We start from the raw sequence: 72,089 nt of genomic DNA, 5'->3' as shown, positions 1-72,089 counted from the left end.
TATCACTAGCTCATCCATCATTGGACGAAAGTTATTTTGTATCTAGCTTCATCAGCGAGCTGGATTGAGGGGATTCCTAGGATTCACCGGCTACTACTGGAGGTTCATACAAGGGTATGGCATGATTGGTAAACCCCTCACTAGCTTGCTGAAAAAGAACAACTTTCATTGGGAGTCGAGGCTGACAATGCCTTTGCGTCTCTTAAGGAGGCCATGACCAAGGCACCCATATTAGCACTGCTGGACTTCTCCAAATAATTTATATTGGAGACGGATGCCTACGACTTAGGGGTAGGGGCAGTACTAATCCAAGAAGGCAGGTTGATAGCTTATTTGAGTCAAGCTCTAGCTCCAAGACATGTAGGCCTAAGTATCTACGACAAAGAGCTGCTAGCTGTCCTCATGGCAGTTGAGAAGTGGATATATTACTTAGAAGGCCGGCCTTTCACAATCTGGACTTACCACGAGAGCCTTGAATTCTTGTCCCAACAAAGGGCTCGCAATCAACTACGAAGGAAAGGGATTTCAAAACTCATGGGATTTGACTATGTAATCCAATATAGGAAGGGGCGAGAAAATTTGGTGGCAGACGCCTTGTTCAGAAGGGACATGGAGGGCAGTGCACATGCCATTTCAACCTTGATACCATACTGGGTGTAGGGCATATCTGTCAGCTACGAGAAGACTAATTGGATCCAAGAATTACTGGTTCGACTATCAGTACAACCTCAAGATGACTCGGGGTATACATTGAAGGGAGGATTGCTCAGATACAATGGTAAGGTGGTCATTGGGGAGGATGAGCAATTGAAGAAGAAAATTCTATAGTCTCTACATGACTCTCCTATAGGGGGTCACATAGGGCTAAATGTAACATACCACTGGGTGAAGCAACTCTTCTACTGGTCAGGGACTCAAGAAGGATGTGACTCAGCATGTCCTAAGATGTACCACTTGCCAACGATGCAAACATGAGCAGGTGCCTTACCCCAGGCTCCTTCAACCCTTAGAGATACCCTCCCAAGTGTGGGAGTAGATAACCGTGGACTTTATCGAAGGGCTGCCCAAGTCTAAAGGCTTTGACACTATATTGGTGGTGGTCGATCAGGTAACTAAATTTGGCCGTTTCATTGCATTGGCACATCCCTTTACGGCTACAAAGGTAGCCCGAAAACTAATGGACCATGTATTCAAGCTACATGGGGTGCCACGAGCCATCATCTCAGATAGGGACAAGATCTTTAGCAGTCAATTTTGGAAAACTCTACTTCACGGCCTAGGAATTAGGTTACGGTTGTCATCAGCTTACCACCCAGAAACTGACGGCCAAACAGAAAGGGTTAATCAATGCCTCGAAACATACCTATACCTAAGATGCCTATGTTTTACCCAACCACAGAGCTGGAACAGATGGATCACATTAGCCCAATGGTAGTACAACACCAATTACCACACTGCTCATAAGAGAATTCCCTTTGAAGCTCTATTCAGATATTCCCCTCCCATAATTTCGGCTATCATGCACTACATTCCTGCAAAAACTATAGCAAACCAGTACTTACAAGCCAGACAAGAGGCCTTGCAGGTTATTAAATAGGAGCTTACTTAAGTTCAACACCGTATGAAATAGTTGGCGGATAGGCACCACAATTTTGAGGTTGGCGAGGAAATTCTTTTGAAGGTAAAGCGATTTCAACATCTTTTTGCTAAGGGTCCTATATCTAAAATCAATCCTAAGTACTATGGACCCTTCAAGATTATCGGGAAGGTAGGGCCAGTGGCATACCGGCTACTGCTTCCTGATGGAGTGGGGTTACACCCAGTGTTTCATGTCTCTCTCTTTAAGAAGGCTATTGGCATAGCAGCAGGAGTCAACCAAGAGTTGCTAGAACTCCAAGAAGATTCCGTCGTTGAAGCTGAGCCTAAAGCCATCCTGGAGAGGAGGGTGACCTACCAAGATTCTATGCCACTCACACAAGTTCTAGTGCAGTGGACGCACCTACATCCCGACCACACAACTTGGGAGTATCTCCCCGATCTTCTCCAACGGTTTACCGGGCCACTAGTCTCCTTTAATTTCTTGGGGACAAGAAATAATTCAAGGAGGGGGGAGTTGTCACAGCCAAGGGGGTAATATTATAATTAGTCATTTAGTTAGTTGAGGTAGTTACTCGGGTGTATGGATTAGCAGATGTAGAGAATTACAGCTAAGTGCACATGGCCACTTGGCTGGCCATTTGGGCTGTTCTAGAAGATGTACTAACCGCCTCCCTTATAAATAAGAAGACTACAATGAGGATGGGGATCATGTGAGAATACTACACTGATCTTTTCCCTCCTTTTTCTCTCTCAAATTCTATCTCTCTTTATTCCTCTCTTCCTCTCCAATTCTCTCTTTTCCCTCCCTTATCTCCTCGTTTCATCCTTTCCCGCCTATTCGGTCTTCTCCTAATTACAGAAAGACCTCTGGTCAGATCGAGGGTCTGACATGGGAGAGGCTGGATGTGGGGTTTTATTGTATTTGAAGTTAGAGCCATCTTCAGGTCTAAAATAACAATATGGCACAAGCATACAACCATCAATTATCCATAATTTTTTTTTCTTGGCACGTCAATCATTAGTGCACATATGACAATTTTAAGCAGATTTTTTCATCAAATGATGTGATGCTCTGGATCATGCACACTCATATAAGGGAGAACCCTTGTGGTAGGGTTCAAGGAATTAAGATGTATTTTAGGGGGAAAAAAAAAGAAGAGTTAGGAAGTAATAATCCTAAATAAATCAGATTAGGCTTATTTCCTATTTTAGTAGTTCAGTTGCTTGAGAATTCTAGTTTCTTTGATTTCTAGTAGGGTTGATACCCTTTTATTTTTGTCTAACTTAGAGCATTTAAGAGAATTACTCATGACATTTGGTATCTTCTACCATGATATCCTCATGATCATCCAAGATATTTCTTAGATGATTTTAAAGATATCACCGGAAAAGGTTAAAGCAGATGCTTGTACCTATGATGGTAGGCTGGACCCTAATGTTTTTTTAGATTGAATGGCTGGCATTGAGGAGTGAGGACTACTTGGAGTGGTACCATATGAGAGACTGAAGGATTTCATTTCACCAAATGGAACTCATTGGATAGGTCAAATAGATTGGCAGAGGGTCTAATTGTATTTAGAATGTCTAGGGAGGAACTTGTAACCTTGTTAGTCTAGATGGAACGAAGAGTTCAAAGAGAAATATCTCGTCGCTTACTAAATGACACAGATACTTGATCAATAGCTAAATAACTATTACCTAATTATGGGGTGATTGTTAATGTGGTGATAGATGGCATGGAAATAAAATATTTTGGGATACATTATTCTAGACACAAAAATAGAAATTAAAATATTTTGTCCATCTCTTTCCTAGTTAACCTTTTATTATTTTTGTTCCCATTAATTAGTCCAATAAAGTAACACCTGCCGATGTACCTGTCTTCAGAAGTTATACGTTTGTGTAAATCATTAATAGATGACTCCATTTCTGATTGATTTTGTTTTTGGACTAACACTCTATTAGATTTCCTCATTTTAATTGTCGATTAATCATAATTTGAGAATGGAATGTGCACCATTAGAAACAAAGCACTAGCACATTTGTAAAAGAGTGACGCATTACAGAGCAAAAAAAAAAGAAAAAGTGACGTGCATTATGGTCATTGATAACCTGTGAAATAGATACTACAATATATGACTGGTCTTGAAATTCCAGTTATTTTTACTCGTTCATTTTTAGCTTTTGCTTGTATGTTATGTTGGCCTTCATTTAAGGTTCCTAGTTCCTTTTCTCTACTCATGGTCATATCCTCGAATGAAAAGTACAGCGTTGGAGATACTTATTTATGTTTATATTTCTGGGAAAAGACATGTTGTTTGATTCAATGTGATTATGTGTTATTTGTTTGGATTAAGTTTCTTCCTTCTGAAGAAGGGTTGTAGGTTTTTTATCCTTTGTTTTTTCTCCTCATTTTTGTCAACAAAATTCTGTCGCTGACAATGTGCTTGTGATATGGGTATCGTTGTGTTTGCTGCCAAATTATTGGGGCTATACCTATATGTTCTGGTGTGCTGTCTTTGGGACTGAAATTGCATGTTGCCCGTATGTGGAGTGTGGGTGGCTGCTCTATATTCTGTCGGCCCATTTGCATGTGTATGGTGTCAAAGATAAAGCAGAGATGGCTAATTTCACTTGCATGCTTGACACCATATCGAATCATCATCATCCCCCCCCCCCCCCCCCCCCCCACACACACACACACACACACAAACCACCAAAAACTAAAAAAGAAAGGAGGGGGGAGCAAGAGGCGTTATGTTTACTTGTACATGCTGCAGATACTGGTAACTCTTTGTGCATTCATTGGATTAAAGCCCGGGAGGCATCTGATGAGCAGCAAGCAACAATGTTTAAGGTAGAAAATAGATTTTATGTATTTTGTTGTGGTGATGGTAGAGGCAGCATACATGGCATGATCTTACAGAAGTGTCTAGGCTGATTGCAGTCCACTTATTCCCAGGTTTTGTTTATTGAAGTAGGGATTAGGGAGGGTTTTCATCTCAAACCATGGTAACTTGCTACAATTTGTGATTGAAGATGTTCATATCAATCCTAGCAGTTTTGAGGGGAATCCGTGTTTAATCTTTGATCATAGCTTGCTCTTAGGAATCCCGATTGGTGTCTGTTTGGATCTCTGTTCCACTGCACGTGAAAGTTGGCTCACAGCCTCTTTTGAAAGCTGGCGTGGACTGCTGAGCCATATCCCGCCATCAACAACCAGTGTTGTTCCATTGATGAATTTCCCTACAAATGCAACACCTTAATCAGATATCCTCATTACATATGTACAAGGCAACATAGGAGCATTGGGTACTACTGGTGAAGGAGAACACATCCTGTAAGAGTGAATAATGAAGTGAGTAAATGTTTTATGGTTAAAGCTAATATGTTTCACTCAATAAATCAGAATTTTGTATAATTTGTATAATCAATCCATCATAAGTAACTATAAATTAATTAGGCTTCTCGCTTCCTAATCATATTAACTTCTCCTCAATTAGGCCCACATTTCTTCGTCCCTGTCACACAAGGAGCTGTAGAAGAAGTGCTGCTTCGTCATCTTGAATGCTAATGATTATTGTCCAATTAGGACAGAAGACTTGTGGATAAAATATGTCATATAAGCTATAACATCTAATAAGGATAACAGTTATTGCTATTCTGTACAGACCTGCATCAGATGCTAGATAGAGAGCAGCCATAGCAATATCCCATTTCTCACCCAGTTTGAAAAGAGGAACATTCTCCCTTGATTTAGTCATTATCTCCCCAGCCCCAAGTTTACTAGCTCCAGCAGTATCGTCGATGGGTCCTGGCGCAATCCCATTTACTCTAATGTTGTAATCGGCCCCCCATTCCAACGCTAAGCTCCTGGTAATGCTATCAACAGCTGCCTGCAACGGAAACAAGGGAGAGCTCTTAAGAACCCGACAATTGTTCACACACATAATTCTTGCATATTAGCAGCCAGAGACTTGGGCAAACCTTTGCAGCAGAAGCATGGATTTGATACCAAGTTGCTGTGTAATGCAAAGTAGCACTTATGTTTATGATTAGCCCACCGGTAGACGGATTGTCCCGCCCCTGTCCTCCTTTCTTAAGATACTTAAGCGCTTCGCGGCACATGATAAAAGTTCCAACTGAATCAATGTCTATCACTGCAAAGACCAACCAAAAGGGAAACGTCGATTTGAAGCCCTTGGAGAGCATTATTTGAGATGAAAGGCATTTGCAGCAAGGTTAATGAGGCATAGAGGAATTTCCGAATTTGTATACGTCTTGTTAATCGAATGCATACAAATACCTCTGTTCGTAATGCATGATGCAATTCTGAAGAAGCATGTACAAGTGTTTGTAATTCTTTTATTCGGTGCGTGCTCCATGTAACTCATCATTCAGGTGTTAGGTTTTTAGCTTCTTGTCATCAGAGCAAAATAAAACGCCCTCGTCTCGAAGCAAATTGAGACTAGATTTCGGTCAAACAAGATCTGCAACTAATAGTTATTCTCCACTGGTAGACTGGAGTCATATCTAGGAAAAGTTGGGACCTACCCTTGGCCAACAAATGAAGTTATGAAGATGTATAATAAGGTTCCTTAATTTGTTTACTTTCTAGGCTGTTTTCAGTTTCATTTATTGCTGGGATGATTCAGTGAGATTCAATCCACTAAAAGCAACCCATTAACATCTAGAACATACAAAGGTCTTTCAATCTCAATAGGGTAACACCAAGAATCTAGAAAGCAAGCACTAAACTTCTAAAAAGGAGACTCAAGTTTTAATCATCCGTTCTAGAATCGCACTGCCCTATGATTTTGGTCCATGACTATAAAACCCAGCCCAATCCAACCTGTTCGAAAGCCATTAGGGGACAAATTCTCAGCTGGAACAAGAAAATTTCCAGCTGCAGCGTTCACGAGAATGTCAATCCTGCCAAATTTCTTAAAGGCACATTCCAGGATTCTAACTGCATCGTCTTGTTTGCGGACATCTCCTTGGAGCCCAATAGCCTGCAAATGTAAGCGAGAATTCAAGTAGAAGTCAAGAAGACAGACATTTATTTGATCATCCAACTCAGCCCCGGATCATGATTAATAATGCCAGTGGTACAACCAAAACCCGTGAAGACTGTAGCAATACGGTAATAATCATTCAAAACCAATTATTTCTACCCGTGAACTAGAGAACAGAGCATAAAAAGTTGAGATGATATGACTTGTCTTGTTTCTATTCAGTTCCAGTTGTCCACTGTTCACTTAGAAAGTACATTGTTTCAGAACATCTGCCGCTACTGATTAGCCTCTTAGTTTAGTTCAATCCAAAGATTATGTTATTGGTACTTTTTGGACTATATAATGTATGTAAAATGTCAAAAATATCATTCGTGTCTCACCGTCTTATCACTTTAAAGAAAGGATATTTTTGTTATTTTACATATATTATGTAGGTCAAGTATAATCCAAAGAGTACCAAAAGTATTTTCCCAACCCAAATAGGGTTGAAAAAAGTTGTTTCCTTGAAGAATACAAAAACTTCACGGTCTATAGGATAGTTATTTAGCTGGCTTCCACGTTCCTGTCCTGGCTATATCAACACCAACAGACAACATAAGGAAACCGCAAGAGGCACAAGTCTGTTGATATGAAGATTTTGTCAATTGTGAGAATGTCCAATGATTTGGGAATGCTCAGCTCAAGTGTATTAACCATAATCAAGTTTGTTTCTGATTTTCCATTGCTTATCAACTGCTCAATCAATACTAATTTAAGGCACTCAGCCAAAAAACATAAAAAATGAAATTGGACTCCACTCCCAACAAACATCAAGCAAGCATTCCAATAAGTTTAAGACTTGTTTAGTTATAGAAAATATTTTTTAGTTTTTAATTTTAATATTTTTTTGAATAGTTAAGAACTCGATTTTTTTTTTAATTTTTTAACTTTATTCTACGAGTTAAAAGACATCATTTTTTATGGGTTTTTTTAAAAATAAATGTTATAATTTTTGAAACATAAAACGTTAAGATTTGGAGCGTTACTATTTGTTTGTGTCAAATTTCAAAATTTCATCTCTACACTCTTTGGTAAATGCATGGATTACAAGTTTTAAAATCACTAAATTGATATTCAAACATTATGAGGATTGGTAATTGGTACAAGTACAAACTTCGAACTTGTGCAACCAAAGTTTTTAACTAACTTAAACTGCCAACTTACCCTAACAGACTAATATAAGGTAATTACTGGATGCAACGAGTTAGCATCTCTCTCTCTATATATATATATATACTTCTTTCATTATTTTTTAGGTAAATTATATGAAACCCATGCACTTAGGATCATGTGTAACTTACTCTTTGTACTTTTGATTGCATAAAAAAAACTCATTACACTTTCAAAATGTTACAATCAGCCACAATTTGTTGTTATTTTACATAATTTTATGCAATTAGTTGATTAATGCAAAATTTTATATTTTTTTGATATATTAAAATTATATATGTAGAATTATGTATTATAGATTATTGTATAAAATTATATAAAATAACAATAAATTATGACTGATGGCAACATTTTGAAAGTATAAGAGATTTTTTGATACAATCAAAATCACAAGGGGGTAAAATACACATGACGCTAAGTGCAGGGGATTTTATATAATTTATTCTTATTTTTTTAAGGTTGGTTCATCGAAATATAAGAGCGAGGGTAAATCACATCAAAGATCATTAAATTTTAGTGTGTTTTTTATTTTGGTCACTAAACTTTAATTCTTTTTAATGTGATCATAAAATTTTAAAAAATTTTACAATGTAGTCACATATAAGATTTTTCAGCCACTTTATAGCCAGAGTGGGTGACGTAGTGCTAATATAACAAATAATAAAAATATTGTGCAATGATATTTTAATATAATATTATTATATATTAACACGTGACACATTCAAATTAGTTATCATGGTACAATAATTTTTATTATTTGTCACATTAGTCATAAAATCTTATATATGACCATATTACAAAATTTTTTAAATTTCTATGATTATATTAAAAAAAATTAAATTTAGTGACCAAAATAAAAAAAAGGCTAAAATTTAATTATCTTAAATGTGATTTCCCATATCACGGAAGTTGCAACAACTCTTGTTATTTTCTTCCAAGAGTGTCCTGATGTACGACACTGTTTATTTAACATTGATGTAAGGTGGGGTACTGCTTTTGCAGTCTGCATCTCCTGCCCGCGTCGGAAGAAATGCCCGACGCCGACGTGTCGAGCATGCATATAATGTACAGACTCTCCAACCCCCTGAACACCCCCGCCCCCCAACACTCCCTCAACACACATTTTTAAATATATATTCTAAACTTTATAGAAACTAAATATATATTATATTTTAAAAATATAGACAACCACGTATTTTTAGGACACAAAAAAGTAAAACTTACACATTGTTTCACACACGTGAAAGAGATTAATCATAATATACAACAGTACATCAGGTAGAAGACACAATGCATAACGCCCACAAAGAGTCATCCTCACAAACTCTCACATTACGACTGTTATGACTCAAACTTACATCATTGAGTGTAATCTATTATCTGATAACCAACTGTACTATACTAGTGGAGGTGACAATTACATATTTCTAATCATAAAGATATATAATATTTTAAAAAATATACAAAAAAAATATTTTCTGACTAGAAAAATATATTTTCTTAACTTTATACATAAATTAAATACATATATATATATATAGTTTTTTTCAAAAATTATTTTAATTTATAACTATACAAATTAACAAAGAGCTGAATGAATTTTTTTTTTTCTCTTTTCTAGTTTTGGTAAAGAAATACTAAATATGAAGACTCCAAAAATAAGATGCAGATAAATATTATGAGATGTAAAAGTTTAGTTGGTTTGACGGATAATGCTATTTGCACAATTGTTTTGACAATCAATTGAATAATTCAATTTATCGCGATATTTTAGCACTAAAATATTATAATAAATTAATTCATCAATAATTTGAATACCTGTTCATTCATTCTCTCTCTCACACACACACACACAGAGTCTCCTCCCCTATTGTCTTTGACATCTCCACTCATTGTTGTCGCTGACTTCACCTCCACTCGTCCATCGCCTACTCTTTATCTCTCACTCTCTCTCACACACAATCTCTTCCCCCCCCCCCCCCCACCCAACGCCTGCACACACAATTATCCCTACATACATAGATAAGATAATTTAATAATTTTGTTAACTATTACTATAATATTTTTTTAATATCATATTTTTATTTATTAAGCAATGTTGTAAGTAAATTAAACTTAAAACTATTTTATAAAAAATAAATTTGATCTAGTGCTCATATCAAGACTGTGAGAGAGAGTGGGAGACAGAGAGTAGGCAAGGGACAGGTGGAGGTGAAGTTGGCGAAAACAATGAGTGGAGATACCGATGACAGCGGTGAGAGAAGAGACTGTGTGTGTGTAAGAGAGAGAGAAGGAGAATGAATGAGTGAGGAAGAATGAGTAAGTATTCAAATTATTGATTCTTTCTGTCAATTTATCACGATATTTTGACATTAAAATATCGCGATAAATTAACTTATCCAATCAATTGTCAAAACGATTCTACAAATAGCATTATCTGTCAAACCAACCAAACTTTTATATCTCGCAAAACTTATCTGCATCCTACTTTCGGAGCCTCGATATTTAGCACTCCTTTACCAAAACTAAAAAAAAAAAAAATTTAATTCGACTCTTTGTTAATTTGTATAGTAATAAATTAAAATAACTTTTGAAAAAAACTATATATACATGTATTTAGTTTATGTATAAAGTTAAGAAAATATATTTTTCTAATCAGAAAATATATATATTTTTTTAAATAAAAAATATCCGAGGCCACATCGAGCAAGATAAAAAATATTCGACACAGGCAGAAGATCAAGACTGGCTGCTTTTGTTATCTTATTAATTCTAAATTGTTGGTTTAATTTACGTTGAATTGTAATTCTGCACCATCATCCACTTAAACGAATATCTAATTTTGTCACTCTCACCAAGGGTTCATCAAATTCTTGAGAAGCAAAGCAAATTAAGATTTCCTGTAACTGTAAAAAGTGTTAGGAGCAGTGAGAAATCATACGGAGGAGAAGAAACTGAAGCAAGCAATATTATTAATACAGTAAGAGAGTGAAAAAAAAAGAACAAAGTCAACGTAGACAAGATTAGAAACAAAACAGAGAACAGAGATATTTTCCTTGAATCCCTCTGTCTGTGCAGTGCACATATGTTTGGGCAATAAAAGGGAAACCCAGATGGGGAAAGGGGGAAACCTGGATGCCCTGAGATCGGAGAGCCGAGACGGCGGCGTCCAGAACGTGTCGCCGTCGGCCCATGACGGCGACGGAGGCTCCATGCTTCCCCAGCTGTGCAGATATCTCATAGCCAATGCCCGACCCGCCACCGCTCACCACTGCCACTTTCCCTCTCAGTATATCGCCCTTGAATGGCGACTCCATTTCCAACCAACGCATACGATGGTAGGAGTCCCAGGCTCGCTTCATTTGTTTCTCCGTCTCCACACTTCTTTGTTCTCGGGATCACCGCCGCCCTTCACTTACCTTTAGCGGCGTTTGTCAAAGGTTGAAAAAGTGGGATATAACTTACCTTTACTTTTTCTCTTACCCTTACCTTTATCTTAAATTTATTTGATAAATTTAAAACAAAACAAAAAACGTAATTTATTATTTAAAATGATTTAAATAAATTTATTATTTTCTTCTAAATAAATTTATCTTAAATTTTATAAAAAAAAATAACTCATATATCATCAAATATATTCTAAGAAATTTAATAAATAATTTGGTAACACACCAAAGTATAACTTACCTTTATTATTATTATTTTTTTTGTTAACATACCATCACGAACGCCCTTATTATTTGGTCCCGCAATATTAACAGGAGATGTAAATTAGAGACGGCCAGTTTGATTCCTAGCTCCACCGCAAACATGAGGCCTATAAGTGATTTTCAACTTTCAGAATTGCTCTAACTATTAAGTTTCTTCATAATCAAGACTCGAACACTGAACTTGAGTACCCAAAAAACACTCCAGAATGTACTTCTTTTGCTAGTGGAATTATGCTCTGGGAGCAATTTTTTATTACTTTTACTCTTACCCTTACCTTTACCTTAAATTTATTTGATAACTTAAAAAAAAATTATGTAATTTATTATTTAAAATTATTTAAATAAATCTATTTTTTTCTTCTAAATAAATTTATCTTGAATTTTATAAATAAGAAAAAATAACTCATATATCATCTAATTAATGTATTCTAAATAATTTAATAAAAATATTAGAATCATTTTCAAGCTTATCTTGAATATTTTATATATTAGTTCGAAAAATATTTCAATCTTATCATGATATATCTTTATTTTACTCATTTTAACAAACATTAACTTAAAAAATATCGATTTCTTACAACGAAGTAATAAGTGAAAGATAAGAGAGTTGTTCCATCTTTCATGTTATTACATATCACTCATTCATTAATTTGAATTATTCATCTAGTAATCTAATCTTACTCGACATGAATTATAATTATAGCAAGTGGGTCGGGTCAAGTTAATGGTATGCTGTAACAAGTGGGTTGAGTCAGGTTAATGATATGCAACCTAGACACGACTCTTTAACTTGACACATACGATCATAGGTTAACACATGACACAATGATTATGTGGCAATATGTGACACAATCCATTCAATTTGGTTGGAGATTTGTTTTTTAATAAAATTTTGTAATAAATCAACTATTCCTTATATTTGCAAATAGGTTATATATTATTTTATAAACTTAAACTTATACTAATTTAAGTATTGAAATACCTCTTTGAGGAACTTAAGAGCAGTTTTTTTGCAAAAACTTTTAGCATAAAAGATGTTAGAGAGGTTGGACCATGCATAATAATAAATTTGACAATCAATTGGAAATAAAATTATTATAAATAAAATAAACATAAATATTTTGATTTACAATTTCAATTTCAAAATTGAAAAAATACGAACATTCAAAATGGTTAGAAGTTTATTTAAATTTTTGTAAACAAACAATATATGTTTGAAATCTTTTTGTTTTATAACAAAATTTGTACTTTAAAAAAATTACAAAATACTTTCTAAAATATATATTTTAAAATTTACATCTGCTGACCTAAGAATATGATCCAATAAGACAAAACTACGCCATGACATGATTCTCCCAACTCCTGACCCAACCATTTTATTAAGGATTAGGAATCATATTAACATGATTCACTTTGAAAAATGTTATATTTAGTTACACCCACCAAAAGAAAAAGGTCAAGAGGGTTGGCCTACTGCCCCTAAAGTATAGGTAAAGTGATTAACAAATGATACGTTAGGATTAATATTAGTAGGTCACGAGTTTGATACTCGACATACACAAAAGTTAAAAGTCCGCCTGCGATTTATTTTATCTATCGAAATTGAGAGCACAAACGACGAAAAGTCGCCAAGAACGATAATCTTAAGAGAGTTAATCCATGCACACTTTTTAGTGTGCATGGATTAGAGTAAGTAGTTTTATAAAGTCTATAACTAATGTGATGCAATGATATTAGAAAAAAGTAATGCAATGATGTACTAATTTAATTGAAGGTTGGTTTGGTGTAATTTAAAACTAAGGTTAAGTTTAATTTTGTGGATATTTTTAAGAAGTAAGCTTATGAAAAATTTGTAGAATGAAGAAAATTTGTTTATTAACGAGTTTTTATTTTATTAATAAATCAAAATCTCATCTTCTGAGTGCTATCCAAAACCCTAAAAAATAGTTTAAGCCTTGTACTTAAAGAGTTGCTTATACGTTTGCAACCAAACATTTGAGTTCTTTTAACAAACTTACGACACTACAAACGAAGTGAAAAATTAATATCAAATGACGCGAAAAAAGATAATGTCAATATATATAATAATTAAATCGTAATAATTGCGGGCATTATTTTTAATTTCAAAATCATTTTTGTTTATTAATAAAATATTACAAAATTTGATGCATTTGTCATCAACTAATAAAAATATTTTTAAATTAAGAATAATATTCATTTAATATAGTTGGACGGATTACCCTTTGAATAAAAATAATTATAAATAATAACCATTTATATTAATTAATGTAGCTTGTCACGTGTTTTTATGGTATAATAATAAATAAATTGATGGGACCCACGATAATGCATTATTGAAAGTGGGACACGTTTGGATGAGTCGAACTTGCTTATTAAAATAAATAAATAAATAAAATAAAGAAGTTAGTCTAAATTTAAAAGCATATTTTGATCTTGTGGAGTAGAACTTGCTCTTTACTCGCTCCATGGTCATTGGTCAGCAAACGTCACCTCTCAATGGAAAATTCCCAATTCGCTTTCACTCGTCCCTCAATTGACTAAACAACATCCCTAGATGGACAAAGTGGTCCTCCAAAGGCTTATTTACAATTTCGTGTAAGTATATTGTAATAAGCAAAAATGACCCATGCTCTCGTCAAGTCTTTCTATTTGTATAATGTATAGAAATTACATTATTCAAATAAAAAAGTTTCTTTTTATTTTATTTTATTTGTATCTTATAAGGTTAATTATAATATAATTGACAACTATATTACAAGATTTATATGGTTAGATAATATCTAAGTGTCATTTATAAGTTTAATGATATGTCATTAGATTTTTGTAGCAATATCATTAGTTTTTTTACCCTTTAAAAGCCCAACAAAACGTGTTTGGGAATCGTGCAAGATCTAAGAGAAGCATGCGAGATAGGGGTGTCAACGGTTTCAGATTTGTTCGGTCTATAAGAATCCAATAATTGAACTATTTTTAATGATTCTGAAAAAATAAAAATCGTAACGAATCATTACATATATAAAAACAAACCATGACCGATCCGTCACACCGGATCGGTTCCAGTTCTATCCAATTAACATTTAGCTTATAAACATTTTCGTAAAATATGAAATTACAAATAAATTTATTAATTAAAATAAACTCATAACTTCATTAATACTTAAAATCTTGAAGTAAAAATAGAACAAAATAATTCATAAGACTACCTCATCAAATGAGATTACATCGACCATTTAGTATAGCAATAATGCATACAAGTCTAGAAATAAAAAAGTTAATGAATAACAATAATCAACAATAAAAAAGAAATAAACAAAAACTAACAGATTAAAATTATAATATATATAAGTATAATATCGATTCCAATTCGATTCCAACTACGATTTGAGAAAAAAAAATTAGTAATCAAATCAAATATATCGGTTCTTAATTTTTTAAAACCAGAATCTAACATTTGAACCATAGAACCAATTCAAAAGGCACGATTCGATCTGATTCACCGATTTTTGGATATTTTTTAACACTGCTAATGCGAGATTTATGAAACTAAAACTAAAGTGTCAATTTTTATTAAATTATTTTCGAAACACGTGTCAATTTATATAAATAATATTTTTCTATCATCCTATGAGAATGTATCTCACCAACTACTTATTATACATTTAAATTAGTGAAGTGTGTGATCTCAAACTAATATATCAAACGAAACAAATATATAATGAATCAAATAAATACCTTATCTCTTTTTCTATGAAAAATCTTAATTAAGAACTTAGAATCTACAATATAACAAAAGAAGAGGGATCATACTTATTTAAAACACCCACCCCACCCGATGTTATACTTAGGTATGAGTTGTTTTCCTTGGCTTTTTGTCAGTTACCATTGCCACCATTCTATTGTCTCTTTTTGGCCTTCCTGCCAGCCAACCTTCTGCTTACCCTTGTTGTTATTGACTTTGCTCATCTTTTTTTCCTCTTGAAAATGGCATCAAACAATCGGCTCATTAGTGGGATGAGGCCTCCGCCTCCTAAATGTGAAAAGATGACATAAGAAACCAAATAAATGCATAACCAATGGAGGCAATGAGACCATTATCATATGGTAGGCGATAGCTAGAGGCTCTGCCAATTATAAAAGAAAGAAAGAAAGAAAGAAATTACAATCAATGTTATGTCCCACAGAGCAATCATCATATTATTATATTATAATAATAATTTAATTAAAAGAAACCATTTACTTTTTAATTTTCGGAAATCATTGGTATTTAATCAGAGTAAGACCATTCATTCATTCATTCATTCATGTTCATATTATTTCTACGTTGTTGTGCTGAGATCTGTGAATGAAACAAACGCGCCGCTGAAAAATTGATCACGGAACGGAAGACAAGACAAGAAGCCTACGAGATGTTGCCTTTTCTCTGTCTGATCTCTCATTCCTCTCTCGCTCTCTTAAATGGCAGACATAAATAGAGAGCGAGAAGAGTCTCCATATCTTTCCTTCAGAAAGTGACAAAGCCGCCAGCGAGAGGGTCTGGATGGTAAAGATATTCTGGCTGTTGATACTTCGGAGAAAGCTCTGCTCCTGAAACCTCTTCTTCTGTAACGGAAAAGGAGGAAAACTGCATAATGTAGGTCACATTTTATGCCAAACATTTTTGTTTTGTTTTCTCTTTTCTCTTTGAAGTACCGAATTTTGTTTCTTGCATATATGGTTGGTTGTTTCCATCCAATTGCCTGCGACTCGTCAAATGCTGTAATTTCGCATCGTGCATTGGTGAAATTTTCAGCCGGTTCTGTGTGTTTGTGGCCATTGATTGCGTAATTCAGCGGGCCCCACTTCTGAATTTTGTCTACAGCATGGGGTCTTGCCCTTCTCCGAGTACAAATAATGACGATGGGTTGTTGAGTTGTTCAAATTCGCAATGCCTCTCGGTGCTTTCCTGGTGGGGTTTCTGTTGTCTCATAAACTTGTCTGGGCTCTTAATTACAGATTTACAATCCCTTTGTACTATTTCCCTCTTCCTATTGTAGCCGTTAGGTCGGTTCAATTCTTGGTTTGATTAGAGTTGGGTTTGAAAATTTTGATTTGGAGCATTGGGTTCAGATCGTTTCTTGAAGACCATTGGTTTGGGTTTGTAGGTTGCAATAAAACAGAGAGAAAGAAGAGTGGGAGTTCAGTGCTGAAAGGGTTGGGACCAGTTGCTAGGTAGTTCGTGCATGGATACTGAAGTGGAATTTGGAGATGGCACTGAAGACAAAGGTAGCATGTGGGCTTTGGAACAGCAGCTCGACCAGCCCATGGATGAAGAGGCTGAAAGAGTTAGAAATATGTACAGGGAAAAGGTAAGAACCTCCTCCCCTGCAAGTTCCCCCGTGGAATCAGCATTTCCCTTTCTTGTTTCTTGTTTTGGTGGACTCTGTGTGCGTGTGTATGTTTTTTTAATGAAAAAAAACTAATAAGCTATACTTCTTTGAGGTTCATGTTTTTTATTTATTGATGTTGATGGAAGTAGCATGGTAAAGTGGTTTTAAGGCTAATTGTTTTAAGTTAATTATTTGTGTTGATGAAGTCATTTAAAGGCTTAAATTTTTTTGTACCTAGTTAGCTTAACTGAGAAGACGCAATTCCTTCTGTTGTTTTTGCACACCCTGGTTTGGTTGCTTAAGATCATTTGACCTCGAAATGAAAACAATGAAACCATGGGAATTCAGGAGAAGTGTGTGAAATTGTTGAATTTATGTTAAAGTTCATGATTTGGACAAATTGTTGTGCTAGATGAAAGTGTTTGCATGACCTGATGTGTCAAAAATTGTATTTTCTTTTAGAGGTTTCCCTTCATTTTGGTGACATTTTTTAGAAATTATTTTCCTAAGACATGCAACCCTGAAAATCTGTCACTTCTACATGCATTTGATTAGAAAAAAGATTAAGACAACACAACCCTCAGAAGGGCAACTGATTATTTGACAAATTGGTTTGCTATATGGAAGTTATGTTGCTTGGAAGAATTGGAACGTCATAAATAGTTATTGCATGAAATGATTTAAATAGCTAAACCCTTTTTCCTTTGACAAATTTGGCAGTTTGGGAAATTTTAAATATCAATCTCGGCAGGTTAATGCTCTTGTTTCCCAACTTGATAATTTGAGGGTTTTTTTTTTTTAGCATTTCCAGATCTAGTTATGCTGGTTTAGAATAAGAATAGTTAGCAGAGGAAAGGATATCACAGTTGATAGAGCTATATTTTAATTTTTTATTTGGTTCCTGATTTTCTTGAGGATCCTGCAGAAGGTCTCCGCATTATTGCTTTTGCGACTTGCATTTCAGAGTCTTGGAGTTGTCTTTGGAGATTTAGGAACATCTCCCTTATATGTGTTCCACAATACATTTCCACGTGGAATTGGAGATCCAGAGGATGTCATTGGTGCTCTTTCATTGATCATATACTCCCTGACTCTCATACCGCTACTGAAGTATGTTTTTATAGTTTGCAGGGCAAACGACAATGGCCAAGGTAAGCTGATTGAATTTGTTCACTTGCTATACTGAATTCTGGATCTGTGGAACCATTTAACAGGGGGAAAAAAAAGAGAAAAAGAAGACATGTGCCCTATATAATGCATTTGATATGCAATCATTAATTGATATATATGACTGCTTTGTGGCCTTTCCTCAAAATTAGTGCCACTGTCCCACCAATCTAAGGATGCCAAGGTTCCTTGGTTATTTTCAGTCTCATGATTTATGTGGAGGAGTAATATCTGACTTAAAATCCTTCTCTGTTAGCTTCAAGGAAGTTAGTGGGTTTTGTTTCACCAGCCCATGGACATTTTATGCCACATCACATGTTCCAAGCATATCTGTTTTTATTTGCAGGTCTCCCTATGGGCATGCCTCTTTTGTTTATATGCGTATGTGTGCATGAAATTGTTGCGTGGACACACGTGCATTGAATTTTAGAGCTAGAGAGGGAGAGGGGATTACAAGGAGAAAGGCAATGCCTATAGTGTCCTACATTCTCCTGATCCAATAATACTGTTAACAACCAAAAACCTTATAACTAAGACCTAAAGCAAACCTAAAGAAAAAGTAATTCATTAATGCTTCAACCAGATGTGTTTCTTGCTGCACATCAACCAGAATCACAATAGAAATGAAAAGATTCAACCCTGAAAACTAGAATATCATGAGCAATCTCATTCATGTCCTTGTTAGCAAGCTGATTACAATATCTGCTTCAGCATTTATGTGGCATGCTGTTTCCGTGATGAGGCATGCCTCGTATTAGACTTATCTTTGAGTGTATTAGTGTGGTCGTGACCTACCATGTCCTGTAGATCAACCTAGGTCACAAGACCAAGGTACATCCTCGACTTGTGCTGACATGAATAGTCTGACTTCATTGACTAGGACCTACTCAATCTCCTCCTCGGAGTTATCCCGTTTTATTCTATTGGTTCCTAATTTTGGTTTCCAACCAAACTTACTCATGAGTGAGAGTAATTTAATTTTTTTTTTTTAAGTAGAGAGTAATTTAATTTTAAGCACGATTCCAAAACATAGCAGTTTATATCACATATTCATCTAAGTACGACAGCATTCAAGTTGTGCAAAACATTCTACCAAAAGTGCATACATAATGTCTTGCATATTTCCTCTCATCCTCTAACCCCTGGTCGGTCGATCTCCCCATCCCTTGCATGGTCTGGAATGTTGAAATGCAATGCATGAGAATAGAATTCTCAATAAGGCATGTCATGGTAATGCAACCACACTTTCATAATATTATCCACATATTTCATGAGGGCAGCCCCTACTAATAACATTCTCCCATTCACTAGCTGCTCCCTCTCCTAGGTTCAAGTCCTTCCATCATGCTTTGCCATCATTCACGCGACCTAAGGACTCACCCTTGGCCAAACATTGACAAAAAGCATTACAACACATTTATGGGTTGAACCTTCATTTCGTTAACAACACATGCTTGACTCATACTTTTGTGCAACATGCCCATTATGCACATGTATCATGAACACAACATGCCATTTTATGCATTAGGCTGCCATAAAATCATTTTGTGCATAATACCAACATAGAGTAACCATAAGCATGCACTCACCTCAAGTCAAGCCTTAGTTTCTTCAAGCTTGCTTTAGCTTTCTAGCAGGCCTTTCTTATTTCTCAGCTCCTTACTCACTTTCCAGCAGAACTTCCTTACTTCAACTTTCTCACTCTAGCACTTCTTCTTATGGAGATCTTCTCACTCTCATTTTAGTTGTTCCTTGAAATGAAGGTGGTCCCTACTTCTCTGCTGAAGCGGCTGACTACATGGCAGCCCCAATGGCTGTCACTTGGCTCTGTTTGGTGGCATTTTCCTGCAGAGACAGCCGGCTACCTGCTTCAACTGAAGCAGCTGCCACGCTTTTGTCCTCCTTTGGCACCTAGCCCTAGATGGAAGCCTTTTCTTCTAGGAAGACACATCACCTGTGTGCCTCAGCAATTCAGTCACCTCACCATGTTTCTAAAACCTTTTGCAGACTCCCTATAGCTGGAATTTCACTACTTCTTGCTTAGTTAACCATACTCCCTTAATTAAATCCTTAATCCAGAGTCCTCAATTCGTAACCAAAATTAATAATTTCCATATAATTGGAATTCTCTTTTTATGCCTAATAACATATTTAAAATGCAGATATTTATCCCTTGATTTACTCCTCATGAACTTATTTTAAATTCAGCTGCTTCCCTGCGGTTTCACCTGCTTGGCTGCCACCTTGCATATTTTGTTTTAGCAACTGTCTAAGAATAGCTCCTTACCTTTTTGAAGTGTCATTTTGGGACCCTCTTCCAGTGTTTATTAATAAATTTATGGGGTGGCACAATTTAGGCATTGTAATTATGCAGTTGCTACTTCAGGCAATCCCACCTGCATCAAATAGTCATATTATGAAAGATAATTAGCGCAAAGTGTAAGGCTGTAAATGGTAATACTTTGCCAATGGCATAATATAATTAGGGATTCCAATTAAATGACAGGTGTTGAGTCAAATATTTCTAAGAAAAGGAATTTTTTGCTAGTTAGTAGCTGGACTTGGTGGATTTGTATAATTTGAACAAGATAAACCAATAAATTTTGAAACCAAGTCTGGTCCAATATGAGTGAAAATTTTTGTGTTTAATTACCTTTTGCTAAGGCAATGTTCTAGAATAAGAATATAAAGACACTTAACTTTAGGTAAAACCAAAAGTACCCCTTCTCTCATCAGAGCTATGTTCCTTTTGGTGGTCAAGAAATTTTATGACCAAAATGAAATTTAACAATGATCCAGAGAAATACATACTTGGAGGTATATACCTGGACAACCCCAAACAAGGGAACACCATCAATGCCATGCAGCTAAAAAAAGGAAAAGGATTCTTCCACAACTCAAAGCTATTTAAGCACGTTAAAAGCATAGTAGAAGAAGGTTTCATTTCATATCCTGCCCTCTCAAAGGTTGGGGTGGGGTGGGGGGGGGGGGGGGGGGGGCAAGAAAAAATATTTTTATCTTTGCTTATTAAAAGAACAAAAGAAAAATATATGATTAGTAATTAACATTGAGATTTGCTTGTAATTAGCTAATAGACTGGAATGCAAGCTGCGGTAGGAGCTAGAAATATATGAGCATATTTGCATGATGGAATATATCTACAGCACATTGCATGATATATACTTTCTTTAGTTTTTTTCTTTTTTGGCAAGGGCAAGCCTTGATAGCAATGTTAAGATTGCTATCATGGGGTCAAGTTGTGGAAAAAACTGTCTTTGCAAAGAGTAAGGTTGCATACACAAATGATCTTTGAAAAATGGAGAGCCTTATGCATTGAGGATGACCTTTTAGTTTCTATTTTTTGGTAAGTATTTTATCAAGTAATTGGTGACAATTAGCACAATTGCTGTGCTGTTGCTTCTTTTAATGTTGGTTCACTCATTGGTCTAAGTTGTGGCCACAAAAGTCAAATGATTTTATTATTTAACTGCATTGAGATGTGGTGTTAAGTTCTAACCATTTTCTCATTAAGGAATCCTACTAAAAAAGGTCAACCTCCATTATGCTAATTGAATGAATTTAGTGTGAAGAGGTCTAAAATAAGATATTGAAATGCAAGATTAATATTAAAAGGACATCTTTCATGGCATCAATCACTGCTTAAAATGCACAGTAACAAGCAGAAGGCATGAAAACTGCAAAACTATTTTCAAAGAATCAAGACTCAAAAAGAAAGGAGGTGCAACAAAAAATATAATATACTTTATAAAGTACATCACATTATAACATCTTGTTCAATTTTATATTACAGATGTACTCATATTTTATAGTATCATAATATTAAGAAATTATCTCATTATCATCATCAACTGCGCCTTATCCTACTAAGTTAGGGTTGGTGGCATGACATTCAAATGCCAACTGACATCTAAAAGTCACATTGAGAACACAAATCCATGCAAAGAACAATGTTGCAAAATTTTATGCTGGATGCCCTTGTTAACGCAACCTTCTAACACCACCATCTTCATATGGAGAAGTTTCATGAGTCTTGAATGTAGATAATTGACATGGTTGTGTTACATCGCATAGTTGATATTGTGAAACCAACCTATACAATATGGAAACATGATTGGAATACTAAGATATTATCTATCAAATGCTATATGTTGGAAAAGAAGTGGAACAAACTCCTAATATTATTTTTAAGGACTGTAATTTCTACCACATTGGAATTCTAGAGTAAAAGGTCTAGCGGAGAAGTTATTAGTAGGTATGAATACACTTCTCTTTACATGTAAAGAAAAATGATATCGTGCTTAATATTTACCAATGGAACTCAATTTATGTTGGTCAAACTTGAGCTAGAGCCCATGTGTTTACTGTGTGTCAAAGCAATAGGCATGTGGTCCTTAAGTTCTGAACTTTTTCTGTCTTGAAGGATTTAAAAAGTAGTAGTACATGTTTGTACTGAAATTTTAGAAAATTACATCACTTAAATCTATTCTAGGCTAGAGGAATATTCTTGATTTGGAGACCTTATGGTGTTAGTTCCCAGATGTGACCTGAAATTTTGGTAATGTGTAACTAGATATTATCATTTGTGATGTTCTGATCACAAAAACAGTGTAGGTAACAATAAAGTCATGTTCACCTTTATCCTACCCAGGGCCCTTATCTATTGTAGAATATATCCAATTCCCTATCTTGTATATCTATCTCCTCTGCATGGTTGGTTTTCAGTGGGGTCCTCCTTTATCAATTTTTAGATTTTATGAAGTTTCTTAATGATATGATGTAAAGGGGATATAGGGCTTTTTTTTGTTCATCTTATTTTGCACTGTGATAGTATGCACTCATTATCTACTAAAACATAATGATATCCCACCTATCAAATATATATATATACATATATATTTATACAAGACCTAATTCTTTAAATTACTAAACTAAGATTATGTAAAAGCCCTTTAACGCTAATAGAGAAGCTGTATCAGGTAACTAGAGGACCATTTTGTTGTAGGGCTGAGTATGTTGGGGCAATTGAGCATCAACATGTGAAAAAATATGAGTGTAAATGAGATAAGAATGTTCTAGTAGATTTGCTGCCATACAAAAAAAAGGACAAAAATAAATAACAAGATCTTACATAATAATGGTGGAGTGGAGCCTAATGGAAATAAGATGCGGGAGTCACATTTAAGATGATTTGGATATGTGAGAAGACAATTGATACACACCTGTGAGGTAAGTGGATGAAATAGAGAAATTTTGTAGCAAAAGAGGTAGATAAAACAGAAGAGAATCTGATAGGAAACGCTTAAACATGACATAGGATATAGTGCTGGCTTTACAAATGGTATGGTCATGAATAGAGATGGTTGGAGGTCTAGAATTCATGTAGCCAACTCCACCTAGTAGGATTAAAGTTTGTGATTGTTATTGTTGTTGTACTGAAATAAGATTATGTCTAGATTTAAATATGTCACACATTTTCATTGTGAATACAGTAGCAGGGTGATCCAATGGACTACATAATTCCTTCTAGCCAACGTTGACCAGGAAGGATACAAATCAAGCTTCAAATGGATACAATTGAAATTAATAGTTCTGTATTTTGCTTGAAAATGAAAGATTTCAATCACACTTTCTTGCATTTTGAGTTGGGAGTTTCTAGTCTAACTGCAGGGTAGAGGTAAAATCCTAACTATGAATATCAGTCAGATAATACAAAATTTGGACTCAAGCCTAATCCTTCTATAATTGTAATTAATATATCCTCATCTACAATGGTTTCACGAGTCTTACCCCTCTTTTGTTTTTTCTTCTTCTTTTCTTTTTCTTTTTCTTTTTCTTTTTGGATGTCACAGGAAAAGCTTTGATTTAGCTTGTAGTTAATTAAAACACTATTTGCTGATTTAGTCATTATATTGAAAAAGTAGCTAGAGATGAAAATGTTTCTCATGTTTCATAATCCAGACTTTTACCTCATACATATGTGTTTCATATTATAAAAGTAATCTGCTATATAAGGTGCTTCAATCATTTGATAGGATTTTATTTTTTATGTTTTATGTTTTATTTATTTATTTATTTTTTTTTTTTTGGGGGGGGGGGTTGTTGGGGTGATTGTAAAAAGTACTCTGTTTCATATCTTGATTTAATTGAGGAAGGGATTGCTTCGAAATATTGAATTGAAAATAGATCGATTCTTGGGCAAATGGGTGGTATCCCTTTTCTGAATGCAGATATTTCATATAATTTGCTTATCATGAGGAAAGAAAAAAAAAGAAATAATCGATCTTTAGGGAAACAAACAATTAGCTGAATCATATATTTAAGTGCTGCTATATGCAACCAAACTTTTCCTTGAAAAAGAAGTTATTTTTGTGCTCCATTGTAGTCTCTAGAAACATGAATTGATCATCATATAACTGAGACTCAGCTGAGTTGTTTGTTAAGCATAGGTTTTTATCTACATGGACAGTTGAACCTATATAAAACATGACTTAGTTTTCATTTTACTTGCATTCAAAATTGTACTTTCTTGAACATTCTACCTTTGGGGCTCCTTCTGATTCTATAACATACCATATGACTGAGCACCCTGTTTCATATTGATGGTCTTCATTCACATTAAAAAATTGTACTTTCTCAAATATTCTGTTCTTGCAGCTGCAAGGTCCAATTATTTGATGTACCATAACACTGAGGACCTTCTTTGACTTGTTTTTTTGACCGTCAGGTGGAACTTTTTGTTCTTTGGTAACTATCATTTAATTTCAAAACTCAAGTGATACACAGCACCCTCTTTGATGTTTATGTTCATCTTTTACATCAGAAAATTGTACTTTCTCAAATATTCTGCTCTTGCAGTTGCGTTGTCCAATTTCTTTTATAAACCATAACACTGAGAACCCTCTTTGGTATTGATGAGATGCCAGTAGACTTATCTTTTGACTGTCAGGTGGTACTTTTGCTCTTTATTCACTGCTCTGTCGACATGCAAAAATCAAGACAATTCCTAATCAACATCGTACTGATGAGGAGCTGACAACATATAGTCGTAACAGTTTCCATGAGCATTCATATGCTGCAAAAACGAAGGCATGGTTGGAGAAATATACCTTCAGAAAGAATGCTCTTCTTTTGCTTGTCCTTGTTGGCACGTGCATGGCAATTGGCGATGGAATTCTCACTCCAGCTATATCAGGTATAACCATGTTCATTGTTCTAAGCGTTATGAGAAGACTTCTATCATACTTGCATTGATTGAAGCATTTTGATTTATTCTTCTATTAATAATGCACTTTTTGTTTTTGTTTGCATGATTGAAATTTACACTAGTTGACCCATTATTGTGTAACAACCGCTTAGGATTGTAACAAAAATGTGAAGAAGGGAGAGAACATTTACTTTTGGTTCTAAGATCATTCACCTATATGATCTGTGAATTTAATTAATTCTTCTACGAGTCCATAAGCATGTTTGTCTGATCCAATGTAATTTTCTTTGAAACCTATTTATAATGTGTGAATAAATTTTTTGCTTCCTATCTTTTGGCTTTTTCTTAGTTAATGCTAATTTAATTAAATACCATATGATTGCAATCAAAAGATACAATATATTGTCATAGTTCACTTGTGTATCAATAGTTAAACATGGTTCATGTTTCTCACAATGAGGTTGTAGTGAAAATAATAATATAAAAAATAAAGTTAATCCCCTATCTAATAGCTTAAGTTTTTAGATGAGATTTAACATTGTATCAAAATAGGCAAAGCTCCTCAATTCGAACCTCACCATGGGCCCGATATTTAAATTGTTACACGTGTTTGGATCAATTATACAATGAAATCTGGCCACATGCAAGGTCTTTCTCACTCTTAACACTCTTTCTATGGAGGGCTCCTCAGTTAACTTCATTTATGTTGTGAAATGGCAGGAAAATGGCCTATCTATAGCCAGAAATAAGCAGCTCTCTGGCAGGTGGACACTCAACTCTGCAGCTAAACACTCATATTCTTCTAAACCGGCCACCTAGCTCTAAAAATCTGCAACTGGGCACTCATCTCTTTTCTAAACCTGCCACCCATCCCTAAAAATTTGCAGCTGGACATCTTTCTTCTAAACCTGCCACCTAACCCTAAAACTCTGCAGTTGGACACTCTTCTTCCTTCTTAACCTGCCACCTAGCCTAAAATGCCACCTCTCATCTGAAACCAACACCTCACCTATCTGCTTCCGCTGTGGCTGCCACTTCCTACTTGTTTCTAGAAGCTCTTACAAGCTTCTACAGATTTCTTAGAGCTGCGACTGTTCTAATTTTTTTATAATTTACCACAATCTCATTATTTAAGTCCTTCATCCAACTCTCTTAATTCTTACACAAGATTAATAATTTTTATATCATTAGAACCCTCTTTTTAGTCTAATAACATAATAGAGATGCAAATATTTCTCTTTATTTAGTCTCCAAAAACTGATTTAAATTCAGCTGCTTGCCTAAGGTTTTTCATCTACTTCAGCAATCCTGGCTACCATTTTGTGCTTTATTTCTTCATCAAATTTTGGTGTAACTCTCTTCTCTTTAGAAGTCTCTCTTAGAGACCCTCTTCCCATGCTTATTAATTAATTTATGGGATGTCATAGTAATTCATTCTTGACATTCTGGTCTTCTAATCTTTTGAGTTAGTTTTGATTATTTTTATCCAATTTGAACTCTGTACTGGTCTTATTTTAATTTTCTATTTGACTTATCAAAAACTATATGGCTTGATTCTGTTTGATGCAAGAGACTAGTTGCAATAGTATTGAAGTTGGGTAGACAGAGCACAAATTGCTGCCTAAGTTTTTTCAATGGAGTTGGTGCTTCAGAAATGAGGTCACCCATTCACTGGACTACTGGACTATCTAAACAATGACACAACCTTGCCAACAATTTGTTAGTTTAGGCATATAGATCTACCACTTTGTGAGACTGGTGAACCCTTGTGACTCCTATACCCAACTGTTGTGGGATCGTTTGTTAGAACATGTTAAACTTTGGTTCTAAAATTGATTTTGTTTTTAGTTGGCCAAATGTTGGTAAAGATGTGGACTTTTAGGGTTTGTACTAATGGAGGAAAACCAAAGAGTAAACTCTATGTGTAGACATTGGCTAAAATTTGAGACCATCTACGAGAGAGGACACAATGATGAGAGGGACCATCACTGGTTAATATCCTTTTTTCTTAAACCTGCAATACAACAACTATGTGAAAGATTTTCTCTTGTATGTGGGAGGAGTATTTTTCGAAGTTACTCAATGAATGTGGAGAATCAAGTGCTATGTTGGGGAATCTTAGTCACTTTGAAGAAGATAAAAATTACATGTTTCATAGACATATATATCCAAATGAAATAAAGCAATCATTGGAAAAGATGAGAATAGTAAAGCAACTGGGCTAAATAACATATCGATGGAAGTATGGAAATGCATGAGAGAAGAGGGCATTTTTAGGTTAATGGAATCATTTAATGTGATCCATAAATCAAAAAGGATGTCAAACAAATGGAGGAAGAGCACTTTAGTACCTATGTGCAAAAATAAATGTGTTGTTCAAAGTTGTGGAAATTATAGGTGAATCAAGTTAATAAGCCATACTATGAAACTTTGGGAGAGAGTGATTGAACTAAGATTAAGAAGAGAAACCAAGGTGTTGGAAAACCAATTTGGTTTCATGCCTCTTAGGTCAATAAAAGAAGCTATATATTTGTTGAGTAATCTAATGAAAAATGTATAGAGATAAACAAAAGGATTTACATATGTTGTTTATAGATCTAGAAAAAGCTTATGACAAAGTTCCTAGGGAAGTCTTATGGAAGGTTTTAGAGAAGAATTGAGTCTGAATTGCTTATGTATAAGTTATGAAAGACATTTTCCATGGAGCAGAATCATATCAGAACATGTGGAAGGGATATTGAGGCTTTTTCCAATTACAATGGGATTACATCAAGGATCTACATTAAGCCCTTCCTATTTGCCCTAATAATGGATGAGTTCACTACACGTATCCAAGTAGAGGTGCCCTGGCGTATGCTATTTGCGGATGGCATTGTGTTGGTGGATGAGATAAAAGAAAGCATGAATACTAAACTTGAGACATGGAGGAACATTTTAGAATCTATAGGTTTTAAGTTGAGTGAAAATTGAATATATGGGATGTAAATATAGAAAAAATAAGTGTGGATGACAATATGATAACACTGGAAGATGAAGTTGTACGAAGAAAAGATCAGTTTAGATATATTGGATCAATAAATTTTGGGAGATTAATAAGGATGTTACCTTTAGAATTAAGGCATGATACTTAAATTTAGCAACTAGAGAAAAGGCATGATGTTTAAAATGGAAAAGTGCATCTAATAAGATTCGATTACAGCTAAAAGGAAAATTCATAGGATAGCTATAAGACTACCTTTGTTGTATCAATAGAATGTTGCATAATAAAGCACTAACATTTACAAAATATGAGCATAATAAAGATAAGGATGTTAAGATGGATGTGTAGACATACAACAAAAGATAGAATTATAAATGAGGTAATTCATAATTAGCTCAGACAGGTTCTTATTGATGTAAGCCAGTTGAGACACGATTAAGATGGTTTGATTATGTAAGAAGAAAACCAATGCAGGCCCCAATGAAGAGAGTGGACAAAACTGAACAAATGTTTAACATAAGAGATAGAGGAAGACCAAGAAAAACTTGATGAGAGACACTTGGGCTTGATATTAGTTATAGGGGCTTTATAGAAGATAAGGCCATAGATAGAAATGATTGGAGAGTGAGAATTTATGTAGCCAACCCCACATAATGGGATATAAGCTTGGTATGTTGTTGTTCATTATTACTGCAGTGGATCGTTCTCTTTGCCTTTATGTATGAGATGTTTTCCGAATTGTTTTTTACAGTTCTTTCAGCTGCTGGCGGAATCAAGGTAGCCCACCCCAAAATGAGCAGTGGTATTTCCTTGCTTACAACTTCTAGTTCTCTAGAACTGGTACCTTTTTTAATAAAACATCTCATTTAATTTTTTCAATTATTTGGATTAATATATTATAATTTACATTTGGTACAACAGACACAGTTGTGCTGGTTGCTGTTGTCATTTTGGTAGGACTATTTAGCATGCAGCACTATGGTACTGATAAAGTTGGGTGGCTATTTGCACCAATTGTGTTACTTTGGTTTCTCTTAATTGGAAGTATTGGAATATTCAACATATGGAAATATGATAGCAGTGTTCTGAGAGCTTTTTCACCAATTCATATATATCGGTATTTTAGAAGGGGAGGCAGAGATGGCTGGACCTCCCTCGGAGGAATCATGCTTAGTATTACAGGTAAACTTTTATTTGTCTTGTGATCCATTTTCTGTAAGAACTGATTCATGATTTGGGCAATAACTCAGAACTGGTTACTTGTGTTCTGATTGCTAAATTATTAACTATTGCAGGGACAGAGGCCCTTTTTGCTGATCTTGCCTATTTTCCACTTTCAGCTGTACAGCTTGCTTCCACTGTTGTTGTGTTCCCTTGCCTCCTTTTAGCTTATTCTGGACAAGCTGCATACCTTATGAAAAACAAGGATCATGTGGTTGATGCATTCTATCTTTCAATTCCAGGTTGTTCTGATATTGTTATATTTTCCACCTTCTCTTTTCATGTTCTCTTGCCTGTTGTTTTGACCATAACAACCAGTAAGGAAGTAGAATTTTGCAAATATGAAGCACTACCAATAAAATGGATTACAGGGTGTACTTGGAAATATGTAACGTTATACTCGGTGATGAGAAACACAATACCAAACAAGGTGGATGGGAATCTAAAAGGTTGTGTCAAAACCTATATGGACTCGTTTAAGTTGTTGAAGCACCCATATTGGACACTGGCACTTTGGTAGGATATGGGATATGTGGTCCAACATGGTTATTTGGATCTTGGCTTGTTAGAAATCCTTGAAATAACTCTTCTCTGCCTATAGAATCTTCCTTATTCAAGAAATCTTTATGTTGGTGCACGAAGAAAGATGTGTGTGATAGTTAAAGTATGCAGTTTTAGAAGCTTCCTAATCTGGAATAGGATCTTTCCTAATTCAAACTTAGGAAACTTTCCTAAGAATGTAAATATGTATCATTTCCTTATGTTGTATTTCTTGTAGACATTGTGTATATTTTGGATTATTGGAGAATTATTCTAATTGATCCATTTAGTTTTCTACATGGTATCAAAGCCAACAATACTAGCCCGATCTGCATAGAAGCCTAGTGTGCCTTCATTGCTTCTTCTTTGTTCAACTAATTATTCCGGTGAACATGTCAAAACTCTCTGAACCTGCACCCACCCTGACAACTGGAGAATCAACTCCAATTGAACAACCAACTGGAGCTGGAGACTTGCTTGGTATGCATTATTCCTACCGCCTAGACAATAGGAACTACTTGCAGTGGGCTCAACTCGTAAGGACCTTCCTCAAGGGCCGGGGGAAGATCGGCCACTTGACTGCACCTCCTCCAAAAGACTCAGATCCTACTTTCACGGCATGGGATGTTGAGGACTCCCTTATTATGTCTCGGTTATGGAGTGCAATGTTGTAATACCCCAAGAGCCTAGGGAATGGTAGTATACATCAAGGATAAGTAAGGAAGGAAACAACACTAGCTGGATACCTTTTGAGCTGAATGTGGGCAAGAAATTCCCGGGTTAAGCGTGCTTGAGCTGGGGAAGCTCAAGGATGGGTGACCCCCCTAGGAAGTTCGCGTAGGCCCATCAGGGTAAGTTGTTTCGGTCCTTCCTATCACTTGATGCGAGATGTTACAGGTGGTATCGGAGTCGACCCTCAAGCCTTTGATCGCGGTGGTGGGGCAAACCTCAGTGAGGACGCTGAGTCCTTAAGGGGGGGTGCGTGTACTCACCATAGGCGAATCCCACATCGGTCATGCAAAAGGGGGAGAGATCTGGGATCAGTTGTAAGGTCGCATGACGAGAATGTCATGTGCTCAAGGGGGGGGGGAGAATGTAATACCCCAAGAGCTCAGAGAAGGGTAATATATATCGAGAATAAGTAAGGAAGGAAACAACACTAGCTGGATATCTTTTGGGTTGAATGTGGGCAAGGAACTCTAGGGTTAAGCGTGCTTGAGCTAGGGAAACTCAAGGATGGGTGAGCCCCTGAGAAGTTCGCGTAGGCCCATCAGGATAAGTTGTTCTGGTCCTTCCTATCGGTCGATGCGGGATATGAACAACTTACCCTGATGGGCCTACGCAAACTTCCCACGGGGTCACCCATCCTTGAGCTTCCCCAGCTCAAGCACGCTTAACCCTAGAGTTCCTTGCCCACATTTAACCCAAAAGGTATCCAGCTGGTGTTGTTTCCTTCCTTACTTATTCTCGATATATACTACCATTCCCTAGACTCTTGGGGTATTACATTCTCCCCCCTTTGAGCACATGACGTCCTCGTCATGCAACCTTACACTTGGTCCTAGATCTTCTCCCTTTAGGGGCTGCCATCCTAGAAGCCTGCCAAACCTTACAACTGGCCCTCGAGCCCCGTCGCCACTCCCCACCCTCATCGAACCGCCTTCACCAAGGGTCAGATCTGATATCACCTGTAACATCCCACATCGAGTAATAGGAAGGACCGGAACAACTTACCCTGATGGGCTTACGCAAACTTCCCAGAGGATCACCCATTCTTGAGCTTCCCCAACTCAAGCACGCTTAACCCTAGAGTTCCTTGCCTACATTCAGCTTAAAAGGTATCCAGCTGGTGTTGTTTTCTTCCTTACTTATCCTCGATATATACTACTCTTCTCTAGGCTCTTAGGGTATTACAAATGTAGTTTGAGATTAGTAAGAATTTTATGTTTTTAAGTTCAACAAAGGAGATTTGGGAAACAGTGAGGCAAACCTACTCCAAGGTCTAAGATGCCTCAGTGATCTTTGAGATTAAGACCAAGATTAGTGGCACTAGACAAGGGCCATTAATTGTAATAGAATACTATAATAGGATGAATGGCTTATGGCTAGAACTTGATCACTATCAAAACATCAACATGGTGTGCAGTGAGGATGCTACCACCCTCAATCGGATTTTCAAACAAGATAGGATTGTTGAATTTTTGGTAGGCCTTAATCCAGAATTTGATTAGGTGAGGATTCAAGTTCTTGGTAGAGATAAACTCCTTACTCTTAATGAAGTGTTTGCCATTGTTAGAAGTGAATAAAATCGAAGGGGTGCCATGCTCAATAAGCATAGTTCTGAAGGTTCTGCCATGATAAATAGTAACAAAGGAACAAGGTTTAAAGTAGGGAAATTAGAGGCTCAAACTAACTCAGGTTGTGTGAAGGGTTGTGGTGTAGCTATTGCAAGAAACCTAGACACACTAGAGAGACGTGCTTCAAACTCCATGGGAAGGAGGCTGTTTTGAGCAAGATGGGAGGATTCAGGAATCTGAAGCACCAGTTTTGTCTCTCAAGCAAGGAACAAGAGGAAGTAGGGTCCTCTGATAAGACAAAATCTTTTAGATCTGATCTTAATCAGTTGAATGCTAAGGAGATTAACAAGCTGAAAAACTTCCTAAGGACAATCCAGGATGGAGCTTGCACTGTTGCACAACAAGGTAACTACCTAAATTCTGGTTCTTTTTTAGCCTCTAAACTGATAGGAGTAACATATGGATCCTAGATTCAGGAGCCACCAATCACATGACCCCTAACCTCCATGTTTTTGAGTCATATGAGCCTCTTGAAACCACCAAATAGATAACCATTTCCAATGGAACCTCAGTTCCCATCCAAGGACAGGGCAAGGTCAATCTTAGCCCTAAGTTATCTATGAAGTAGGTGCTTCATATACCTAATTTGGCTACCAACCTTATTTCTATTCATTAGCTTACTAAAGAGCTGAATTGCCATGCTATTTTCTCTCCTCATATGTGTAAATTTCAGGCCATGGACACAAGGAAGATGATTGGTGTGGTTGAGGAACAAAATGGACTGTATGTCTTACAAGGGGAGAGTGATTTCCCTAAAGGGAGACAACTAAGGGTTGCTTGTTCATCCCAATCAACCTCTGATCTTTTCGACATTTGGCTTTATCATTTTAGACTAAGTCATCCTCCTTTTTTGTTCTGTTAAAAAGTATGTTTCCCATCTTGTTTAAGACTCTAGTGTGATGTGTGTGTAATTGCTAAACACCATCGGGTGTCTTATCCAATCAGCAATAAACTATCATCTAAATCATTTTATTTAATCCATTATGATGTTTGGGGGCCATCCAAGTTATCCAATTTTTCTAGGGCAAGATGGTTTATTTCCTTTATAGATGACTGCACTCGTATGTGTTGGATTTTTCTGTTAAAAGATAAAGCTACCATTGGGTAATGCAAGGGATTATTTCAGCAATCACTTATATTAGTTTTTTCAACAAGAGGGGATAGTTCATGAATCTTCTTGCATAGATATTCCACAACAAAATGGAGTAGTTGAACGAAAGATGAGACATCTCCTCAATGTGGCTAGAACTCTTCTCCATCATCACCATGTTCCTAAACATTTTTGGAGGGAAGCTGTTCTAAAGCAGTTTATGTGATTAACAGGGTTCCATCTAAGGTCCTAAACAACCAAATTCCTTTTCACTGTCTAGGATCATTTTTTCTAGATTTGAGTTTACATTCTCCTCTTCCTCTTAGAGTATTTGGTTGTGTGTGTTTTGTTCACGTTCCTAAAACCAATCGGGACAAACTTGATCCTAGAGCTCTTAGGTGTGTCTTCCTTGGGTATTCTCCTACCCAAAAAGGCTACAAATGTTACAACCCTACCTCTCAAAAATTCTATGTCTCCAAAGATGTCACCTTTGTAGAATTTTAGTCATTTTTTGGTTCTCCCCTCAGGGGGAGACTGTAGGGTATGACGATCAAGACCAGTGTTCTAAAAGGCGGCCTAGGCGGCTGTTGAGGCGTTAAGCAGCCCTTAGCCGCCGCAAATAATTGCTAATTGGCACCCCTAAACGTTGGGTCGATTAATTCAGCCCAATCGACACCTAGGCGACGCTTGGGTTGCCCAGACGTGCATGCAGCGTGCGTGTATGCTAATATTGAGTTGTATGATGGAAGCTCAATTTCGGCTGCACCTAGTGCTGCCATGGAGGTAAGAAGAAGCAGTCCAACAGATTAAGCAAATAGACATGAAAGAGGAAGAAGACAATCGGAGCACTGAGGCAAAACTAAAGAAGTAGAATGCACACTCACGCATTCTGGAGGGTTGGGGAACAGAAAGATAGATAGACGCTTGAGAAGGCTCTTGTTGCTGCCTTTTATTCATCCTATTTTAATATCATATATTATACATATATATAGATATATATTCAAGTGGCAGCACATGGGAGAGAGAAAATGGCGGTGGAGGTGGAAGCCCTTTGTGCGTCCAATATGCTGGAAATTTCCACCAGCTGCTCTAATCTTCTCATTCCCCTACTATTATATGATATTAATATATTATGTTAGCAATATATATATCTATATATATATATTACATCTTAATATATATAAGTTAGCCACGACAATCTCACCCAATTCTCAACTGCCTTTCATTTCCTTTTAACATTATTTTCTTTTTAATATCATACATGTTACCCAATACCCAACTACCTTTTAGTGTTATAGAGAAAGATTTATATATATATAGCCTATATATAATCTGTTTTTATATATATAAAAATATGAATTTTATTTAAATTTTAAATAAATTTTCTAGGCACTGCCTAGGCGCTAGGTCCTAGTCTGGCGTCCGACTAACGCCTAGCGCATTTTAGAACACTAATCAAGACTCTAGGAATTCCTTCCCAAACCTAGGATCAGTAACACCAAGCACCAGTGAGCGTGGTGGTACTAATCAATCTCCTACTCTTTTCCTTATTCCTCACCTCAGCATACTTTCTCTCCTAATTCCTCTCCTCAGCATGCAAACTGCAATAAACAAGCAATTCAACAACTACCATCTCCGGTTAGGTTTAAGGGCTCTTCTTATGTATTCAAAAGAAGACAACCCATTGAGGATCCTCAGCCTACATTAGCATCAGATCCTAACCCAGGTATGAAATTCAGCCAACAACAACAAGCATTTTCTATTCCATTAGTTTCAGCCCTAACTAATCCCGAACCTAATGATTTGGACCTATCAATTGCTATAAGGAAAGGGGTTAGAAACTGTACAAAACATCCCTTGGCCAATTATCTATCCTATCATTGCCTTTTCCAAAACCATAAAAGCTTCCTAACATCTTTGGATGCTGTTGTTATTCCAAAATCAGTAGAGGAGGTCTTAAAAGATTAGAACTGGAAGGAGGCTATGTTGGAGGAGATGAGAGCCCTAAATAAAAATTAGACATGGGAATTGGTGTCTAGACCCAAAGGAGTCAATCCAGTGGGTTGTAGGTGGATATTCAATTTAAAATACAAGGCTGATGGAACCCTAGAAAGGTATAAAGGCAGGCTGGTGGCCAAGGGCTATACATAGTTTTATGGCATAGACTACCTTGAGACTTTTGCCCTTGTGGCAAAGATAACCATTGTAAGGGTCCTCAAATCTTTAGCAGCCAATTTTGGGTGGAAACTGCAACAACTAGATGTACAAAATGCATTCTTGCATGGAGATTTAGAGGAGGAGGTGTCCATGGAGTTATCTCTTGGATTTCAGGAAGAAGGTTCAGGGAAAGTGTGTAGACTTAAGAAGGCTTTGTATGGGCTCAAGCAATCCCCACGAGCCTGGTTTAACAAGTTTTCTAAGGCCATGAAGTCTGTGGAGTACCATAAGAGTAGAGGGGATCGTACTCTCTTCATCAAACATTTGGGAGAAAAGGTAACTACCCTGCTGGTATATGTTGATAACATTGTGGTTACAGGAAATAATGAAGAAGAACAACATATTCTCAAGGTAAATCTAGCCAAGGAATTTGAAATTAGAGACTTTGGAGCACTCAAATATTTTTTCGGGATTGAAGTGGCATACTCTAAGGCTGGAATCTTCCTATCTCAACATAAGTATGTACTTGATTTGCTAGTTGAAACATGTATGATAGGGGGAAAAGGAGCTAGCATACTGATAGAACCTAACATCAAATTGCAGGAGAATCCTAATGGCAAGGCAATTGATAAGGGAAGGTTCCAAAGGTTAGTAGGCAGGTTGATATACCTCTCTCATACTAGGCTTGACATAGCCTTTGCTGTCAGCCTAGTGGGCCAATTCATGCACAACCCAACAAAGGAGCATATGCATGTAGTAATGAGGATCCTGAACTACCTCAAAGCTACACCAGACAAGGGCATTATGTTTAAACCAAGGGCTGATTTAAGTATCAAATGATTTACTAATGCGGATTGTGGAGGATCTTTAATTGATCAGAGATTCACCATTGGATATTGTGTGTTTTTAGGGGCAAATCTAGTGTCTTGGAGAAGTAAGAAGCAAGGCATTGTGGCAAGATCAATTGCTGAGGCAGAATTTGGGGCTATAGCCCTTGGTTTGTGTGAGTTGTTGTGGTTGCGAATCATCCTAGAGGATTTGAAGATCAAGTTATAATGTCCTATCGAACTATTTTTGTGATAATCAATCAACTATTAGTATTGCTTATAATCATGTTCAGCATGACAGGACAAAGCATATAAAAATAGACTGACACTTCATTAAGGAAAAGTTAGATGCAAGCCTACTTCAGATTCCCTACGCACCATCAAAAAATCAAGTGACTGATGTTCTTACTAAAAGGCTAGTTGTAAAAAGGTTTAAAGATCTAATAGTCAAGTTGGGAATGATATACATTCATTCACCAACTCGAGGGGGAAGTGTTGGTGCACGAAGAAAGATGTGTGTGATAGTCAAAGTATGCAGTTTTAGAAGCTTCCTAATTTGGAATAGGATCTTTCCTAATTCAGACTTAGGAAACTTTCCTAAGAATGTAAATGTGTATCCTTTCCTTATATTGTATTTCTTATAGAAGATAGTTTTCCTTATGTAGTTTTCCTACTCCTCTTATCCTAGGATTAATTTCTTGATTCTTTGGGAGTTGACCTACCAAATATAGTCTCTCCTATGTGTATAAATGGCAGGTGTAATATCAATGAATATAAGAAAGTATTCTTCTTCTTCGTGGTATTAGAGTAGTTGCTCTTGGGCCCGCCCTTTACCAGCCTTCATTGCTGATCGAAACTGCTGGAATCTTTCACTGAGCAGACCTGCCCAAATTGATCGGCTTTCATTGCCTATCGACCTCACTTCCTTACATCTAATAACTGGCCTTCATCGCCGAAACTTTATTCCGATTCCTCTTCCCAAACAATGTCAAAACTTCCAAGACCATGCCATCTGGTTCATCTAGAACCACCTTCAAGTTAGGACAGAATGTGTCCATCAGGGAACTTTAGAGCATGAATCCTGCCTACCAACTAAATGGGAGAAACTATCTCCAATGGTTGCATAGTGTGAAGACATTCCTAAAGGGAAAGGGAAAGATCAGTCATCTGAATGGAACATGACTGAATCCTAGTGACCCAAAGTTTCATGCTTAGGATGAAAAGGATTTGATGATTATGTCCTGGCTTTGGAACTCAACAAAGCTGGAGATCATTGAGAATTGTATGTTTCTGCCTACTGCTAAAGAAGTCTGGGAATCAGTTTGCCAGACCTATTCAAAGATGCAAGATGCAAGGATATCAGCCACCTTGCAAGGATATCAACCACCAAGCAAGGTACACTCTTGGTGACCGAATACTATAATCTGATGAAAGATTATTGGCTTGAAATGGACCATTATCAAGGTATTAAGATGAAGTGGAGTGATGATGCCAAGACACTCTAGGAATTTGTGGAGAGGGACAAAATGTTCGACTTCCTTTTAGGTCTTAATGCCAACTTCAATTAGGTTAGGGTACAAGTATTGGGAAAGAGAAGTTGTCGTCATTCGATGAAGTCTTCTCTATAATTTGGGCTGAGGAAAGCTGAAGGTCAGTTATTCTTGACACCCAAACAGTTGAAGGTTCGGTTATGATCTCTACAAGGACAAAGCTGGAACTAAGGGTAATAACTTAGGACATGGTAACAAAACTAAGAACAAAAGGGCAGAATTCAGTAAGTGTCCTAACCAAGAGGGGCTTTATTGCACTTACTACAAAAAATCTCATCACACATGGGAGAATTGTTTCAAGCTTCATGGGAAGGCACAAGTCTTGAGTCTAAAAGAAGGATTTAAGGGACAGCAACAAAGCAGAGTACATTACACAAATGGAGAAGACACTCCCCAAGAAAATACTGCTTCTAGCAAGGTAGAATCTGGAGAACCTAAGAAAGAAGAAATTGACAGGCTAAGAGACCTTATTATTTACTCCATCCTCTAATAAGTGTCCATTGGCTCAATTAGGTAAGTGCCTTGTCTCCTATAGCTTTAATGCCTCAGTGGTGTGCCATTCTAACTCATGGGTTGTAGGCTCAGGGGATACTAATAGAATGACCCATAGTCCAACCCAGTTTGATTCCTATAAACCTTGTCCTGATACTAGGAAAATTACAATTGCCAATGGCTCTTCCATCACTATTGTCGACTAAGGAACTGTTAATTTGACCCCTACCCTTCTTTTGAAAAATGGGTTGCATGTGCCTAAATTATCCACTAATTTGATCTTTCTTAATCAAATTACCAAGGATCTCAATTGCAAGAGTAACCTTCTTCTCTACACATTGTGTTTTTTAGGATTTGGTTACAGGGAGGTTGATTGGATTTGCTAAGGAGAGGAATGGGCTTGACCATCTTGAAGAGATGAGTGACCGTGTTGATAAAGAAAATAAGTTATCCCTATCATGTTCAGATTTCTCTTCTAATACTTCTGAAATCTGGCTTTGTCACTACCAACTTGGACACCCACCTTTCCAATTACTCAAAAACATGTGTCCTTCATTGTTTAGTAATGTTAATTTGGACAGTTTCCACTGTGATATATGTGAAATTGAAAAACATCATCGTGTGTCATTTCCATTATGTAATTCAAGGTCTTCTATGCATTTCTCCTTGATTCACATTGATATTTGGGGTCCATCTAGAATTCCTAACATTGTCGGGACTAGGTGGTTTGTGTCATCCGTTGATGATTGCACTAGAATAACTTGGTTATTCCTTATGAAAGAAAAATCAAAAGTCAACCATATCTTCCCCACTTTTCATAAAAAGATCAACACACAATTTGGGGTATCTATAAAATGAGTTAGATATGATAATGCAATAGATTACTTTAACCAAACTCTTTAACAAATTTTCCAAAGGGAGGGAATTATTCATGAGTTCTCGTGTTGATACACCTCAACAAAAGGGCATACCTGATGGGCACTCTTGTTTCAAAATAATGTTCCGAAAACTTTTAGGGGGAAGTTGTTCTAACAGCATCTTACTTAATCAATTAGATACCATCTAGAGTACTAGGAAATCGAAGTCCTACATGTGCTTCCGGAACTCTGTCCTAATTTCCATGCCCATTCACAATTAGAACCTAAATTGTTTGGCTGCTTCACGCTTGTGCACTCATGCTCACCATAGGTAAACTTGATCCAAGGGCTCTAAAATGTGTGTTTTTGGGATACTCAACACTAAAAAGATGCTATCATCCTCCCACTCAAAAATTCTTTCTCTATGGATGTCACCTTTTGTGAAAATGCATCATTCTTGACAGCATTCCCATATCCAACATACCTGGTTCCAATTCCAAGTCCTTCCCGAGTACAGATTCCTCCCTTGAACTTGAAATTGACACCACAACTTCCCAAAGAGCAACACCTAGAACCGAACCTGAGATGGAAACCAAACCTGAAAATATCTAGGAAGGGCTGCAATTGGATCTGAATTCTACTAAGCCACTGCATGTCTATTCAAGAAAGAAGAGACCTACTTTTGAGCCTTGGCAGATTCATGAAGCCAAACCAGAACCAGATACTGCATATTCCTATTCTCCTTCCTTTGTTGAGTCATACTCTCATGATTTTCATTTGCCTATTTCTATTAGGAAAGGAACTCAAAAAATGCACTCTACACTCGATTTCTCACTTTGTATCTTCCCATATATTGTCTCCAAGTATACAACTTTCTTTACTACCTTATACTCCATTGACACTCCTCGAACCTTACAAGGGGCATTAAGGGAGAGGAACTAGGTGCAAGCTGTGATAGAGGAAATGAATGCCTTATAGAAGAATAAGGCATCAACAATTGTCACCTTAACTTAGGGAAAAAAAACCAGTGGGATGCAAATGGATATTTACCTTGAAGTATACGGTTGATGGGTCCTTAGAAAGATAAAAAGCCAAGCTGGTTGCAAAAGGGTATACACAGATTGTGGGATAGATTATCAAGAGACTTTTACCCTTGAATGAATACAATATGAATATTGTTATCCCTAGTTGCTAACTTTGGTTGGTGTTTACAATAGTTTGATGCAAAGAATGCCTTTTTGCATGGAAACTTGGAAGAAGAAGCATTCATTGAATCACCACTTGGATTTAATCAAAATTTTGATAATAATAGAGTTGTTGATTGAAAAAGGCATTATATGGGTTAAAGCAATCTCCTCAAGCATGCTTTGGGAGATTTTCAAAAGCTAGGCTAGAAATGGGGTACAAACAGAGTCAAGGAGACACTACTTTGTTTATAAAAACACTGAACCACAGGTGGAATGAAAACCCTACTTGTGTATGTTAACAACATCATTATAACTGGAGATGATCTAGCCGAGATAGAATCTCTTTGGAGATGCTTGGCTAAGGAATTTGAGATTAAAGGGCTTGGGAGGCTGAAATACTTCTTAGGCATTGAGGTGGCTTACTCAAATAAGGGTATCTTGATTTCTTAGCTGAAATATGTGTTGATCTTCTCAAGGAAATCAGGTTCTAGGTAGCAAGGCAACAAGTACTCCCACTGAGCCCAACCATAGAATTGGTAAAGAAGAGGATGGTGCAGTTGATAAGTGGGAGATATCAAACTTGTTGGGAGATTAATCTACCTCTTCCCCACTAAACTAGATATAGCTTGTGTAGTGAGCATAGTGAGTCAACTCATGGGGAAAAGCACTGGCTAGTAGTTCATAGAGTTCTACATTATCTCAAAGCAATGTCTGGACAAGGGATATTATTCAAAAGAGGTGAGGAACTTAACTTGAGGCTTACACAAATGCTGACTATGCTGGCTCTCTGGTGGATAAGAGGTCTACATCTAGCTATTGTACCTATCTAGGGGGCAATCTAACAACTTGAAGGAGCAAGAAGCAGAATGTGTTTGCATTTTCTAGTGTAGAAGCTAAATTTAGAGCTATGGTACATGATATTTGTGAACTTTTGTGGCTTAAGATAGTTCTTGATGATCTTAAGATCAAGAGAAAAGGACATATGAAGCTTTATTGTGACAACAAATCTGTCATCAACATTGCATACAATCCGGTCCAGTATGACCACACTAGACACATCGAGGTGGACCGGAATTTCATAAAGGAAAAGTTGGATAGTGGGTTGATTAGTATTCCCTACATGCCTTCAAGTAACCAGCTAGCTGATGTATTAACTAAGGGATTGCCTACTCTAAGATTTCAGGAGATCACAAGCAAGCTGGGAATTGAAGACATCCATTTACCAGCTTGAGGGGGAGTGTTAGAAATCCCTAAAATAACTCTTCTTTGCCTATAGAATCTGCCTTATTCAAGAAATCTTGTATAATCCCTAGTCTTTCTCTTGTTATTACCTTTCCTAATTCCTAGGATTAGTTTCCTGATTCTTTGGGAGTTGACCTACCAAATATAGTCTCTCCTATGTGTATAAATGACAGATGTGAATTATCAATGAATATAAGAAACTATTCTTTTCCTTCATGGCTCAATATACATCTCAAGAGAAAAGGGTTTCTCTATAAGTACAATATCCTTACTTTGTATGAAAAGTTGTATACTAGCTCATAGGCGCCATTTGAAATTGAATAAAAATATTTAAAATTTTGAAATTTATCCAGATTCTTGTGTCCTTGGATGTGAGATTTAAATGAGTCTGACACTTGACATGCTCGCCATTGGACGCCTATACCAGAGTTCATGTTACATAGTCAAAACAATCATGCAACCTTTGAAGCAAAAACACAAGCGCTAGAACAACATCTGATTTTGTGTTGCTACATATCATGAAGTTGGATTGCAAAGTGGGTTAATTGCATTCCAAAAAAATGGGTGTGTGGGTTTCATGTTGTTAGTCCACACATGTTAGTTTTGAAATTTTAGGCTATTCAGCATCTTTGATGTACTCTAGGATTTGATTGGCTTTATAAATTTTATTAGTTGGCTTTGGTTTCTAATTGACTTCAGAAAATTAATTTGATAAGGTTTCTTGAGGTTGCTAAGTTCTTGTAATGCCCTCAAGCACACAATTATAATGGGCTCCAGGTCAAAGAAAGGCACACTTTTTTATTTGATGTGATCATATGTGCTTTGTTTATCTTTTGATTTTTTGCTTTTCCTTTCTTTCCAAATATCATTTATTGATATCCCCACATAGTGGGACAAAAGCTTGGTATGTTGTTGTTGTTGTTATCATTTATTGATATGTTCCAACACAATTCTGATCATACACAATAATGTTGACATAATGTGTACCTTATTGTCAGGAACCCAAGTCTGACTGTAATTCCTTTGATGAGAGAATTGAAAGAGAGGGAGAAATAGAGAGAAAAATGAGGGAAAATCAGACTAATTAAGAGGGAGAACTAAGAACTGAGAGAGAGAAAGGAGAATTTAGATAGGGAGCAGGGAGAAATAGAGAGATTCGAGAGAGGGAGAATTGCAGAGAAAAAGGAAGATCTTTAATTCACAATAATCATAATAATTCTCAGCCGATTATAGCTTTTATATATAAGCCATCCACAAATTTTAAGGGGCAGTTACCACTCCACTACCAATAATTGCTCCTAAATGACTCCATAACCTCCTAAATCAATCCATAACCGAGAGTTACAGTAATAACTAACTCTTGCAAAAATAAATTAAACTGTTGTAAAAATAAATTATTTAATTGTCCTGGTCGTAACATTCCCTTCCTCTTAAAAGATGTCTTGTCTCCAAGAAATCACAGCAATGGGCCACTGTTCTTCATCCAATCCCAGCTTTCACTATCTGATTTAGACCATTCCTTCGCCTTTTCTTTTTTCCTTCCTCTTTTCTTTTTTCATTCCTTCCTTCTCCTTCTTGACCTTTTCCTCTTCTCTCTGGCTCTATCAAGTATAACCCCAAATAAATCTCTTGGTGTAGAACCATAAGTATTTAGTGCAACAACCTGATAAGGTGCAAAATCCTTGATCTTCATGCAATAACCTCACCAATGAGTTTTAGTAGTAAGTATTCTGGCAGTAACTAGCTCTTCCACTATCTTCTGTTCCTCTAACATTTTTGGACTCCAACAGTGCTTTTAAAAGCATATGTTGCTTCATGCTTGCTAATGCACACCAAAGGTTCTTCAACAAATTTCTCCTCGAATAGTGTCGCAATTACTTTCCCTAATGAATCAATATTTTTTTCCGATTCAGATTGTTCTTCGGTTTCTTGTAAGTCAGAAATCTGAGAAAGGACTCCTGCACCAGTTTCCTCACAGATGAATGATTTTTTAGTTAGAATTACCTGATCCAATGTAGGTACTTCATCAACTTCTTACAAATTGAATGTCTTAGGTAGGATTCCAGCTCCTGCTGGAATTGGTTCTGCAGTAGATCTAGAATAAAGTTCCACTGGTATACTGACTTGAAACTTCCTTGAAATCAAATCCAATAAGTTATCTAGCTTTTGGTTGAGGTTAGCAAATTCCTTCTTGAATCCGTTCTCCATCACATAGTTCAAATTCGTCGAATTATACTCTGGACAGCGACTGTATATGCTTCCACGAGTCGGACTACTTTGATACCAATTTGTTAGGAACCCGAGTCTGACTGTAATTCCTTTGATGAGAAAATTGAGAGAGAGAGAAATAGAGAGAAAAAGGGCGAATAATCAAATTGATTAAGAGGGAGAATTGAGAACTAAGAGAGAGAAAGGAGAATTTAGATAGGGAGTAGGGAGAAATAGAGAGATCTGAGAGAAAAGGGAGAATTGTAGAGAAAAAGAAAGATCTTTAATTCACAATAATCATAATGATTCTCGGCCATGTGGTCATAGCTTTATACATAAGCCATCCACAGATTTTAAGGGGCAATTACCACTCCTTCACTACCAATAACTGCTCCTAAATGACTCCATAACCTCCTAAATCAATTGATAACCAAGAGTTACAGTGATAACTAACTCCTCCTGCAAAAATAAATTAATTATCTGTCTTGGATGTGACACTTATTTTTAGGATTATGATAGCTTCAAGGTAGGAAATGATTTTCTTTAGTTAGGTATTCTGATTTGTGCAGCTTATGTTGAATTGTAAGTTATACTTTTCCCATTCTTTAAATTCAGCTACTTTTGTATGAAAATTCATTTTAGTCTACAGAACAAAGTATTTGATTCTCCTTCTATATTTCATTTTGGCTTCAAAAAGATGAGGAGGTGTGTTGAGAGAGGTAAAAGATAAAATTACTTCTTTCTCTAACTTTTAGATGAGTTTATGGTTAACAATTTTACATGCGTAGGACACCCATTGAGGAGTTGTCCTGTTTTTCTTTAATTCAACATAGTGGGTAACTGCTTATGTGTTTGGGTGTGTTTTATTGATATTCATGCGGCACTGATCTAAGTACATTGGAAGCTTGTTTGAATTGCTGCTAAGATACACAAGTGTATATGTTTTTTATAACATAATGAACTTCATTTTGAGACCTAAAAAAGTTTGAAACAGAATAGAAAGGTTTTGAAATTTTAAAGAGTTCTGTGAGAAGAGAGAATTGGTTGAATGCCTGAAATACAGCCTATCAAATCAGTTATACATCAACCTATAAATCAGCTAATCGGTTGGGTCAACTATACAATATTCAACCCTCCCCCTCAAGTTGGAGCATGCATGTCATATGCACACAACTTGGTACATATGTAATTTACCCTTGGCCAATAGAGTGATTTAGTGAAGATATTGGCTAGTTGATCATTAGAGTTCACAATTGCAATAGCGGTATCTTTTGAAAGAACCTTCTCTTTGACAAAGTAACAATCTATTTTTATATGTTTAGTCCTTTCATGAAAATCGGATTAGAAGCAATGTAAAGAGCTGCCTAATTATTACATATCAACTTCATTTGCCTTATGTCTCCAAATTTCAGTTATTGGAGCAATTGCTTTAACCATATGAGTCCACAGATTGCTACAGTCGTAGCTCGATATTTAGCCTTTGCACTAAACCTGGCCATCACATTCTGTTTCTTATTTTTCCATGATACTAAGTTGCCTCCAACAAGGACATAATACCCAAAATTGAGCGTCTATCTGATAGCAATCCTGCCCAATCAACATTTGAATAACCAACAACCTGTGTCCTTTATCTTCAGACAGTAGACCCTTAATCCCACTAGGTGGGGTCGGCTTGATGAATTTGAGCCATTTCTATCAATGGCCATATCTTTTGCAAGGCCATTTTATCAAACCACAACAACTAATTCCTAAAAAGAAAGACGACCCTAGACCATAAATCTTATGAAAACCCAAGGGAGAACCTAAACCCTAAGCTAAGGTAACCCTTGGGAGAACCTAAACCCTAAAACAGCCATAAGTCCTATTCCGTTGCAAATGAACACTAAACCCTAGACAAACTCCCTGTAAACCCTAAAAACACCCAAATCCCTATACCATTAAACCAGTTTGTAGTACATATTTGAACTAAATAAACAGCACATTTTTATGTGTGATGTGATCATATCTCCTACTTTTGTTTTCTGTTTTTTTTCCAACTGTCATTGATATGCTCTGCATAATTGTGGTCATGCATAACAGATCATGTACATCAAGCAAAGTATTAACCTCTTAAGTGGAGAAACAAAAGTTCACTTTTTTGTTTCTAAAAGATAATAGGTTTGTATAGAAAATAGGCATTACACATATATTTACTTGGGCTAATACTTTAAGATACCTTTTCAAGATTGGTTTGTTATTCAAGCCACCATCTAATTTTTATGTACTAAATATATATATATATATATATATATATATAAAAGAGACTATGTAAGGATTACTCACCCCAACACCCCCCGCCAACCCCAACAAAAAAAAAAAGGGACTACTCTTTCCTCCCCTATTTTTTATGCTGAATATATAAGGTGTGAAATGAATTTTTGACATCTAATTATGGTGTTTTCTTGTTCTGCAGAAAGCATTTACTGGCCAGTTTTTGTTGTTGCAACATTTGCGGCTATTGTTGCTAGTCAAGCCACCATTTCTGCTACATTTTCAATAATCGAGCAGGCTCTTGCACTTGGCTGTTTCCCTAGGGTCAAGGTTGTGCACACATCAGAGAAATTCCTTGGACAGATATATATTCCTGATATGAATTGGATTCTTATGATTCTTTGTATTGCTGTAACTGTGGGATTCAAACATCAAATCCAAATTGGCAATGCTTACGGTGAGTTATCCTGGACCTCCCAGCTGTGAATTATTAGGAACTTCTGCCTATTTTGTTTTGAAGGGCATATGCATGCTGATAGAGATTATGAATCCAAGTTTTATTAGGATTGTAAATTGAATTGTTCTTTGGTAGTTTTATTTTCGTCAGGATTAACTTTATGTGATTGAGGACATTGGAAGCAACCTCCAAGGAATTTTAAGAAGCGTCTTAAAATTGGTTCCAAGGGCATGCATTGATTTGGAATGCTTTTTATGAAGAAAATCCTTCCTAGAAGATTTCTTGGGCTCTATATTGATTAATTTCCTAAATTCTTTTTTGGTAACTCTAATTATGTTAGGGTTTTATTTGTAGTCTCTTCCTACTCTTATTATTAATAGTTTTAGATTTATTAAGTTTCCTAATAGGAAAAGGAAGGATTTCCATTTTGTTAGTTTCCTATAGGAAAAGGATTTCCTAATCCCAGTAAGAATAGAGTTACTGGAACTCTATAAATACTGTTATTAGCTCCTTTTTCTCATTAATGGATGAATGAATTTCAGTTTTCTCTAAGTGTCGATGCTTTCATGAATTGTCTGATGCAATTCTAACCCTAGGTGTGATGCCTATGGAACTCCAGGTGGGATGCCTAGAAAATATGTGTCTTTTCTCTAATATTTCAATTCCAAAATATCATTTTCGTAACTCTACTTCCAGCCATATTCTCAGCCCTCTAATCTCATCTATTGAGCCATATTTTACTTCTAAATTGCCCCCAACCTGTTACATATCAAAACCTACCCTTTTCTACAATTTTCCCTAGCATTCTAACCCTCATAAACCTCCAATCAGTCAATATTAGTAGGATTCCCAATCTGTCGTGTATCATGAACTCTTTGTACCACTTAGAGCGTGTTTGGTTTAGGGAACAACTGCTTTTTGTCAGAACTGGAATTCTGACAGGTTGCTCTTGCCAATAGTGATGAGAATTCAGGAAGAATGGAGAGGGAAATATAGGAGTAATGTAGGGAGAATTAGAAGAACAGAGAATGGGGAAGAAGGATCGAGAGAGAGAGAGAGAAGTTTTAGGTGGGAAAAGAGTTCTTAATTCTGATATTCGATAATCTCAATTGGGTGTGTTCAGTTGTTTATATACTGATCCAGCAACCCATGTGGCGCCAACTGTCTGCCAAAATTCAAGAGAGTACAACCACCTAAGCTATCACTTCAGTACAAACAACTATGTGCAATAACTACCCATGTGCAAACTGTTCACTGCCTATAACCGCTTCTACAAGGTACCACCCCTCCGCTTGAGGGAATTGCTTGAGTAGGTCTGGGAGGTACTCCCATGTGTTGTTGTCTGGGTGTAGGTGAGACCATTTGATTAGGACTTTGGATATGGGGGCTCCCTATCTATAGATGATCCTTCTGTCAACTATGGTTGCTGGCTCCATGGAAACAAGTGCTTCTGTGGTGTACATGTTTGGATACCACAAAATCAAATCTTATTATCTATTTTAGGTTATGTTCAATTAGGATACTCAATTAGGGGATCAAAGCTAGGAGAATTTTTTGCTTTTAAATTGTTTCCTTTTCCATTTGATTGATGATTCTTAGGATAATCACAATTTGTTAGGGATGTGATTGGGGATCCCCTTGTGTATATAAATACATTAGTTATGTACAACAAGAATTGTGAATAAGATTTTTTGTTTCCCACCCACATGTAGGTCAAGGGCCACTGCGTGTGACCCAACGAGTAAGGAGACATGGAATACTTGATGGATCTTGGAGTCTGTAGGTAACTAAAGTTAGCAGGCAACATTTCTAGCCCTGGCAATGATAGGAAATGGACCATAGAACTTAGAGCTCAACTTATACATTGGCCCTTGCAATAAGGTCTTGAGGTGGGTGTGCTTCAACTTTAAGTATACATCATCCCCTACAACAAACTCCTGCTCACTCTTTCTTCTATCTGCAAATTGCTTCATGTGATTTTTGGATGTGGCTAGCTCAATCCTAAGTAGTTAGTTGTAGGACTTGATGTCTTTGCTGCAAGTAGGTATCCGAGGCTGCCACTGTAGTTGTGTCCTTGATGGCTGGTAGGAGGGGAGGCTTATATCCATTATAAAGCCTCGAAAGGGGACATTTTGATGGAACTATGGTGGCTAGAATTGTACCACCACTAGGCTAAGGTAAGCCACTTGTGCTACCCCTGAGGCTGCAAGAAGCAGAGGCAACGCAAGTAGGTCTCCAAACACTAGTTCACTCTCTCTATTTGCCCATCAAATTCGGGATGGTAGGCGGAAGACGTGCAATTTGGTCCCTAGGGATTTCATTAGTTCCTTCCATAGCAAGCTTGTGAAAATTTTGTCTTTGTCTGATACTATTGACAGTGGGGTGCCATGGAGCTTCACCACTTGATCTAGGAAAAGTCTGGCCACCTCTTGGGCAATATAGGGGTGGGTTAGGCTTAGGAAGTGGGCATACTTTGTGAATCGGTCCACCACCACCAGTATGCAATCTCTCCCCTCTAACTTTGGTAGCCCTTCAATAAAGTCCATAAATACACTCTCCCATGGCTGCCCAGGTGTAGCCAAAGCTTGCAGCAAGCCTGAAATGGCTATTGTTTCGCGTTTACACCTCTTACAAATGTCACAACACAAATTCCATCACGATTTTTTTTAACCGTGGCCAATAAAATAATTATTTCACCTTATGGTATGTGTTCAATATACCCGAATGCCCACCTAACGGTGACTCATGCAGGGCTGCCAGGATCTTCCATTTGAGCTGATCACTTCCCCCAATCACCAGCCTTCCTTGATATCTGATTAGTCCATTGGTAAGGGTGTATCCTTGCCTGCTGGAAGGGTCCATTACCAACTGCTCTATAAGCTCTTTCGTGCCCTCATCCTAGTCATAACTTGTTGTGATCTCCTGATACTAGTCAGGGATAATAAATGTGATAGCAACCAAAGTTCCTTCTTCAAAACATCTAGACAGGGTATCGATGACTATATTTTTCCTCCCCTTTCTGAATTGTATCACATAATCTAGTCCCATCAACTTGGCCATACCCTTTTTCTATAGCTATGCATGTAATTTTTGCTGTAACAAAAACTTTAGACTTTCATGGTCCGTCTTGATCACAAATTGGCCTCCTTCCAAGTAATGTCTCCATTTTTCAACTACCACTAACACTGTCAATAACTCCTTCTCATAAATACTTAAGCCCAGGTGTTTGGGGTCTACGGCCTAGTTGAGAAATGCCAAGGATCTACCATCTTGCATTAAGACTACCCTAATCCTTGTGCTACTAGCATTGGTTTCCAACGTAAAAGTTTTACTGAAGTCAAGTAGGCTTAAGACTGGTGCTTCACTCATAACCCTCTTAAGATTCTCAAAAGCCTCCTCTGCTTTGGGGGCCCAATTGAACCCTTCCTTCTTTAACAATTCAGTGAAGGGTCAGCTAATCACCCCATAATTTCTCACAAAGCGCCTGTAGGAGCTAGTTAGCCCAAAGGAAACCCCTTAAAGCCTTAATAGTGTTAGTCCGAGGCCAAGCAACCATGGCAACCACCTTTCTTGGGTCTATACTTACCCCAGCACTCGAGATGATGTGCCCTAGGTACTCCACCTACTTCTGTGCAAAAGCACATTTTAACCTTTCGACATACAATTTGTTGAATCAAAGGACCTCGAATGTGATCTTAAGATGGTCAAGGTGTTAGACAAAGGAGGGGTTGTACACAAGGATATCATCAAAAAACATTAGAATGAATTTCCGTAAAAAAAAGTTCAAAATTTTGATTCATCAATGCTAAGAAGGTAGCTAGGGCATTAGTGAGCCCAAGGGGCATCATTTTGAATTCGTAGTGCCCTTGGTGGGTTTGGAAAGCAGTTTTGGGTATATCTTCTGACTTTATTCCTATTTGGTGGTAGCTAGATCTAAGATCTAACTTGGTGAAAACTGATGCATGTTTTAACTCATCAAGCAAGTCTTCAACAATGGGTAAAGGAAACTTGTCTTTGATGGTGATAGCATTGAGTTGACGATAGTTAACACAAAACTGCCATGTCCCATCCTTTTTCTTGACAAGTAGCATAGGTAAGGCGAAGGGACTATGGCTTGGTCTGATGATAGCCTTTTGCAGCATATCTTTTACCAAGTTTTCAATCTCGCTTTTTTGTCTTGGAGGGTATCGGTAGGACCTTATGTTAACAGGTTTCGCATTTGGTTTGAGGGTAATGGAGTGGTCATGAGGCCTTTTAGGTGGTAGGGAGTCAAGCTCATCAAACAGGTCCCTAAATTCAACTAAGAGTATGTTAAGAGAGTCAATTTCGCTTACCTCCCATTGGTCCCGTAGATGGCTGCTCATTGTCACCCTTAGCTCCCCTTCCTACTCCTAATTTCCTTCCGTACAATCCACAGCATAGACGGAGAATAGCTATGCCACTTGGGACTGTTGTTCTTAAATATTTTCTGCAATTTCTTCCCTATAATCATCTTGCAAACCCCTGATTCTGAGTTGCCCGTAAGGGTTTTCCTTCTGCCATCTATCTCAAAGGTTACTTCCATCTTATTGAAGTCAAAACTGATGGGGCTCACCTCTTTCATCCAATGCACCCCTAGCACAATGTCACATCCCCCTAATTTCAGTAGTCTCAAATCAGCCTCAAACTCCTTCATGCATCTCCCAACAGAATCCCATGCAAGCTGATTGGCTCAGGACTTTGCTTCCATTGGCCACCGTAACCAACAAGCAGTGAGTGCTAGTGAGCTTGCAGTTCAATCTCTTGGTTGTTAACTCATCAAGAAAACTATGGGTGCTCCCACTGTCAATAAGGGCCATTAGTTTGCAGTTTTTTACCTCCCCTTCCACATTGATAATTTTGCTATTGGCCAACCCCTTAAGGGCATGTAAAGAAATCTCTCCATTATCCTCCTCTTCTGTCTCTGTTGGATTTGTTGTTTCTTCCACTTCTACATCTTCTTCGCCTTTCAACAAAAGTAGTTGCCTCCTATATTGGTGCCCCGATATGTACTTGTCTCCACACCAGAAACACAACCCTACTTGCCTCCTCTGTTCGATAATCTTTCCCCCTTATGAGTGCACAGGGTTGGTTGCGGGAAGGGCGAGTAATCCTTTTGAACCCTAGTCAACCTTCCCTATCTCCCTATTGAACCCCTTATTGCCCACCTGCCAAACATTGGAACTCATCCCCTTAATCTGCATTCTTTGTTTCCTCATTAAGGTTTCCACTGATAACTCCTAGAACCGAGCACTTTTTGTTGCTTGCTTAATTGTCCAGGGTTGTAGCATTTTCATAGTTGATCTCAATTCATCACTCAAGCCGCTAATAAAACTTGAGACGAAGTACTCATCTGCTAAGTGTGGGTTGCGGATCAATATTAGTGATCTCAACTCCTTGAACTTGAGTTGATAAGCTTGCACTGACCACTCCTACTTGAGTTTATTGAACTCCTCAACCACATCCCTCATACTCCGATCTTCAAACCTCTCACATAAGTCCTCTGCAAAATCCATCCATTGTCCCCCATCCTTAACCCGGATCCACCCCGGAACCAGGCGTCCCCCACATCATCAAGATAGGTAGAGACCAGAGTGACCTTCTACTATTTGAGTACATTATACATGCTGAACATCCATTCACAACGTCTAACCCACCATCTCAAATTCTCATCCTCAAGTAATGGTATCTCTAGTTTTGGCATTGGAAAATTAGGTTGATTATAAGCAACCAAGGTTTCCTGCCTTCTTTCTGATGTATTCTCAACAAAATCTCCGAATCAGCCTCAAACTCTAAGGATCCTACCGGTTGGTGGCTCGTACCTGGGGAGGATCGGATCTGACCTCTCTCTAGGGGAAATTCAGGAGAGAATCTTACTACATGTTGGCTGGAAAGCATCCTCACGAACTGTTGCATCTAATTGCACATTTGGTTGTGCAGATGGTTGTTCTACTCTCAACTCTCCTCGCACCACCGATTCATCAACTGGTTGCTCTGCTCGCGACTCTCCCTGCGCCACCAATCCATAGCTCCATATGTCCTCCTCTCCACCACTGATTCTACCAACGCTTCCTAGGTTCCCATTTAGATCTGCATATCTGCCACCGCTGTCGTAACTTGTTGCAATTGGGATTCCATCTGTTTCATTCTTGTTCCATCAGCCATTGTGGAGAAATCATTGGAGGAGATTGTCATCTAGATTGCTGCTCTGATTCCAAAATGTCAAAACCGGAATTCTGATAGGTTGCTCTCGCCAATAGTGATGAGAATTCGGGAAGAATGGAGAGGGAAATATAGGAAAAATGTAGGGAGAATAAGAAGAACAGAGAATGGGGAAGGATCGATAGAGATAGGGGGCAAGAGAGAGAAGTTTTAAGCAGGAAAATAGTTCTCAATTCTAATATTCGACAATCTCAATTGGGTGTGGTCAGTTGTTTATATATTGATCTAGCAACCCATGTGATGTGGTGCCAACTATCTGCCAAAATTCAAGAGAGTACAACTGCCTAAGCTATCACTTGAGTACAAACAATTATGTGCAATAACTACCTGTTGGATGATTCACGAGATTAAAGGAGAATTTAGAGGAGAAGGATCTTGAGCTACTTTCCTAAAATCAAGATAGATCTTTTCCAAGATTAGGATAGTGATCCTGATTTAATATGTTTCCTAATCTGTAATTGTAAATTTAGTTTCATTTTATAGTGTACAACATATTCGGTTTTCCTTTTCTACAACTTTCCTATAGTGTAATCTTCTTCCCTATTAATAGGGAATGTATTTTAGCGTCTAAGTATCATAATAGAATGATTCTTTGGTTGTTCTTCCTATCCAATCTATACCTCTATACCAATTTCTACATGGTATCAGAGCCAACCTAAGGAAGATTCATACTCGTTTTTGTCTCGGCCTTAATTGCCTCGATAGTTCCTTGTCCTTCTCTTCTAGTAGTTACCCCATATAATGTCAGAGATTTAAAAAACAGCTTCTCCCATGTAAATGAGAGAAGCAATTTCAATTGAACCATCAATCGGAGGTTCCTCTTTCGGTGAGTTGTCTGATATGCACCAATCATACCGATTGGATGGTGGCAACTACCTCCAATGGTCCCAACTGGTGAGGAGATTTTTAAGGGAAGGGGGAAGATCTCTCACCTCACTGGACCAGCCCTTAAGGCCTCAGATCCCACGTTTATTGTTGGGACATGGAGGACTCTATGTTGATGTTATGGTTGTGGAGTTCCATGCAACCCGAGGTGAGTAAAAATTACATGTTTCTATCTACAACTAAGGACATATGGAGTTCCTTTATGTTCCTAGTCTTTCTACTTATCTTCTTTCAGTACACAAACTAACTCAAGACCTTAATTGTCGTGCAATTTTTTCTCCCTATGACTATATGTTTCAAGATCTGACCACGGGAAGGATGATTGGTGTTGCTAAAACACACAAGGGGTTGTACTACTTGCACAAGACCTATGAATCACCTGCAGGAGACCAGCCTATTCTCACATGTTCTTCCGAACCAGCTTCTACCAAAAGGAATGTATGGCTTCAACACTTTAGATTAGGACATCCCCCTCTCTTCCTATTGAAAACTATGTTTCCAAAACTCTTTCATGGTCTAAATAGTAGTGAATTTCACTGTGATGTGTGTAAGTTGTCCAAACATCATAGAGTCTCGTATGCTATTAGTAATAAATTGTCTCTATTTCCCTTTTCATTTGTGCATTCTGATAAATGGGGGCCTTTTAAAGTTCCCCAACTGTTCTGGGGCTAAATGGTTTGTTTTTTTTATTAATGATTGCACTAGAATGACCTAGGTTTACTGGTTAAAAGAAAAAACAGCCCTTAGCAATATCTTATAGTCCTTTCATAGGATGATTCTCACCCAATTTGGGGTATCCATTAGAAAATTCAAAACCGATAATGCCAGGGACTACTTCAATCACACCCTAAATCAATTTTTTCAACATAGAGGAATTCTCCATGAATCCTCTTGTGTTAATTCCCCCCTAGCAAAATGGGGTTGCTGAAAGGAAAATGGGGCATCTTTTGAATGTGACTAGAGCTCTTTTGCACCAAAATTCTATGCCTCGAATTTTGCCTAAAACCTTTTGGGGTGAGGCTGTGTTGACTTCCACACATTTGATTAGTAGGGTTCCCTCTCGAGTGTTAGGGCATCTTAGTCCTTTTTAGTGCCTCACCACTCATTTTCCAGATCTCAATCTTTATTCCCCTCTTCCACTTAAGGTATTTGGATGTGTGGCCTTTATGCATAAACAACATAGAGATAAGTTTGATCCTCGGGCTCTCTGTTGTGTCTTCCTTGGTTATTCCTCTACTTAAAAGAGTTACAAATGCTGCTATCCTCCTACTTGGAAATTTTTTGTCTCTAAAGATGTCACCTTTGTGGAAAATCAAGCTTTTTTCCGTCCTTGTTCTTCTAGTCACCAAGGGAAGAGTATAGGTGGTGACTAGTCCTTGCCAAGTTTGGAATCACTGTAGTTTCAGCCATCTCCTGACTCACTGCAGTTTCAACCATCCCCTGACCTATCCTATGAACCTCAGTCCACAATTCCTCTTCCACTTGACTCTGTTGGTTCTTCTCCTCCTATCTCTCCTATTCAAGGTTCATCCCCTCAAGAGGTAGCATCTCCAGAATTCCTTAATCCTATTATAGATTCAGTAGTGTCTCCTACAAGATTCAAAGGATCACCTTATGTGTATAAGAGAAAGAGTCAGCCTATCCCATGTGCTAAGCAAGGACCAGCTTCCTCCTCAAGGTTATGTGTGGAATCCTCTCAATCTCATAACCTTTTACACACCAATTTGGACTTGCCCATTGCAATTAGAAAGGGAATTAGGAGTTGCACTCAGTATCCTATAGCCAATTTCATTTCCTACCATCGTTTGTCACCTAAGCACAAGTGTTTTCTATCTTCCCTTGATTCTATAGTTATTCCTAAGACTATGGAGGAGGCATTACAGAATCAGAATTGGGTACATGCTATGCAAAAGGAAATGAGGGCTCTAGAGAAAAATCAGACATGGGAAATGGTGCCTAGACCAAAAGGGGTGCAGCTTGTGAGTTGTAGATGGGTATTCAATGGTAAGTATAATGAAGATGGCACTTTGGAGACGTATAAAGCTAGGTTGGTTGCCAAAGGGTATACACAAACCTATGGCATTGACTACTTGGAAACGTTTGCACCAGTGACAAAAATGACCACAATAAGAATTATCTTATCGTTAGTTGTTATGGTTGGCAATTGATGCAATTGGATGTTAAAAATGCTTTCTTACATGGTGATCTAGAAAAGGAAGTCTTTATGGAGCCATATCTGGGTCTTAACAATGATGTTACGAGGTAGGTTTGCAAGCTAAGGAAAGCCCTTTATGGATTGAAACAATCCCCAAGGGTGTGGTTTGATAGATTTTCAAAGGCAATGAAGACTATGGGATATTGGCAAAGTAGGGGAGATCATACCCTATTTATTAAGCACTCTAAGAAAAGAAGTCTAACAACATTGTTGGTGTATGTAGATGATATCATTGTTACAGGAGATGATGTTGAGGAGCAACAACAGCTAAAGAAGGATCTGGCTCGTGAATTTGATATCAAGGATCTTGGCAAACTTAGGTATTTTTGGGGAATAGAAGTGGCCTACTCTAAAGATGGTATTTTTCTCTCCCAAAGAAAATATACCATGGAATTGCTAGAGGAAATAGGGATTGTTAGGTGGCAGGACTGCAGATACACCCTTAGACCCTAAGGCTGGGAAACTCTAATAGTCCAGTTGTGAGAAAGGAAGATATCAAAGATTGGTGGAATGCTTGATTTATCTCTCTCACACCCGGCCTAACATCGCATTTGCAATCAGTTTGGTGAGTTAGTTCATGCATAATCCGACTGAGCAAGATGTGAGAAGGATCCTATGCTACCTAAAGACAACTCTCGAGAAAGGCTTGCTGTAATACCCAATATTTAATATCAAAGGTATTTTTGAAAATTATGGGGTCAAAATGGAATTTATCAAAGTTTCGATCCAATGTGTAATATCTAAAACATGAACGAAAGGCAAGAGTCCATGTCAAAGTAGGTTAAGAAAGGTAAAATTGCCCAAATAAGTAGGATTTAACAAAATCAAGGGATTCGCGAAGGTTTGAGGTTGAAATTACGCGATTAAGGGCATCCGGGCCAAAGTGCAAAATCTAAAAACTGACGGAGGGTGGTCAAAACGAGGGTTTTTCTAGACTTTCAAGGGTGTAGTGACACATCCTAAACTTGTGGGGTCTAATGGTATTAATGAAAAACCTAGGGTTTGAGTGATAGGGGCAAAATCATAAAATATCAAAGTTGGGGTGTGAAAGTGTAATTAACGAAAATTAGGTGTGAAATCTGCAAATCACCAGCCAACTTTGCGGCAGCCGTCGTCGGGTACCAAGGGGCACCAGGATGTGCTCCAAGCCATGATGGTTCGATTGAATCTAGCCATTAGTCGAGATCTACGGTGTAATGACGTGAATTAGTTTTTAAAAAAAATCGGAATTTGTCCGGAAATTTCGAGGCAATTTGATCACCATTTAGCTTGATTCGAGGCTTGATATGATGAGGATTCGAAGCTTGGCAACCAAGTAAGCCTCTGTATGGTCGAAAATCCGATGGAAATTGGGTATAAATAGGGTTCGAATGGCCTAGGGTTTCAAAACAAAATTGAAGTAAAGTAGCCACGTTTTAGCTTGAATCGAGCCTCAAGGATAAGGGGCTTTGTTCCTTAAGTGCTAGGGAGGATTTCTGGAGATTTTGGAAGGTTTTGGTGTACGTTTTAAAGGGTTTTAAGAAGCTAGCCGAAAAATCGGGCCTCACCGGAGCCACAGCTGCAACCGAGTTTTTGAGGGTTTCCCGGCGGTTATTCCGGCCATCTAAGGGTACCTATAGGTTCGCCTCAATGAGAGCTTCAAGGCCATATAGCTTGTTTGGCCATTGGAGGCCATCGTCGGAGAAAACAAGGCGCGTGTGCTGCACAAGTGGACTTCACCCTCAACCACATGCCAGCGCACGAGGCCCAAGTTTTTCCTGAAATTTATTTTAATATTTTTGTAAAATTATTTTAGGGATGTTTGTGCAAAAATATTTGGAGAAACTAGGTGTTAGGTATTTAATATGAATTTTTGAAGAAAAGAAAAGTTTGAAAAAATAGAGAAAAATTAGGAAAATTGAGAAAATTATGGGGAAAATAGAAATATTAATCTCTATAGTAATAATGGTAATTAGGAGACGACTTGACTGTTAGAAGGAAGGATTGCACATTTTTTTAGGTACGACACGCTTTTCAAGGCAAAAATCGTTTTTTCCTTAATTAAAGTGAGTGGTTCGATTTCAGTCTTACCGTTGTCTTGAAAGTGTTTTGATGTGTGTGTAATAGGTTCAGGGGAGCGGTTCTACCCTCCCGAGCTTAGGATTGCATGTGTTTGGACCAATTCCAGTGAGCGGTTATACCCTCCAGAACTTGGGATATATCGTATAGGCGTTTTACTTACATATTTGTGGCATCGTTTGCATATTGATCATGTGGGAAATTGCATCAACTGTTTTACTTATGAAAGAGTCGGTGCATGGTATGTGTTTTTTTCATTTCATCGAGGTGTTGATTTTTGTGTCGTTATCGGGATAGGGTCTCCTTGAGAATGGGGCAAGGTTAATCCCAGTGATCAGGTGACATGGATGGGCACCCGGGGATTAAGTATGTCGCGGCAAGGTCAACTCTATTGGTGTGTGGAATGGATTTTCACTGGAGGTTGAGTATGTCAGGGAGATTTCTCAAGTTAAACGTGTTGCATGTTGTCGTTGTTTGTATATGCCATGTTCATGTGTCATTCATGTATTTTGTAAGTTGTATCATGCCATCACTTAGATGTTTTATCATCTAATCTGAGTTATGCCCTTGAAACATTCAACGTTACAGCTAGGGACTGTTGTAAGGGCGAGGATGTGGCCAGTTAAGGGCCAACGGTATTTAGTGTGATAGTTGTTGTATCATTTTGAGGCGGTAGTATTTATTATATGTATGAACAGTCGCATGTTAGTTGTAATACTTATTTTGCTGTGGAAACACTATGTATAAACCTCGTGGTAGGCCACGGTATGTTGGAGTTATTATATCTGCTGCGTAATTTTGTGACTCGTTTGGTTTGGGATGACTATCGATCTTGTTAATTAAACGAGCGAGATTGGGGTTTCTAGGATTTCATCTGCATGTGAAGATTGTTCTTGAGGCACCGCGCTTGATGTTCATGAAAAAAAAAAAAAAAAAGATTCCCAGAAATGCCCTTATAGTAGCATGTTCGACGAGGCGGGGTGTTATACTTGCTATCCAAACCAGGGAAGGAAATGAAGGTTGTAGGGTTCACAAATGTTGATTATGGGGGCTCTCTAGTGGATAGAAGGTCAACTACAGGGTATTGTGTCTTTCTTGGAGGCAACTTGGCATCCTAGAGGAGTAAAAAACAAGGTGTGGTGGCCCGGTCTAGTGTAGAGGCTGAGTTTAGAGCAATGGTCCTTGGTCTATGTGAGCTATTGTGGCTAAGGATAGTGCTAGAAGACCTTAAAATCTCTAGCCATGGATTAATGAAGCTATGTTGTGACAATCAATCGGCCATCAGCATTGCACATAATCTTGTACAACATGACAAGACCAAACATGTTGAAATTGACCGACACTTCATTAAAGAGAAGTTGAAGTCTAAGGAGGTATGTATACTTTTTGTTTCTTGAGCAAATCAGGTTGCTGATATATTAACAAAAGGCCTACCTTTCAAGAGATTTGAAGAACTTGTAAGTAAGCTGGGAATGATAGATATCCATTCACGAGCCTGAAGAAGAGTGTTGGATGATTCACGAGATTAAATGAGAACTAGAGGAGAAGGATCGCGAGCTGCTTTCCTAAAATCAAGACAGATCTTCTCCAAGATTAGGATAGTGATCCTGATTTAATATGTTTCCTAATCTGTAATTGTATATTTAGTTTCCTTGTATAGTGTACAACATATTTGGTTTTCCTTTTCTACAACTTTCCTATAGTGTAATCTTCTTCCCTATTAATAGGGAATCTATTTTAGCATCTAAGTATCATAATAGAACGATTCTTTGTTTGTTCTTCCTATCCAATCTATACCAATTTCTACACTACCCATGTGCAACTATTCACTGCCTATAACTGCTTCTACAAGGTATCACCCCTTATCAGCAGTGGGTACATGACTCTTTTTTAGAAAAGTTTTAGAAAGGCAGCATTTGGTAAAGCACAGCTTTGCTTTTAAACCACAGCTGTTTCTCTACAAAAGCAGGTTAAGTTGCTTAAAAGCAAAGCAGCTCTAGTGGAACCCATATTTATTACTTATTTTTAACACTAATAAGAACGACATCACACTCAGTTATCAAACACTATTTTTTAACATTGCTTTCACTGTACAACACAACAGCTATGGCACAGCACAACACAAAAATACCAAACAGGCCCATTAAATAAATAGATGGATATAAAGAAGACCACTGGCCTTAATTTGTTTCCACTCATATGGTGGTGAGAGGTTCCTGTTGTGCAAATGCTTGAAATGGTTAACAATATCTCAAATTCTAAAAATCATGTATATACATAATTGGCCTATTCCCTTCCATTCTTTGTTTGGGAATATATTTCATTCATGTCATAATGCCCCTTTTAGCCAATTAAATCCTCTTTTTATCCATTTTCCTGCTGAAATAAAATTTGAAGCAAAATATGTGAGAAATATCTTTCTTCATACAATTTCAGTTGCATTTAGTGAAGGAATCAAAATGTTGGATAGATATGGATTCATACTTAAAGTTCCTTTCAGTTTAATTTACTACTTTCTGCTATGACTTGCCTTTTCAATGGATGTTTTCTTGTACCGGCATGGTGGAGGAACCACTTGTGGTAAGCATGAGTAGTCCAAATTCGCTAGGCTAATAAATAGCTAACTTTGCCTCATTTAAGTATGAAACTCTATTGAAGTTTTATATGCTGTTATTGTTGTTACATCTCTTGTCACAACAGGAACAGCGGTGATGATAGTTATGCTTGTAACAACGTTGCTCATGCCTTTAATCATGTTACTAGTATGGCATCGCCATTGGATGGTTGTTCTTATCTTCAGCAGCTTATCTCTGGTGGTGGAGTGCACTTACTTCTCTGCTGTACTTTTCAAGGTTGGTCAGGGTGGCTGGGTTCCGCTTGTGATAGCCGCAGCCTTTCTTCTTATCATGTATACCTGGCATTATGCTACAATGAAACGCTATGAGTTTGAGATGCACAGTAGGGTCTCAATGGCTTGGCTTCTTGGACTGGGACCCGGGTTAGGACTGGTCCGTGTGCCAGGGGTAGGGCTTGTATACACTGAGCTAGCAAGTGGGGTGCCTCATATTTTTTCCCACTTCATCACTAACTTACCTGCCATCCATTCTGTTGTGGTTTTTGTGTGTGTGAAGTACCTCCCTGTGTATACAGTCCCAGAAGAAGAAAGGTTTCTTGTAAGACGGATTGGTCCCAAGAATTTTCACATGTTCAGATGCGTCGCAAGGTATGGTTACAAAGACCTCCACAAGAAAGACGAGGACTTTGAGAAAAAGCTCTTTGATAACCTCTTCCTATTTGTCCAACTTGAGTCCATGATGGAAGGGTGCTCGGACTCTGAGTACAGCTGGTATGGCCACCAAAATGAGAGGCCAAGAGATTTTCTGCTGAAAGATAATGCCAACACTGTTTCCAGCAAGTTGGATCGGACCATTTCATCAGCGGAATCGATCGTTCAAGGAAAATCGCCGACAGAGACCAATCATACTGTGATGTCAGGAGGAAAGGCCAGCAACAGCAACCATACTGAGGTGGATGAGTTCGAGTTTTTGAGCAACTGCAGAGCTGCTGGGGTTGTGCACATACTTGGGAACACAGTGGTAAGTGCAAGGAGGGATTCCAATATCTTCAAGAAAATAGCTGTCGATTATATATATGCATTTCTTAGGAAGATATGCAGGGACAATAGTGGGATGTTCAATGTTCCTCATGAAAGCCTCTTGAATGTTGGGCAGATATTCTATGTATGAAATTCTTATCAACTATTATCAATAAGAATACCAGTCTCCCTTTTATTTATAAGATGCAGGAGACAACAGTAACTAATCTGGTCATATGATAAGAGATTTGACTCTTGTGAAAAGAATTGATAGACTAGAATAAGTATTTGCTAAATGAGGTAGAGAAAAACTAAAAAATAAAATTATTGAGAGAATCTTAAATATTATATGAATTATAAAATTCTTATGTATGATAAGGTTATAAAAAAATAATTGAAGAATTATAATTCATATAAATAAACTTTTACATGGAATAAGGATTGATATCTTGTTGTTAAGATGAATTATGAGTTCTCTTAACATTTCTATACTTGATACTCTTATGCTTAAGTATCAAAGTTAATAAGAAATGAAGGACTTGTTGTCAAGAAAATATTTTTTAAAAGACATCTTCTCTATTGCAGGCCAATGAACTAAGACATAATAATTTGAAACATTAAAACTACTGGACACGTTATCCCCTGACCTCTAATTGGATATTTCACTTGAGAGATTTTATATATATTAGCTGGTTTCATTAATTTAGAAAAGTTACTGTTAACTAGCACTTGAAGTTTCATAAATACCAATAATAACAATTTACTTTTCCCTTTTTGACAAGCCTATGTAGTACCCACTGCTTCAAGCTTTACACAAGACATGTATACATTTTCGAACGATAATCCCAAAGCAAATATGTTTCATGACTTCACACTGCAGGCTCACAACAACATAAAACTAGTTCATTAGGGAACATCCAGTGACACCAGCTAGGCAGCTACTTGTTTGCTTGCGGTTTAGTTAGAGTATACATCATGCGCAAACGTCGAGCAATTTCCCTAAATGATGGGCGTGCAACAGGATCAGGAGCCCAGCACTGCTCCATCAGAAATTTCCATTCAGGATCACAGGGGCTTGGCAGGGGTGGCCTCAGCGTGTTGCTCACAATGCCGCCTGCAGCCAAGGAGAGAGGTCATCAATCTCGGCATGAATCACATATAATTGAAGGCCGAAACTATAAGATAAATAGTCCAATCAAAAGCTTTTCAGTTTTAATTTCAAGGAATCCAACTTTACCACTGCAACTAATTGTGGAGAATCTACAGAAAAACTGTTACTTATTGTTAGATACATATGATTGATTGGTTGAAGTTTTAATTGAAGGGGAAGGCAAAAAGTATGGCCATTGGAATCTCAATATTCATCTTGCACGACATAAATATCCTTGTCATCCGCAATGTGGTAGGTTAAAAGATATTGAAAGCTTAGACAAGAAACATACCGATGATATATAGAATCAAGTATCAACATCCTCTAGTCCTCCCGCCCTCCCTCTACTTAGGTAGGCATATGGGACAAGGGAGAAAGAAAACAGGAAATGAAGATAGGAGAGAATTGATGAACACACCTATTATTGCTCCATAATGCATATTTGCGTAAGGCTCCTCGCCGGTGAGAATCTCCCAAAGGACAATACCGAATGAGAACACGTCAACCTGCCACCCCAGAAAAGATCATGAACACTGCCATGGAACATCTCAAGATTTTTGTTTTGCTTAATCCTTTTGTCTCTCTTTTAAGAATGTTGATCTTCTCTCTTTTATTATTGTCAGAACAATACAAGTAAAAATGTAGAAGCCAAATTTAGCAAGGACGAATTAAAGGGAAAATGTACATTAGAATAATAGATCCACCTAGTCATAACAGATTTAGTAATGCAAACTTATAAATATCTAAAAACCATCTTCAATCAAGAGAAGATCAATCAACTTTTTCTCTACATTGAAGCTTTTAAACAGACTAAAAGAACAAAATACCTTTGCATGAACCATAAAATTCCAGAGGTAAATACTAAAATCATGTATTCTTATGTGTTTCGGACAGATCATCACTAACTACCAGTTAAACAGGCTATGACTGGTAAGGCATCACCTTTTCAGAAACCTTGCTACTGGTACCATTTAAGAGCTCTGGAGCCATCCATGGAAGGGTTCCCCTGACTCCACCAGTAACTAAAGTATTTCTTTTAATCTTTGACAACCCAAAATCACCCACCTGGAGAAAAGATAGACTAGATGCTGGTTAGGTCAGAGCCAGAGAACAAGAGAACATTTTGGCCCTACTATACCCTACATAAATCATTTGCCTAAAACTGGTCGATAATATAGAAAATATAAAGAGAAAAAAGTAAAAGTTGCAATAGCACAACATTCTGACCTTGCAAATGGGACGTGAGGGATCTTTCAAGTTCACCAAGAGGTTATCACATTTCAAATCAAAATGCACAATGTTCCTGGAATGTAAATACTCCATCCCAAATGCCGCATCCATTGCAATTATGAGCCGCTTGCAATGATTAAGCTGCCTGCATATTTTGGGATTAGATGACAGATGAAAAAGGAAAGTAAATAAACAATAGGTTTTTCCACCAGCTCCCAGGTGGTATAATCTTATTTAGTGAGGGAAAAACATAGGTTTTTAAGAGCTTATTTACCTATCCTTGCGAAGCAAAACATGTCTCAGGGAACCATTCACCATGAATTCCGTGACAGTGGCAAGTGTCTCTCCTGGTCCATCCTGTACCACACCATAAAATGCCACAACGTTGGGATGATGGAGCTTTGAGAGTATATCAGCTTCACGCCAGAACTCCAGAGACTGCCAAAATGATTTGATTTAATCAAAAGAATTTACAGCAAATTTTAGTCCTCATCAATGAGGCATGAGTCAGAAAAGAACTTGTAACCATCTAAATAGCATCTCAACTATATCCAACTGGCAGCCCTTCCCCTGCCTTTCTAGTTGTAACTAATCTGTTATTCAAATGATCATTTGCCTTCATTAGCATAATGGCAACCTTGTTGGGTGTGACCTGTCAAATAAACTAGGCAAAACTATTTCATAAGATGAATACAGAAGCTCACCAATCTTTCTTGCTCAGAAGATTGTCCCGTGAAACAGGTTTTTTTTATTCGTTTAATGGCAACATCTGATCCTCTCCATTTTCCATGATAAACAGTCCCAAAAGTTCCAGAACCCAATTCTTTCAACTCTTCAAGATCCTCATTCTTGATAATCTGCTTCAGTAGCCAGACTTAAAAATAAGCAATAAATGATGGTCCATCAAGTGCTTTTAACTGAATGTGCATCTAACTGGACTCCAACAAAGACATTAAGAGGGAAAAGTTTATTTAATTCCCTTGGTTCATTAGCTGATTAGTTCTCTTTGTGATTAGTTCTTCCCATCAAGAACTTGCAGGCCAGTATGAATCCTGTCTCGGGTGTAGAAATAAAATAACCAATGCTGATGCATCAACATGTGCATTGAGTTGTGTTGGGACATGAGGCATTGTTGAAAGAAACTTTATCCTGTCAATTCTTTATAATTCTTTTTTCATGAAATATTTTGGATGCTCATACAAGTGGGCACTCAATTATACAGAAATGTTCTCAGTTTTCTCTTCACAACAACAAGCTTAATTGAGAAAACAAAGAAAATATTTAAATGCATTAAAGAAGAGGTATTGCTTTTATTTCCCTTCTGCTTATAAAGCACAAGTACTCCAAAATGCTATCCAAAGAGATCCTTAACATTATTAGAACAAGTATAAAGAATTGAAAATAGTTGTAACTAACAAATTTTCATAGGCTCCTCTCCTAGGAGCACCAAAAAGGTGTAGTAAATGCTATCCAACCTACAGGGCTACTTTTTCTCTTTCTTTTCTTTAGGTACATACCTGCAAGGTACTTGGGTCAAACTCTCCCAAAGAAGGAACTAAAAAGGGAATGCCAGATTGCCAACCCTCTAACTTCCCATCCTTAGCCTAATAAACATAGGATAGTCAATAAATGCAAGCAATCAGTTAAAGGAATTTGTATTTGAAACAATGCTATCGAAAGTACCTCGATTTCAGGTTCTGGTGTTCTCGGGTTAACTAAACAGTGTAACAGTGTGCTTTTGTCACCATTAAACTGAGAACTGTTTTCAGGATGCAGATCCATGGTTTTAGGTATAATGGCACTAGAAGAATGCAGCTGGAGCTTATCTGTATAACAAGTATGGGAATCTGCTGGAGTGGAGTCAATTCCCTCAGTTTTTGAAGGTGGAAAACTGTAATCAATTGGAGTTCCACCTCCCCCTTTGATATTTGTAAGTGGCGATGAGAAACCAAGGCGATCCTGATCCTTAAGGGAAAAATCTGCTCCACTAACATCACCTTGGACCAGCTTCTGTAAGAATGACTGATGCTTACACTCCTGGTTTTCCATATTCAAACTCAGTCCAGTTTCATCATGCAATGGATTGATGCCAGCAAGGTCCTCAGAATTTCTAGCCTCATAGACAATATCAGACAAGAAATCAGGAGGGAAGCGATCATTAATGTCAATAAGAATGTCCCCATGCGCCACAGTGCTAACACAGGAAGACTCCCTGTTAGAAGGAGCTCTGATTTGGTTTCCCACTTGAGAAAATGACTCTGCATACTCCCCGGTGTCATTCTCACTGTTCTTTTTCACAGTTAGCCTTCCATAGTGAGACTCTGATGCTATGGAAGCAGAGTTCTCCTGCTGCTTACCAGAAGGTCCTTGCCTTCCTATGGCATGATTATTGACAAATGTTTCTTTGACAACATCAAACTGATCTTTATAATTATTAAGAACTCCCACCATTTCTTGGTCATCTCCCAGTGCAACTACTACAGGCCTTGACACAGGATTCTGCAACTTTGAATCAAAAGGTTCTTCAGAGATTGTAGATTTCATTTTCTCAAAATAACTAACTGTTTGATTACACTTGCGAGATTGCACTAATCCTTCTTTGACAACTTGAGGGTTCATATCAGGCAATTTTACAGATGAGGGTGACCGCTCCATGTGGGAGGCCACAGTTCCAGCAGGCAACTCATCTGCTGATTCTATCATCTGCTCTGGCAGATCAGAAGAACGTGCATGCCATATAAGAAGATGAGGATCATCAGATCTTTTCAAATGATTTACTTCTGCCTGCTGCCTCGGTATATGTTCAGAAACAAAAACCCTTTGAGGAAGCACTTGCTGTTCAAGATAGCTACACTTGGCAGAATCCGCCTTCGCTTCTGCATATCCTGGAGCAAATGGCTTACCAGATGCATTGAAGTGGTCATTTTCATATAATTCATTTGAGTGCCCTTTACTTAAACCTCCATGAGGAGGCATTGCATGCCTTACGGCTTCCCCTTGCTTGATATGCTTTTCTGTAGGTAACAAAGATATCCCTGTGCCTCCTGCAAATTTGGCTTCAGAAACTTCCCTGGGCATATAATGTGAAACAGAAATTTTGTGTAGAGAGTTAATTTTTTCAAGTCTCATTGTCTGAACTATGCCATCGCTTTTGACTTTCTCCTCCTTAATTGACATTTCTGGATCCTGAGCATGAAAGCCTTGCTGTTTCTGCTGTTGAGCTGATCCTTCCAGTCCAGTCAGATGCCCATGAAAAGGTGTTGGGACTAAATTTTCTACATCAGGTGAATGGGTAGATGGATGAGAAACATAACCGTATTGCAATGGAACAGAAGAAGGAACAGCACTTCTGCCATCATCACAGAGGTTTTCTCTAGGTTGGGGAGTAGTCAATGTATGAAGTTTTCCTTCATGATCTACCAACTGAGTAGGGTATACTTGAGGGTTGGATTCATAAGTACCAGAAGAACTCAGCACCACTGGCTGAGAAAGATTTGTTAATGAAGGCATAGTAACTGTAACAGATGCAGGTAGAGCCCCAGCTGACTCATCTTTGCCTCGCCCTGTTTCCTTTTCAACATTGAAATTGAACAATTCATGCAAATTGCTTCTTGAAGTGCTTCCCAGATTAAATGAGTTCTTCCCTGATCCTATGTCCATGCCATTCACTGCAGCTACATACTGAGTTTCAGAATCACCTTCCACATTGCCCAGGCCCAGCTGCGAATCATTTAAATCACTGCTAGAAAAAAGAAACATCCTTAGTTTCTGTGATCCACCATGTTCAACTGAATTACACTCCTCCATCATATTATGTAGGTCTTCGTCACAAGATACAGATACCAATGCATCAAGATCCTCACCAGGAAGTTGATATTTGATTGTATGAACTTGATTGTAAAATTCCAATGCCTTTACTTTTAGCTCTGGCCAAGAAATGTGCTTGCTTACCCGAATTATACGAGTTTCACCTCCAACATATCTAAGTTTTCCATCACCTGGCCGAGGCAGGATTTTACCACCTAAACTGCAGAGAAGCTTGATGTTTGTTGATGAATGATCAGAAACTTCAGAAGAAGCATAACCATGAGCTCCCAAACTGCTGACATTTTTTGATGGGGTTTGAGGTATGGATTGCCTAGACTCATAGTGCCCCCTGTCTTCATGTACAGAAGAGCCACTTCGTTCATTCTCTCGGGTATGGCCTTTATCCATGGAGGAAATCATAGAGATATCTGATCCACTTTCAGAGCCTGTGTGACTGAGTCCCAGTATTCCCTTCAGATCTGTATAACTAGTTGCAGAGCTGGAATCACTGGAAGGATTTGGTATTAAGTGCTGCCTTGAATTTACCCTTTCCCTCATAAATTCAAGAGCAAACTCCTCACCAGTTTGAATGGAATAATTCAGCACAGGTCTAGAAGCAACTGGAATATTGAAATCTGGATGTCTTAAATTAGTATTAATGGAACTGGATAGATCTTGAAAAAACCTTTGATTTGTGGACACAAGTCCCTCTTTTTTAGCATCCGCAGAAATATATTGAACTTGCTCATGGGTTTTATGCTGCTCCAGCATACCGCTTCCAGTATTTCTCTCCATTATTTCAACAGCAGAGGTACAAACCTTGTAGATGAAATACCAAGAAAAACCATATGATGCATAATCAGCAGAAACTCTGTGCCTTCCAGCAGAGACAACCAATCACAAATTTCTCCAGCAGAGATATAGATCTCCCAAGATTGAACAGTTCTCAATCAGCAGTTTTGAACTAAGGAATAAGCTAATATTTTAGATGCTTAATGATCTTCCCCGAGAAACAACAGAGAACTGCAATCAAATGACAAAAGGATAGAGAAATAAATCTTGACATGAAGAAATCTCAGACATCAAAAATTGCAGAGACAATGAGTAAAGGATGTTGAATATGTAGAAGAGAGCAACATATAAATGATCACCTAAATGAGAAAGAAGACAAAAATTGCTACCAAAATCAATATACGCAACAAATTAGAATAATCTTTAGGTGATATATTCAATCATTATGTAGCCAACATCAACTAACAGAACATTTACATCACCTTAAGAGAACTGTACCAATTCGAGGTGCCATATGGTCAGCTTAATATTGGTTTATTATAAACTACTTCTTAAACTAAGCAGCTTATTTGATACAAAATTTACACCGAGATCGTCAATTAAGTCATTAGCATTGTAATTGGAAGTGGACATCAATATGGGGCTAGCAATTAGATAACAATATGGAATGGAGCGATGTGCAATTAGTGCTGTAGCACCGCCCCGCAAACAGGGATTGGAGCAACTATATGAACAACAGTATGGGACATTGAGCTGGAGCATAGTCCCGTATTCTCATCCCTTGAGCTGGACCAACTAATGTGTTCTTTCGATAGAAATGCACATACACATATATCAACGCTAAACAGACAACACAGCTGCCTAATTAGAAATTTAGAACATAGCATATATGCATGTTTATATGAGACAAGAATAAAATCCTTTACCTCGCAAGAAAAAAAAAAAAAGAGATACATAAAAAAAATGAAAATACAAGAGTCAAATGCACCAGGGACGTTAAATAGAAGCCAATCATCGAGCAAAAAGTTGGTGAATTCGAGCATACCATAGTTATTAATGCAACAATAGTACACAAACGTCTGCAGCAAGGAAACTGGTAAAAGATGCCAATAATCCCACTAAAACCTCGTGCACCAACCAGAAAAAGACCACAGGGTAAAACCCACCAGAATCAAAGCTCAACCGCCAAATAATAGTCCACTTCCCATAGCTTCAACTCCCACAACTGGAAGCACATAAATGATCGAACCAAATAAAAAAAGTTATCGAGGTCGTTTAATTCCAATTAAACCAAGCAATAGCTTCCAATACAGGTCAAAACAAATAAAAATTGAATCGCTGATAAATACCCAGATGGTGAAATTCCACAGAAGGGGACTCAAATTTATGAACAACCAATCTCCATCTCAATCCAAGCCCCAAAAAAGACTATAATCAGCCAGCTCGAAGTGTTCATCCAGCAGCAGGTTCCATGGTCTCTCTCTCTCAATTCAGTTGTCATTTCGTATTGAATTTGAGGTGATGCTATTGACAGGTACGTTATGGCTTTTGTTAGGAATGGGTACAACTACTTCAAACCATTACGAATTGTAATTTTCTCTGGCTTTAAGCGACGCATCTGGCCTTTGCTTGCGCTTGACACAGTTCAAACTTCTGAACTATTCGGGAAAAAAAAAAACAAATAATTAACCGTAAAATCTAATTTATCGCAAAGGGTCGGCATTAAAGAACTGTAGTCAACTTCGTCTTAAAAAGCAAAGAGTTGCCGTCAACGATTATGGCCGGCTCAACCCACTTGCCTCAGTTTCACGTACCTCACTGCGGTCCCCACCGATCATTTAGGTCCACGTGGACAAGTGGGCCCACAAGTCCCTGCCGGGTGCTGGACCTAGAGACGACGAGGCGCCTGATGTGATGAATATTAATATTTGATTATATTAATGTTTCTAATATTAATTTAAAAAAAATACTATTAATACATCATGAATTACATTTTGAATTATATAATATAATTAGACTATCAAAAATACCCTTCACTCAAGACGGTGAGGTAAGCCCGTAAAGTGCATAACTAAAATACCCTTCATCCAAGACAGTGATATAAGATGGTAAGACATAAGGGATATTTTTATCATTTATGATACATTGTATAACCCAATATGTAGTTTTAAAAAATACTAATAATATGATCCTTAATTTAATATGAACTACTATAATAAAATGATTACCAATAATTATAATAGTAGTTGAAACTCTCTAAATGCAAATGATATTCACACAAAAAATAGTGAATGTAGTTAATACCAAATTTTGATTTTGATGCTTCATTCTTTTTAGCGCGTGAGAAATGTAATATTATTTTTATAAATATTTAGAATGAATATTAAAATTAGATTCTTGCAACTTTAAATAGTGGTTGTGTGACAAAAGTGTGATCATGTATTTAAGAGTTTTTAATTCAAATTATTATGAGTAATTTTTATTTGATGAATAAGTTTATATAGACTTAATTTTGTTAAATTTAACTTAATATATAAGTAGAGTGAGGGGTTCAAGCCTACTACATCTATACATGTGTGTTATTGTGTTTTTTTTACTAAATTAAAAAAAAATAAACATCTTCATTCATCAAATTTTAACTCTTAAAATTTGAACAGTCTAAATAGTACAAAATATAAAATGTAAAGATAATTTACTCTAAATCTTAACATTTACTCTCTAAAATGATTCTCTTAACTATAATAAGTCATCAAGAAACAAATAAAAGTAAATGTCACATCAGTCTATGTTATTTTGTACATAATTTATCTTTTTCAAAATTATATTTAGAAAATGGATAAAAAAAAAGTATCACCTTTTTTTTTTTGTGCACTCGAAATGAAATAGATGCAATTTTTTAATGATCTCAATTACCTAAAAGACCCAAAATTAGGAAGCAAATTAGGGTTGCGATTTCTTTATATCTCAGATATTTTATCTTGTTTCAATCGACTAAAATCATAAAATTAATTCATAAAAAAATAGTTCAAAACACATGAAAATGAAGTACCAACAAAATTAATCCATAAAAAAAATCCACCTAAATCGAACCCTTTGTAATTTTGACAAATTTTACCAACCCGTAATTTGGTTTATTCTTAGTAATTTGGTCCCCTAGTTTGTTTTTTAATAGATTTTGCAACACAAATACATTTTTATGTTTATATTAGGATGATGAGTTTGAAAATAAAAATAACAACAGCAAATAATTTCAAATATTATAAATAAATTATACCCTTTCTCTCTCTTATTATTTGTAAAAATAATAGAAAAAAATAAAGTTAAAAAATAATATCATGAGTCATGATTAATGACAATATTATTAATTATGTAACGTCTTGTTATTTGAAA

The 72,089-nt window shown here is 37.2% G+C and overlaps 3 protein-coding genes across 15 annotated transcripts; 1 reads left to right on the top strand and 2 right to left on the bottom strand.

The window, feature by feature from the left end:
• Positions 1 to 4,428: 4,428 nt before the first annotated feature.
• Positions 4,429 to 11,267, bottom strand: LOC127807811 (peroxisomal 2,4-dienoyl-CoA reductase [(3E)-enoyl-CoA-producing]-like). 2 transcript variants are annotated; one of them, XM_052345929.1, is made up of 5 exons: positions 10,955 to 11,267; positions 6,452 to 6,611; positions 5,587 to 5,759; positions 5,273 to 5,495; positions 4,429 to 4,845 (listed from the first exon to the last, which is right to left on the bottom strand). In XM_052345929.1, the coding sequence occupies exons 1-5, from the start codon at positions 11,183 to 11,185 to the stop codon at positions 4,691 to 4,693; spliced, it is 942 nt and encodes a 313-aa protein (XP_052201889.1). In that variant the 5' UTR covers positions 11,186 to 11,267; the 3' UTR covers positions 4,429 to 4,690. The 2 variants fall into 2 exon arrangements, with proteins under 2 accessions (XP_052201889.1, XP_052201890.1); XM_052345930.1 differs by lacking the exon at positions 6,452 to 6,611.
• Positions 11,268 to 15,854: 4,587 nt separating this feature from the next.
• Positions 15,855 to 61,923, top strand: LOC127807323 (potassium transporter 10-like). Of its 11 annotated transcripts, none has more exons than XM_052345050.1 (10): positions 15,855 to 16,184; positions 16,344 to 16,499; positions 16,696 to 16,899; positions 17,846 to 18,071; positions 25,055 to 25,300; positions 29,044 to 29,094; positions 29,214 to 29,474; positions 29,588 to 29,755; positions 46,473 to 46,727; positions 60,978 to 61,211. In XM_052345050.1, exons 3-10 carry the CDS (start codon positions 16,774 to 16,776, stop codon positions 61,067 to 61,069), a joined length of 1,425 nt encoding a protein of 474 aa, XP_052201010.1. In that variant the 5' UTR covers positions 15,855 to 16,184; positions 16,344 to 16,499; positions 16,696 to 16,773; the 3' UTR covers positions 61,070 to 61,211. The 11 variants fall into 11 exon arrangements, with proteins under 11 accessions (XP_052201010.1, XP_052201012.1, XP_052201005.1 ...); XM_052345052.1 differs by lacking the exon at positions 60,978 to 61,211 and adding an exon at positions 46,863 to 54,285; XM_052345045.1 differs by having other exon boundaries at positions 15,856 to 16,184; positions 17,885 to 18,071; positions 60,826 to 61,923.
• A 585-nt stretch (positions 61,924 to 62,508) lies between these two features.
• Positions 62,509 to 70,383, bottom strand: LOC127808147 (uncharacterized). Of its 2 annotated transcripts, XM_052346550.1 has the most exons (10): positions 70,049 to 70,382; positions 69,745 to 69,924; positions 65,784 to 68,930; positions 65,618 to 65,704; positions 64,805 to 64,957; positions 64,375 to 64,538; positions 64,098 to 64,245; positions 63,813 to 63,935; positions 63,289 to 63,376; positions 62,509 to 62,834 (listed from the first exon to the last, which is right to left on the bottom strand). In XM_052346550.1, the coding sequence occupies exons 3-10, from the start codon at positions 68,700 to 68,702 to the stop codon at positions 62,659 to 62,661; spliced, it is 3,858 nt and encodes a 1,285-aa protein (XP_052202510.1). In that variant the 5' UTR covers positions 68,703 to 68,930; positions 69,745 to 69,924; positions 70,049 to 70,382; the 3' UTR covers positions 62,509 to 62,658. The 2 variants fall into 2 exon arrangements, with proteins under 2 accessions (XP_052202510.1, XP_052202511.1); XM_052346551.1 differs by lacking the exon at positions 65,618 to 65,704 and having other exon boundaries at positions 70,049 to 70,383.
• Between the last annotated feature and the right edge of the window lie 1,706 nt (positions 70,384 to 72,089).

This window comes from Diospyros lotus, chromosome 8 (assembly GCF_014633365.1).
Source record: "Diospyros lotus cultivar Yz01 chromosome 8, ASM1463336v1, whole genome shotgun sequence".
Taxonomy (NCBI): domain Eukaryota; kingdom Viridiplantae; phylum Streptophyta; class Magnoliopsida; order Ericales; family Ebenaceae; genus Diospyros; species Diospyros lotus.
The sequence above is the reverse complement of the archived record's forward strand: the minus strand, read 5'-3'. Positions and strand labels throughout refer to the sequence as shown.

Bases quoted from the DNA above. Each gene is read 5' to 3' on its own strand.
- LOC127807811 (XM_052345929.1), bottom strand. From the start codon at position 11,185: ATGAAGCGAGCCTGGGACTCCTACCATCGTATGCGTTGGTTGGAAATG. The intron at 5,760-6,451 runs GTTGGATTGGGC...TGGTCTTTGCAG, and splicing joins CCCTAATGGCTTTCGAACAG to TGATAGACATTGATTCAGTT. The intron at 4,846-5,272 runs GTCTGTACAGAA...TTGCATTTGTAG, and splicing joins CTATCTAGCATCTGATGCAG to GGAAATTCATCAATGGAACA.
- LOC127808147 (XM_052346550.1), bottom strand. From the start codon at position 68,702: ATGGAGAGAAATACTGGAAGCGGTATGCTGGAGCAGCATAAAACCCAT. The intron at 64,539-64,804 runs GTGAGCTTCTGT...TCATTTTGGCAG, and splicing joins CTTCTGAGCAAGAAAGATTG to TCTCTGGAGTTCTGGCGTGA. The intron at 64,246-64,374 runs GTAAATAAGCTC...CAAAATATGCAG, and splicing joins GTTTTGCTTCGCAAGGATAG to GCAGCTTAATCATTGCAAGC.
- LOC127807323 (XM_052345042.1), top strand. From the start codon at position 16,774: ATGGATACTGAAGTGGAATTTGGAGATGGCACTGAAGACAAAGGTAGC. The intron at 29,095-29,213 runs GTATTTCCTTGC...TTGGTACAACAG, and splicing joins CCACCCCAAAATGAGCAGTG to ACACAGTTGTGCTGGTTGCT. The intron at 46,728-60,825 runs GTGAGTTATCCT...TTGTCACAACAG, and splicing joins CCAAATTGGCAATGCTTACG to GAACAGCGGTGATGATAGTT.